Source organism: Vigna angularis, chromosome 3 (genome assembly GCF_016808095.1).
Source record: "Vigna angularis cultivar LongXiaoDou No.4 chromosome 3, ASM1680809v1, whole genome shotgun sequence".
In the NCBI taxonomy this organism is placed as follows: domain Eukaryota; kingdom Viridiplantae; phylum Streptophyta; class Magnoliopsida; order Fabales; family Fabaceae; genus Vigna; species Vigna angularis.
This window is the reverse complement of record NC_068972.1, coordinates 39516816-39588904: the sequence shown is the minus strand read 5'-3', so window position 1 is coordinate 39588904 and position 72089 is coordinate 39516816. Positions and strand designations below refer to the sequence as shown.

At 29.5% G+C, this 72089-nt stretch overlaps 3 protein-coding genes across 3 annotated transcripts; 1 reads left to right on the top strand and 2 right to left on the bottom strand.

Annotated features, from left to right (window-relative positions):
- Window positions 1–28167: 28167 nt before the first annotated feature.
- Window positions 28168–30581, bottom strand: LOC108324409 (peroxidase A2). The gene is made up of 4 exons (XM_017557357.2): window positions 30323–30581; window positions 30042–30236; window positions 29670–29835; window positions 28168–28853 (listed from the first exon to the last, which is right to left on the bottom strand). The coding sequence occupies exons 1-4, from the start codon at window positions 30545–30547 to the stop codon at window positions 28435–28437; spliced, it is 1005 nt and encodes a 334-aa protein (XP_017412846.2). The 5' UTR covers window positions 30548–30581; the 3' UTR covers window positions 28168–28434.
- A 15554-nt stretch (window positions 30582–46135) lies between these two features.
- On the bottom strand, window positions 46136–47893 carry LOC108324977 (peroxidase A2). Its single transcript, XM_017557942.2, has 4 exons — window positions 47638–47893; window positions 47357–47551; window positions 46975–47140; window positions 46136–46735 (listed from the first exon to the last, which is right to left on the bottom strand). Exons 1-4 carry the CDS (start codon window positions 47857–47859, stop codon window positions 46317–46319), a joined length of 1002 nt encoding a protein of 333 aa, XP_017413431.1. The 5' UTR covers window positions 47860–47893; the 3' UTR covers window positions 46136–46316.
- An 18563-nt stretch (window positions 47894–66456) lies between these two features.
- LOC108325055 (uncharacterized) lies at window positions 66457–69404 on the top strand. Its single transcript, XM_017558046.2, has 4 exons — window positions 66457–67292; window positions 67551–67606; window positions 68117–68172; window positions 68555–69404. The coding sequence occupies exons 1-4, from the start codon at window positions 66996–66998 to the stop codon at window positions 69259–69261; spliced, it is 1116 nt and encodes a 371-aa protein (XP_017413535.1). The 5' UTR covers window positions 66457–66995; the 3' UTR covers window positions 69262–69404.
- Window positions 69405–72089: the final 2685 nt, after the last annotated feature.

The window sequence follows — 72089 nt, the reverse complement described above, 5'->3', positions numbered from 1 at the left end:
AATTTTTGTAATTTAGTTTAATTATAGGTAAAATGAGTTGATTCACTTCAAAATATTTTATTTTTTAATTTATTTTATATATTTATTTTATTATAATCAAAATAAATGAATTCATCGAAAGATAATAATTAAAAATTAAAGTGTTAACCAACATAATGATAAATAAATTAATTAAATATTTGAATTATTCATATATTATTAAATAACATTCACTACAAGAATATGCTAGATAATAGTTGAAACAAAAGTTCGTCAACCAGAAATAATTTAATGATGAAAAAAACTTTCAATAAAAAGGATTTTATTGGTGAAAAGAAAAATCCATCAATCAAACAAACTTTAACAGCAAATTTTATCAAAGATTCATTATTAATGAATATTTTTTTGTTAGTAATAGATCTGTCTCCAAAATTCACCAACAATATGTGTTGATAAAATATAATTTTTAACCAATAGAAATATTCATTTCTAATAGATTTGTCACTAAAATTAATAAGTAAAATTTGTTGGTAATTTATAATATTTATTATTCATGAATATTGTTATTGAAAAATTTTGTCCGAAATTTATAGTGTTGATTTTTTTATGGATATATTTGTTTATAAATTTTATTCGTAAAATAAGTATTAATATTTCTACTTTGAGCATTGTTCATGGTAAAATTTTATGCGAATAACTTAATTTATTAAAAAGAATTAGTAAATATGTTTGTAATTGTATTTCTTATAAATTCATTGATAAAATGAAAGTTAATTTTCTCGCTAAATCTGAAAAAATATTTATTACAAAATAATTAGAGATTGGTGAGAAGTAGAAAAGAAGAAAAAGGAGGAGAGAAAAAGGAGGAGAGAAAAAGGAAGACATAATGGTGATGAGAAACACGACAAAGAGGAATAAGAAAAAAATAAATAATGAAGAAGTTGAAAAGGAAAAAAAAGAAGAGGTGAACGAGATGAATAATATCAAACTACAATATTTGTTTATAGATAATTATTGACGATTAAAACTCATCGATAATTATTGATAAATATTTACTCACAAAATTTGGTCATACGTAATTGTTGACATATTTTAAGTATTAATTATTACAAACTGACAATAGGTCATTAGTAATTTTGATTTACTAAAAGATTTTTATGATTATCAATGAATTTTATATATAAGAAAAATTGTATTCTCTAGTAATTCTAATATTAAAAATGACCCCATGAGCTTGCTTAAGCAACACCCAACTCATAGTGAGGATGATATTTGTGTTTACATACGACGATGTTAATTATATAAATATATGTGTGTGTGATAAGTTCATTTTTTTTACAATGTTGATATTATGTATGCATTTGGTATAATATACACAATTTTGTATATTATATGTGTTATGTGTTTGATATGTTGTTTTTCAATTGGTATTATATTTGTGTGTTATCTTTTATTGGGTAGGGGAAACAATTGGCCTACCCCAGGCTACAATACAATGTTAGTCGGTTAACTAACGTCTGGTTGAGTCTATTGAGGAGGAGGTTCACTAGAGAGATAGAAATACTAATGAGATCTGAGCCCATCCATATGAGGGATTGACACAAATCTTTACCCAAAACCTTAAGGTCATGGGTTAATGGGTCTTTCACTTTTATATAGTACTCTACTTTCTCATTACTATCTAATGTGGAACTTGGACTCACACTTGGATTCCCAACAATCTTCCCCTCAAGGGTGAGTCCTTTCCACATTGGTACACTCCCCCTCCAGCGAAAGCATTCCCAACCAACCACAACCACAACCACGAGTAGTCCTTCATACCTCCATTCATTTTAACGGGACAAGCTTACCTGGAACCCTTCGCCAGGAAGACTTTCAATATAGAGACCATTGTACTCGTTTGAGCCGGTCACCAAGACGACCTATTGGTTTTGATACCACTGTTGGGTCTATCGAGGAGGAGGTTCACTAGGGAGATACAAATACTAATGAGATTTGAGCTCAACCATACAAGGAATTAACACCACTTTATACCCAAAACCTTAAGGCAATGGGTTAATGAGTCTTTCATTCTTATATAGTGTTTTACTTTCTCATTTCTATCAAATGTGGCACTTAGACTCATACTTGGGTTCCCAACACATCTTAGGTCAAGGTAAAGTTCCTATGCTAGGACCTCCTACTACTTTCACCACATGCCTCACTCCTCTCTATTTGAGAATGAATTACCATTAGAGTGTGAGGATGAACCCCAAGACTGAGCTCCCTACATTCATACTTACAATTCCTGAAATCACCAATAAGAAGTTCCTTCTTGTAACTCTTTTTTACAATTTTTCATTCACATATAAAGCCTCCTATAAGCGTTGCAAACCATCACATGAAATCACTAAGTATCCATTATAAACCATAATAATCCATCAAGAAATCATAGCACAACATAAAACACCTAAAACAAAAACTTAGAAGTTGGCGCTCGGGCGCTTAGGGATTGGCGCTTAGCACCTTAGCTCTTGTTTTCTAGTGCTCAACGCCCAAAATGGGGCGATCAATGCTGGAGCCAGTGGAAACTGGCGCCCAAGCGCCTTGATAGAGGCGTTCGATGCCATATCAGAATTTGATACACTTCTAGCCTAACCTTGGACATTTCTCACACATGTTAAACTGATTCTTAGGACCTTCTATGTACTATGAAACATTGGAAAACACATTTCTAACTTAAATTAACTATCATAAACCAACTTAACTACTCTGAAGCACCCAAACTTAATTCTACACCTTTCAACACCAAATTCTGCAAAGTAAAGGTTTGAACAAGTCATAAATGACTCAACAATAGACCTCAAACAATCCTTTTTAGCACAAACCTTCTAATATAAAATCTCTCCATTCAAAACCCCTAAATTAAACCTTCTTAAACCACCATGTTGACTAATACACATTTCCTTATCAGATTTTCATCAACTTAAGGTGTTAACAAGTCTTAAATGACATATAACTAGACTTGAATCATCAAAACACTATCTCAAAAGCTTGCCTATTAAAACATCAATTTTAACTACAAAATCCATAGTTTTGACAACTCAATACTCCATAAACCTTGCAATCAATTTTAAACATCAAAATAACTTTATAACATACATTTCATGATAGCAATAACTTCCTTCACATCATACATCGATGCTCAGATAACCAAACATACCCATTTAGATGAACTAACGCTAACACAAATATTGAATTTATAACTAAAACATTTTAACATACATACAAGCACCAAACTTACATAACAAACATAAATTAAAGTTAGACATCTAGCTTCCCTAACCTTACACCAAAGTTATAGAGTTCTAAGAACGCACATTCTTTGCTTCCCGTACATGAAACTCTATAAACACCTACGAATCATCAAATTGTGATAGAAAAGAGTCCTTAGGATCTTAGATTAAATAAGAATTAGGAAAATAGGTCATGAAACACATGCGATGAAGGATCACTACGCATAACCTTAAACTAAGAACAAAAGAGAAAAAGAAGTCGAAACTTACTCGCTCTATACCAGAAATGGATGGGTAGAAATAAAGATTACTTAGTCCTGGTCTCCTATGAACTTCCTAATCGTCAAACAAATGATCAAGGTGTGAGATATCTTAGAGAGACGTGAGAGAAAACTAAAAAGAAGAGTTTTAGAAAAATACTTTGTGTTTTAAGTAATAAAACAAGTTTAAGAAATTTTATTTGTATTATTGAGTTATTTTAAATTTAAAATACTTGGTATCATTATTTTAAAACACCTATCAACTCTAATATTTTATTTTCTAGATTCTTACACATTACAATTATTAAAATTAATATATATTAAATCATCTTAATCATTAATACAGTTTAAAAAAAATTGCAAAATTAAAATTATTATGATAAAATTATAAACTTTTTATTCACTAAAACTGAAAAATACTCATCTTATTGTTGTAAAAATATTATTGACTCTAAAACTATATATATATATATATATATATATATATATATATATATATGTATTTTAAAAAGGTGAATATGTATTTGAAATAAGTTTGTATAACTTAAAAATATATATTGTATATACATTATTATTATTACTCTCATCTCTTAATTTATGAAATAGAAAAAGAAAATATATATAACATTAAATTTTACAAGACAATACTATTAGGATGCTGTAATATTTTTAATTTAAAATTTAACTAATATATATTATATTTAAAAATGTTCTTCTTAGTTAGCAAATAACATTTTATATGAATTAGGCTTAGTTCCATCTCTTAAATTATATGAAACTTTTAGATAAATACAAAGGTGAAATAAAATTTTTAGAGAATAGTATAAAAGATTTATAGTGAGTATGTTAAAAACATTTGTTGATAAATTAAAAGGAATATTAGAAAGAGGGGGAGAGAAGAGTGAGAAGAGAATGAAAAGAGTTAACAAGAATGATTGATGAGTGCATAAAATATTAGGGTTAGTGATTGGGACGTGCTGCAACGGCTCAAGGGGACAATCTATGGAGCAGCAATCATTTGTACGTCGGATCTTTTGTGCCCTTACCCTAAGCTATCGCTCTATTCTTTTCCCTTCATTATTTTTTTCCTTTCCTTTTATCATCAATCATATCATTATATTCCTACACTTGTTTCTTTTCTTCATTTTAAAATATATATAATAATATGTTTCATGCTTAAAGAAAAATTATTATTTAAATATAACTTAATTTTTATGATATAAAATTACATTTATTTATAGATTATATTATATTATATTTTTTAATTAATATAAGATCTTCAATGTAATTCTTTTATGGTAAGTCATATACTTATTAAATATGAAACTAAAATTAATTATGATTCGGTAATAATTTAAAAATAAATTAAATAATAGGTCAAGTAAATAATCATTTTTTATATCAGAATGTTAGAATAAATTTAAAAAAACAAATTTTACTTAGATAAATTTTAGTTCATGATTTTAATATTGTATTAAAAAATACACTTTAAAGGTAAGTTAGAAAGTTAATTTAAATTTTACACTCCATTTATAGTTATATAAGATATCCAATTATAACTAATGGAGATTAAACTTTGTATTAGATTGGCTTTGGAAGTGTGGGGATATTAAGAGAACTTATGAATCTTTTAAACTCATTTAACATTTTTTTCATTTTGATCAATTTTCAATTTTTAAAAAAAGTTGATCTCTGATTTAAAAAGGTTTATAATTTGTAAAAGAAAAAGAAAATAAAAATGGTACTTGCAGGGGAGGGACCCATTTTCCTCACTGGACAATTATTGGAAGTTGATTGATTTAAAATTCATTGAATCGTCTGAAACTTGTACGTTAGTTTCTACTGTACTATGCCTTTTTCAAACTCACTTCAATTCCATTGGTGTAATTTTAGTCAAGCTTCATGCTTCATAATTAATATATATATATATAAGAATCTTATTTTTAATAATCCGATTCTAAAATCTAGTTACGATTCACATTTGAAACTTTTTATTAACTATGAAGTGAAAAAACTAGTATAACTACTTAAAAAACATGTTTTAGAAAGTTAACAGGTGATATGTTCCTTTCTATAGATGGAAAATCTTCATGAACACCCAATGGTTATCTAAAAATCATCTTTGGGCAAGAAAAAATAAATAAAAAGTGGTAAGTTTATAGATATATGATATAAGGCGAGATATAGAAAAAAAAAGTTATAAGAAACAGTTTTAGAAAAAAGTGAATGGTATGATTGTAACTATTATTTTCATGCATTTTATGTTATTTTAGACTTTTTTTACCATGAATTAAGTTATGTTCTTTTTTTTGTGAACTTATGAAACAATTTGGGTAAATTTCTCTTGTAAAGTTTTGTTATAATGTTATATTTATTTTCTGATAGAAATTACATAAGAATTAGTTTATTCAATAGTCAAGACCCACATTATAGAAATGCAAAGTCTTTTACATGAAAACAAAAATGAAGATGTTGTACTTGTTTAAGTAGAATATAATTCAAATCAATAATAATGATGTAATTTCCTAGTAAAAAAACGAATTGCTTTAAAAAAATGTGAAGAATTTTACTAATTTTAAGTAAAAGAGAAGTTTCGTGAAGTAAAAAAAAATTAAAAATAATACTACTTTTAAAATGCTTGTTTCAAATTGTAAAATATTATTTCAATTAGCATACATATAAAAAGGTCCAAGAAACAAAATTGTTGTTATAGTTAAAATATTTCGAATGAGTTATTTAATCAAATGTTTTATATGATTTACTATATTATTGTTTGATATGTTCCAACCTTATATTTAATGAAATAATATAGTTATGATAAATCAATATATTTGAAATAGTGTTTGTTTTAAAGTTTGATAAATATAAAAAATGTTTTAATAGATAGAAATTAAAAATTATCAAAATACCTTTAGTAGTAAAAGTAATATAAAATTATATTATTAATAATATATTTATTGGGAAAAAAGTTAAGTAATAAAAAAATAAAATTAATTAAAAATGAAATAAAATTTTATTTAAATAGTCAAATTAAAATTAAGTAAGAAAATGAAATAAAAATGGCCGTTGACCGAATGGAACAATTAGATAACACAATCATTATTCAACAGTCAAAATGAAACAAAATGTGTCAATCCTCTTGATGAAACTTAAATGAAATAATTTTATTAACCTTGCCGTAATATACATCTATTTCACTCACCTTTCTTCCAAAAACAATTTGATTAATGGAAGTTTAATGAATAAAGCAGTCAAACAAGCAAATCAGTATGTACAAAGAAGTTAAAAAAAATGCATAACCAACAGCCAAAGAGAACAAAATTTATAAGATAATCATATAGTGTCGTTTATGGTATTTAATGTTTTGATGTTGAAATAATACGAACTAAACACCATTGTTAACATTCAACAACAAAAATAAAATTATTTGTTGTATAGCTTGTCTAAATTGGTCATATATAAATGTGCCCGTGATCATCATAGAACTTGATGGCACATAATCGATTCCAAAGTGATGAAATCGGTTACAAAAAGCGTGAAATTTATTCTGAAATTTATGTACATCCTCTTTCTTAAATGATCTGCATGGCCTGAATGCCCTAGGTAAGGTAAGTAAGGGTAGGTTTAGTGTCTCATTAATTATCCCAATTTGTAGGTGTTGTGTCCTTGCAATGTAAATAAAAAAATAAAAAATATAGATATAGTGTTAGGCATTAGGCTCAGATCTAGCTACTATACTGTATAGAATCTACATGCAGGGAACTCAATGAAGATATGGTCAATCTCTTATTTCTAATCTTTTTGTAATGATGACTACCCATGTTCCTGTCAATATGATCCAACCCATAATTTCCATATACGCCAACCCTAATAGACAAAACTGCTCAGAAATTCCACTGGACCCTACCATCATCACAAAACCAAAATACTTTCTTCATCTCCACACAAATATCTTAAATTCTTTTTATAATTCATCTAATAAACTACACATTTTGTATTAATTCGGATAATAATAAATAAATAAAAATCTTAAAATGGATATTGATCAGATACAGATTTAAAAAAAAATCACCAAGATCTTACTCAGAAAGTAAAGTAAAAAAGTTAACTTTTAAACTAAATCTCAGTCGTGTTGATGCTCTTTCATTCTTCGAACACGACTTTTCAAACACAAAAAAAACCCTAGAACCGTTCTTCCATTTCAAAAATTTCTCTGCTGTGAAGATTCTTGTTGTAAAATTGTTGGTTATGGTAATCACAGTAGATTTAATAAAATTGAAGTCTTGATCATTTTCAAGTTAGGCAAATGTTTATGTGATGGGTGTTGTAAATTTTTTTTCCAATTCTTTCACATTTTTATTACCACCATTATTACCAATATACGTCTTGTTTCCTCAATTAGACCATTTTATTGTAAATGCAGTTTATTATTGTTTTTGTTTGAAAAAAATATAAAAAATATATTTAAAATTATAGAAATATAGGAATTTTGTTTAAAAAAGGTTTTATTTAGAAAAAAAAATATAAAAATACAAAATAAAAAATATAACCAAATATTAAATTTTTAACTGAAATTTATCAAATTTTTAAAAAATAAAAAGTATTAAAATTTATTAAATACTTAGAAAATATATAAAAAATTTAAAAATATAGCAACATATAGAACTTTTAATTGAAATTCAAAAAATTTGAAAATAGAAAAAATATAGAAACTTATTTGAGAAATTTTATTTTAGAAGAAATATAAAAATATAAATTTAAAATATAGAAATTTAAGGTATTTAAAATAAATTTGATTATTTTTATTTTATTTATATATATAAATGTAAAGAAATATTTTTAAGAATTTAATGTTTTATATTTAATTATTTAAATGTGAAGATTCTTATTTTTTAATTTTTTTCTACAGATTTTTTAATATCTTTTGACATAAAATAGTTGGCCTTTTTGTTTTTTTTTAACATAGCGTATTGTGTACAATATTTAGTAAGATAACATAACTTTATTTTTACATCAGAGAAATCGGTCTTTCTTTCGAATTTTTTTTATTACGTTTAATGTGATCATTTTGTATAGGAAAACTATTTGAAATTTAGTTCTATTTGAGATAATACGCCGTCCCTTTCTTTTAGCAATCAGAACATGAGGATTTTTAAAGTTAAAAAAAAAAAAACTCCACTTTAATGTTTTTTTATGCTGTTTTATTTTATTTATTTTCGTCGGAGTCTTTTGCGTTAAATATAAATAATTTTTATCAATTATACTGTTATTGGCATATTCTAGTTATTCTTGATAATTTTTTCAAGAAATATTATTATGTTAATAAAATAAATTTCTCAAATGGACTTTTACAAGCTGAATTCTCATAGGCTATTATGAAAAATAAACTTGCAATGAGTCAATTTGATTTTTTTAATTAAAATAGTATTATTGATGGACAAAATAGTCTTATCATCATAAAAAAATTACAACTTAATTAAAAGATTATATTAGAAAATATAAAAAATAATTAAAAGAAATAAGTAGTAGATTATGCCACGGTTTAAATATTATTTTTTGTTATGCTGGAAATACTAAAGAAGTCTGTAAATCATAATATTGATATTGAAATTAACACGAATTAGTAAGATCAACTAAGATAAGAAAAACGTTATTTTTATTGATATTTTAAAAAGAAAATAATAAAATTAACATTTCTTGTTGTAAGAAAAATTTAAAGTCTACTATTTTATATTTATTATATTGATTTTATTTTATATGGATCTAGATGACAATGTTTAGTAGCACTAAATTCAGTTTCTTTGCTAATTGTAAATTTAATCATCATAAATAAGACAAAGATGGAATTCAAAATTATATTTTTTTTTCTATTTTTAATGTCAAGGGTATTGTGTATTATAAAGGTTAAAACTATATTTATATTGATCCGAAATTTAACCATAAATGATGATATTGAAACTTGAAACAAGTTTCTAAGATGGATTTGATTTTTTCAACCATATTGACAATAATGATACAATTTAAAATTTTTAAAGATTTTGAATTTCTCTAAACTTTTTAAGTTTAGGTAGGATTCTTATTTTATTTGAGTCCTTGGTTCAAGAAATACATGTTTAAGATAACTTACGTAATAATAAATTAGGAAAGTAACATATTGTAAATTATGAACATGATCATAAAATAGATTATAAATATTAAATTGTAGATAATATAAGAAAGAGTATTACAAAAGTTCTTAGCTCCTCCACAAGTAATAATGAGACATGTTTTTTTTTCTTTAGTTAATTACGATGGTCATAATGATTTCCATCATAATCTTAAACTTCTCCAACCTGGGATGCTGCATGTTGTTGGCAAAGCATGGGACAACTTACCCTAAAATATTTGCACTTGCCTCTCTATTTCATCACATTCTTCATTATTATTCTTATTCCCTACTCTCACCAAATTAACCCTTTTCAAATCTTTACTTTCTCATCATACATAATTATTACTACAATTCAGAAGGTGGTGGCCCAACACTACTTCAATCAAACACAAATTATGTGGGAGTTTCGAGATTGCGATTTAGATTTGCACTTAATAATAATAATAATACTTCTTAATTAAAATATAGGGAGGATCTTCGTCCAAAGTTATTGGCTTGCAACTGTTCATCATTCAAAACCCAATTTAATTAAGGGAAAAAAAAAAGCTTTCAAAATCACATTAGCAATTTATTTTTTGCCATTTTTCAATTTTGATAACATTCTCTCTCTCTCTCTATATACATATATATAGATATTATTTAAACCAAATAATCAGTTTTATTGTTGCATGATTTTGGGGAATAAGAAAGTGAATAGATGAAATTGAATTTGGTGGTTACTAATGAGAGGAAATTGGAGCATGCATGGGTGAGATTGAGAGGGATGAGTGTATAATTATTATAATAATTATGGAAGTTATGATAAGAATGATAAAGAATAATGAAAGTTTGTCGAAAAGAGTAATGATTAGGGGAGAAAATGGAATATTGGGTTTCATGATGGAAGCATAAAAAGAAGGGTGAAGCTTGGAATGATGATGATGATGGTGCCAAGTTTTGTTGACCATAGACAACGGAAATAGGAGAGAAGATGCCTTCACATACACTCACTCGTGTGTCCAATCATGCCCTTTTCACACTTTCTCTTCTTTATTAAAATCCCCACTTCTATTCAAAATTTTAAAAAATTATTACTATGTCTTGGATATGCCTCGTCTATGTAAAGCTGCTCCTAAATTTGTAAATCTTTTTTCGAGTTTTTATTATATTTTTTTATGATTATTGAATATGAAAAATAATTATACTTTTTAATTGAATCACTCTCTATTTACTAATATAATGGTTGATTAGATGATGTAAATGTTATTTTATTTCATCACTTAATTGTTACGTGTTGAAGCTCTAATGTATTCTTAGAGATCTCGAAAAATTAAAACATGATTATACTGTCTAATCTGTCATTATTGCACTGCTGAGTCACCTGACTGCTTCCATAAATGCACCGCGCCACACGTTCAGTGCATTAAAAACGCACTAAACGCTGCATGCACGAGCGCCACTTGTCACGTTGGAAGCTTCTGAAGTCAGAGTGGGTGTGCAGGTGTCGGCTTGGGAGACGTTCATCCGAACGAACGTGGATTGAACAAAATGACTTTTTCGAAAAACCCTTCCACTCACCTGCACCATTCATCTTCTTCCTCAGAACCCAACCTTCATCTTCTCCAACTTCTCTCTACTGAAATTCTCACGTTTCTTCTCCGATCAACTTGCAGCACCGTAGGAACGTTCGCCCAGCTGTGAGCTTCACTTTGGGCCGAACCAATCCCGATTCTGAAAACGGTAAGTCTCCCAGCTTAGGCGTTCGTTTCTAGATATTCCTGCGAACCCAGATTCAGTTGCATGCAAGGGTAGGAGTTGATATCTTCTACATTTCTTTGGTTAGATTTAGTTGAAGAAACTTAAGTGACCGTTGAGTATAGAAGAGCCGTAGTTGCACGAGTTAAAGTCATACTCTTAGGACGTACACTGCTATCCAGGTAAGGGAAGCTTATGTATTTAATTCATATTTTGTTGTATGATTGATGATAACGCATGCCTGTTGATGAACGAATGAATGTATGTGTATAGTCCGAGTATAAATGTATGATTGATGATGAACTGAATGAATAGAGTATATGTTGGTTGTGATGTATGATCATGTTTGATACGTATGATTATGAATGATTAATGTGATTTGTATAAAGTCTGGAAATTTATATTGATATGAAACTATAAAGTATGAATTGTATGAGAAATATCGAGTTAAGATAGAAGAACAATCTGAAACGTAAATTTACTCCCTATGATAAATTACACTCGTTATCGTACGGTCTTATACCGTTCGGTTTCCCTGAAAAGACTTAGAGTAGAATTCTTTCATTTGGGAAGAATTCGGTTTGAGAACGAGCGTCTTCATTTGAATTACTATGTTTGAGCGTTCGGCTCAGCATAGAGTTGTCGTACGCCTTAAATTAAATGATACTGAATTAAGTAACGTTCGGTCTTACACTGAGCGTTCGTCCTAAAGAGCGCTCGGTCTTGTACCAAGCGTTCGTCATGATTGATTTTCGGTCATCTACCTAGCGTTCACTTTAATGTAGTGTTCAGTCTTAAACCGAACGCTCGTCCTTATCTTTGATTCCTTAACGAACGTAAATAACGTTCGTCCAAATAATTAGTAAATGTATATTGGCGCGTTTGGTCATTGACTGGCAGTCGACCCTTTTTAAATAAAAGTTTCCCAATGAAGTTAAGTATTCTTCTTGATGTATCTTCATTCAAGTGGAGTCAACCTGACCTCTTGGTACTTAAAATATTCTGAAAATGGTCGTATTACTTTGGAGTCTTCCTGATCGTTAATGGGTTCTTCTACATCTGGCTTTTAACGTTCGTCCTCTTCCTTCAGAAAGTTGAACGTTCGTCCTTTTAAGAAAGTGGAACATAGAATGAAAATGCTATAAATATGAAATGGTAAGATGTGTGAACACTATATTAAATGATTATACGATTTTGGAATTTGAACGAGCGTTCCAGGGAGGAACGTCTCATTTATATATTAAATATTGGATTTGTAAAGTATGACTGTGGTTATGCTAATGCTGGCTTGGTCCATCCTGATATTCCGTGATACTCATCTTCACGTAGAGGAGAGTAGTTCATGTGTGGGAATGGCAGGAGGTCCTTAGTCCATAAGTTAACATGGGCGACGTAAGAACGGACTAACCTCGAGTGGCAGCTGTTGAGTGTATCCCAGTTACTACACCACTCGGGTGCAAGGACGCCTGTAGCTACACAGATTCATACAGTCCGGACGGTCTGTCTAGTTTATATATATATATATATATATATATATATATATATAAATCTATGTTATGTTACATGTGTGTGTGAATTGAAATGTTCAAATATATATGTTTGATTGTATGAATTAAATTTTTATAAGCTTACCCTTTCGTTTTCCTTGTGTTGTCCATTGTATATGTACGTTCGTCCTGTCTTGCAATGATCATCCGTGTGGATGTGAGCAGAAGGCGAGACCACTTTGGAGGAAGCGATCGAGGAAGAGAACTTAGTAGAAGTTGAAGTGAAAGCGGAGCAATAGGACGCTCGTTTTCATTTTAGTTTTTGTCGTTCGCTTTTGAATTGGACGTTCGGTTAATTAAGTTTTGTAAAACCGTTCGTCCTAATCTCTTGTACTTCTGTACTTAAGCCGTTCGGCTTTTGCTTCTCGTTTTATTAATACGAAGACTGCCTTGATTTACTGTTAATTGTGATTAATTCTGATTTATAGTAATTACTGTATTTTGGGATGTTACATATTCACATATATTTGGAAGAATATATTTGATTTGAACAAAATGTTTAAGTTGTGTAAAACTAAACTGAAACAAATTTCAAAATAAAAGAAAGTTGATTTTAATATGATAAAGACATATTGATATTAGATTTCTCCTGTTTTTCTTCTCTTGTACTAATACAATTTTAATTAATTTAGATGCATTTTCACTTAATTCTTGATATCTAGATATTTTTGTGAGTGTTCTTAAATGTAACTCAAAATCTATTCTTATATCTAAAACATAATATCATCAAATTTAACATGATTTCTTAGTGATTATTTAAATGAATAACTTGTTTTAAGTTCAAGACTCTTTGATCAACTAGAAGTTTATAGATTTTTTTTAACATCTAAAAGTAAGAGAGGAATTAGTTGGATCACAACTTAAAATAGTTTTTACTTAATCCCAAGCTAGTAAAATAAAAGAGTGATACTCATCCAATAACAAGAATAAACTAATTAATAAACATGTAAATAAAAACATACTTACATAAGTAAAACAATACCAATACATAATCCAGTAGACATAACTCTTATGCTTTCTAAAGAGATACAATAAATACAAAGAAAGAACTTTAAAAATCCCATAGGCTAGCCAAATTTTCTCTCTAAGAGTCTCTCTAAAAGGCTCCCTGAAATAGAGGTACAAATATGTTTTTATAAAATGTCTAAGATGGTGCTTCCAAAACCTTAGGCCACCATCTTCGCGCATCATTTTCCTCGCGCTTCCAAAACCTTAGGCCACCACCACTGTTGCGCAGCAAAACCCATTTCAGGTCGTCGCCGCCGTAAGAATCGTTCCACTCAACGCGAGAATCTGCAATCATCACATCTTCATTCGCGACGCCATCAAACCTGTAGCAAATCACGAGTCTTCCTCCTCTAGCACCAACCTATTCGCGAGTTTCGTACAACATTCATAGCCAACAGCAGAATCTCCATGGCCGTCGATACTACTACCACTCTCCCTTCTTCAATGCGCCGCTGCGGCACACACCTCCATCATCCTCGCCAACCCCAAACCTGCAAACCACAAGAACCATAAATCTGCAGGACCACGAGCTTAAATCGCAAATCCCTCTGGCGAACAGATCGGCTCCGTGCTTCCATCGTTCGATAGCCTCACCCCTTCAGCCGTTCGGTTCCCTTCTTCTTCTCCCTCATTGCTCGGCCTCTTCCTGCCTTCCACCTCACTATGCCTGAAGGAAATCCACGTGGATAGTTAAATGCCATCTCATTTGGATTTTGCACAGCTGGACAGTGCACCGTTAACGATTTAAATGCCGTCTGCAAAAAGGACTAAATTGAACATAAATTACATTCTTTAGGACAACATTGAACAGAAAAAAAGGACCATTTCGAATATTCCCAATCAAAATTGGGACAAAAAAAGTATTAAACCTAAAATGAAGTTATCAAAAGTTTTAAGTTTTTGAGACCACAAAAAAGAAAAAGACAATAAATTGATAAAATTAAAAAATTTAAAAATAACATGTAACAATAACTTAAAAAATTATTATACAAGACCATAATAATTTAATAAAAATTCAATTGAAGTTTTTTTTTGAATTTATTAATATCTGAAAACTTAATAAACTTATTATAAGTTTTCAACATTTAATATCTTTTGGAAGATGTGAAGTCTTAGGAGAGTTAGTAAATTGGCATAATTTGCCACGTGTTTCAAATTCAATAAATTACTTAGATATAGATAGATAAAAGGTAGAATTGGAAAAATATATTATAGTGCTATCTTAGATATAAAGAAAATATAATTTTGAAATCAGACTAAATTTTTAAAACAACAATTCTTTTAAACCAATGGAATAACATTTTATTCATCAACAACATCTTTTCCGTTTTAAAAATTTTACTCAAATATGTGTATAACTCTTTGTTGATATTTGTCAATATTTTTACAATATTGAAACTAAAGTTAGATGTATCCTATATTAAGTGTTGTTTTCATGATTTCTTGTTTTATATTAAAAAATAATACATAATACATATTTTATTAAGTTGAATTTTTTTATTAATCTTAAAGAGGCTAGAGTACATATTTTTAAAAAAATGAAGAGACCAAATAAAGATTTATTTTAAATTTTAGACTAAACATTTATTTTAATATATTTAAAAAATAAGATGTGAATATTAATTAGGTTGCAATAAAAATCAATTAGTGAATCAATTGATATTTGATTGGATTTACAAACACCACTTTTTGTGTTGAAATATATATACAAAATTACGTTGTTCATTTTGTATACGGGAAGCATGGGCCTATACTTGGTATGAGGCCCGCTAAACATATATTTGAAATAAAAAGACTAAACTGTGTTGTATTCGGCCTGTCGGGCTTGTCTATTCGGAACTTTTGATCTTTAAATGAGAAAATTGTAGCAACGGGCTTGATTTGTTCTCGACCATCGTGAGGAGCTCTCTACTTACACCTTTAATTTTAATTTTATTGTAATGTCAATTATGTCCCTTCCAATATATATATATATATATATATATATATATATATATATATATATATATATATATATATATATATAATATTAAATTAGTTATTGTTTATCAAACATATTTATTATAGAAAATGTTATATTTATTTATTTTCGCACCCTCTAGTCATAGTCAATTGCAGAAACAACTTCAATAATATTTTTTCTTTTTTTCAACTTTAACTTTTTTTTTTCTTTTCAATGACCTTTTCATGCGTTTTTTCTTCATTTTCGTTCATTTGAAATAGAAAGGAATGCATTCACTTCGTTGTTTTTAACTTATACGTTTTTTTTTATTATTTTTATGAAAATTGGATGAATTTGGTATTTATTTTTATTATATTGTGTACATACCGATTTTGAAATCTAGTTTGAAAAAATATTTATTGGATTTCAAAAAAGCCTTTTAAGACAAAAAGTTTTAGTAATTATCGAATTTTAAAATCTGGTGGTTGAGGAAAATATTTGATTTTGAAATCCTTTTTAAGAAAGCATCAAATTTCAAAATCTAGTTAAGTAATTTTTTGAATTTAGGAATACACTGAATATTTTAATTCGGTATAGGAGTTTATTGTAAGCAAATTTTATGATTTCAATTAAATGAAAATATATAAGATCTTGAATTTCATGTTTCTCACTATTCTCACACACATAGTAGAAAAGAACTTACCTGGATCCATTGTATAGTTATTTTCTGTCAATTGTTCTCCATTCTCTTACTCTTTTTTGAAGCTTTCTTGATTATATAAAAATTGTCAAGAATGTTTTTCTCTATCAAAATCACAATTTCTTTTTCTTTTCTGAGAACTTTACTTTTTTTCTTTCACTTTTCAGAAACTTAACTTGTCAACAAAAGTAAATAATTTTTCCTCTTTTATGATATTTAACCAGTTTAATAAAATACCAAAGTGCCCTTTATTGAAGTGAGAAGAGAGAGATTAATTTTGATAATTCTCAAATAATCCCTATAACTTTAATACCTAATATTCTAATAATCATCACATTAGAATCTTTACATCAAAGTTATACTTTAAATTACATGAACCAATTCTTAAATTAATATAATTTAACATTCTCCCACTTGGTTCATGTGATGACTTGAAGATCTAAAACTAAACTTTAAGTGCGCACCATTCATTAGAATTATCAAGTCATCATCCTTATATGAATTGAAATGATTGGATCATGGCGGGCAAAAGTCATGAACAACACTATTCCTTCCATGTATCACATAATCAAACCAACTCAACATAACTTTAATCAATCTTATAACTTTCATGTCTCTAAAAGAGATATAACATGTTACCACAATCAATAATATATGTATATAACTTAATGTGGATAACAATAGAATAAAGAGAAACATAACTTTAATTGAATTCACAAGTGTCATGACAGTACAAGCATATAACTATACATATCCATATAGATAGATAACATCATCATGTTAATATTGACTTATCCATAATGCCTATACTTTCAATATGGCCAATAAAAGTTTTGGGTGGTAGTCCTTTAGTTAACAGATATGCTATCATCAAATCAGTACCAATATGCTCAATCAACACTCTATGTTTCTGCACTTCTTCTTTGACCGACAAGTACTTCAAGTCCATGTGTTTAGCACCCTTTGAGTACTTGTCATTTTTAGAGAAGAAGATGACTGCGGAATTATCACAATAAATCCTTATTGGCCTAACAATACTGTCAATAATACTAAGCCTCGATACAAAGTTCTGCAACCACAAAGCATGAACCGTGGCCTCAAAGCATGCCACGAATTCAGCCTCCATGGTGGAAGTAGGAATGACCGATTGTTTTGCACTTTTCCATGAAATTGCTCCTCCAGCTAATAGATAAACATACCCAAATGTGGATTTTCTTGAATCCACACATCCAGCTTAGTCTGAATCCGAGTAGCCAATCACCTCAAGATGATTTGACCTTCTGTAGGTGAGCATGTATTCTTTGGTATCTTGTAAGTACCTAAGCACTTTCTTTGTAGCTTTCCAGTGATCCATTCCGGTATTACTTTGATATCAGTCCAACATTCCAACAGCAAAATTGATATCTGGCCGAGTACAAGTTTGAGCATACATCAAACTTCCAACCACTGATGCATAAGGAAAGGACTCCATGACCTTTCTTCTAAATCATTCTTGGGACATTGTATTTGACTAAACTTGTCCCCCTTTTGAATTGAACTACTCCAGGAGAACATTTTTCTATTCTGAATCTCTATAACACTTTGTTAATATAGCCTTTTTGAGACAAATTTAACAATCCTTGTGATCTATCATGAAATATTTCTATTCCTATCACATAAGATGCCTAATTCATATCTTTTAGAGAAACTTCTTTACATCATGTAACATACCAATATTATTAGCAACAAGAAGAATGTCGTCAACATATATAACCAATATAAAAAACTTACTCCCACTGATCTTTGTATATATACACCAGTCAACGGTGTTCTCTACAAATTCATATGAAATTATGGTACACTAAATTTTAGATACCATTGTCAGGAAGCTTGTTTCAGTCCTTATATTGATTTCTTCAATTTACACACCAAATTTTCTTTTCCTGTTATTGTGAAACCTTCTGGTTGGTCCATATAAACTTCCTCTTCTAAGTCACCATTCAGAAAAGCGGTTTTTACATCCATTTGGTGAAACTCTAAATCGTAATTAGCCACCAAAGCCAAAACAATTCTCAAAGAGTCCTTCTTAGGAACAAGAGAGGATGTCTCTTTATAGTCAATGCCATCCTTTTGAGTGAAACCTTTGGCGACTAATCTAACTTTATACCTTTCAATATTGCCTTTTGAGTAATGTTTAGTCTTAAAGACCCATTTACAACCGACTCTTTTTGAACCCTTAGGCAATTCAACTAGATCCCATACTTTATTGTCATCCATTGATTTCAATTCTTCTTTCATAGCATTCAACCAATTCTCTGAATTATTACTTCCATGGCTTGTCTGAAAGAGACTGGATCCTCATCAATGCTTAAGTCACATTCATATTCAACACAGTAAACCACATAATCATTCGAAATAACAAGTCTTTTCTGCCTTACAGACCTTCTTAATGCTACTTCTTGTGGTTCCTCTATCAATTGCTCATTTATTACTTGCTCATTTGTGACTTGCTCATTATCAATTGGCTCAACATTTATATGTTCATTTTGTGGGATTTGATCATTAACTTGTTGTCTCCGCTTGTTGTGAGACTGTGATACAACAAGAGGGATAACAACGTCAGAAGAGACATTAGGTGTAGAAACACTATCAATATGCTCTTGAATGTCCACTATCCGTGATTCCTCACTCCCACTAAATTGTCCATTTTCAATGAACCGAGCATTTCCAGACTCAACTATTCTTATACTATGGTTAGGGCAATAAAATATGTATCCCTTTGATTTTTCAGAATAACCGATGAAGTAACCACTAATGGTTCTTGCATCAAACTTCTTTTATGTGGATTGTATAATCTTACCTGTGCCGGACAACCCCAAACATGAAGATGTCTTAAATTGGGTTTCCTTCCATTCCATAGTTCATAAAGAGTTTTAGAAACTGCTTTGCTAGGAACCTTGTTAAACAAATATACAACAGTATTTAATGAATACATCCACAAAGATAAAGGAATATTGTTTATGACTCAACATACTCCTAGCCATATCCATAAGAGTACGATGTCGCCTTTCTGCTACACCATTTTGTTGTGGTGTACCGGGAATTGTATACTGTGCACATATACCCCGACTTTTAAGAAACTTTGCAAATGGACCTGGACATTGTCCACTCTCATCATTTTTACCATAATATTCACCACCTCTACAAGATCTCACCACTTTTACTTTTCTATCTAATTGTTTTTCCACCTTATTTATGAACACCTCAAGGACGTTCACTGATTGAGATTTTTCATGTAATAAATATATATAATAATAACGTGAGAAGTCATCAATAAAGGAGATAAAATATTTTTCACCACTCCAAGATTTAATGTCAAAAGGACCACAAATATCAGTGTGTATAACTCAAGAAGTTGACTGCTTCTTGTGGCGGGATATTTTGATATGTGTTTTGTTTGTTTACCCTTAATACAATCAATACATACATCCCATTCATCAAAATCCAATTGAGGTAAAATTTCATTTTTCACTAACCTCAACATCCTTTCTTTGGATATGTGACCCAATCTTTTATGCCATAAGAAAACAGAACATTCATTTCCTGCACTACATTTTCTATCAACAACATGTTCAACATTAAATAGGGATTTAGAAAAATTAACATCAAGATTTAAACGATATAAACCATCCAACAATGTACCAGAACCATAATAGTACGAAAGTTTATACAAATCAAAAATACCATTTTCAATCCTAAAGTTAAAACCTAAATAATCCAACTTTGCAACAGAAATTAAATTCCTAGCACAACCAGGAACATAAAGACACTTTTCAAGATTCAGACAAGAACCAGTGTCTAGAATCAATTTGTAAGTCCCAATTCCTTCTATCCGTGCCTTCATTATGTTCCCCATATATAAATACTTTTCAGTTCCTTTTATGGGCTGAATTGAAAGGAATCCCTGCATAATATTAGAAACATGAGTGGTAGCTTCAGAATCCAACCACCAGGTATTATTAGGCACTTCAATTATATTTGCTTCAAAACTTATAGAAACATAAAAAGTATCTTTCTTTTCGAACCAAGATTTTCTTTTCGGACAATCTTTCTTGAAGTGACCCACTTTCTTGCAAAAGAAACATTTCTGTTCCTTTTGGATACTGCCCTTATTCACTTTCATTGGGGCTTTGTCCTTCTTGTTCTTCTTTCCTGATTTGACTTTACTGAAGCTAGCACCTTCATGAGTGGTGAAATGGCTAGAATAATCTTTCATTTTCTTCAATCTCCCTTCCTCTTGTACCAACATGTTTGATTTCTTGAAAGTTCCATTTATCCTTAAGAGTGTTATAGTTCACTTGGAACTGGCTAAATTCAGGAGGAAGAGAGTTCATGATAAACTGTACTAGAAAAGACTCATTCACCTCCATTTCCATTGAGTTCAATCTTGCTGCTATATTAGCCATTCCAGTTACATGGTCATGTATGGGCTGTGAGCAGTCAAACTTTTTGGTAGTCAGCTCACTCATAAGTGTTCCCACAATAGACTTGTCAGTTATGTCTAATTGTGAGTATTCCTCTATCATTTTCATGAATTCTTTTTCGTTTTCCGTTTTAGGCATATAAGGCTTTACATTCTCTGCCATAGACATGCGCATCAAGTTGAGTGACAACCTGTTAGACCTATGCCAAGCCTCATAAAGAGACTTCTCATCACTTGTACTGGTCTCTGTAATGGCTGCGGGCATTTCATCCATCATAATTGCCATATCCAAGTCTAACACACCCAGTTGGAACTGAATTTGTTCTGACCAATCAGCATAATTTAACCCATTAAACTTGACCACATTGTTGCTCAAACCTGATAAACTCATGGAAACTGAAAATAATATACAAGCTCATACATTAATGCTTTGATAAAATTAATGGATTCAAACAGAATAATTACACTAGTCATGCATTTAAGTTCACCTTTGGATGACACTTAAACTGATAGGTAATCATATAAGTCATTCATTTAAAGTTCACCTTTGGGTGATTCTTAAACTGACAAATTCCATACAATTAAGAAACTAAAATGAATATACTTTAATAAACAATCAATCTTACTTAAGTCTATATGTATGCTATCTTTGGATATACAAACATATTTACTAAGTATATGAAATGTCTCACTTTAATGTCATCAATTATAAACAATGGTTCACCTTTGGGTAATCCATAACATCCTTATAATAATGACTAATTACTATATATTCATAATTTAACATCCTTTATATTATGAATAATTTTCATAATATTTCTTCAGAAATTGACCATATAATGGTACACACGGTAAATACACACTCTAATAGAATTTCAAAATAATACATCTACATTCTCCTAACAGTGTTTTTGGATTCAAAACATGATAACATGAGCAATTTAAAAGAACAACGGAATTACTAAAACTTATAATTTTGATTAGAATTATAACTCATCCGAAATTCAACTTAATTGAATGTCCTTTGTCCAAGTTTAATTAACAATTACATATAATTCATGTTATGTCATGCACGTCAATAGTTGCTTTAATGCCATAATCAAATAAAACCCTACGACTGGGATCAAATTCACATTACAGTGAATTTAATTTTCTTTCATGCTAATAAAAAAATTAAACATATGAAAATTTAAAATCCCTAAATTTTATAATTCAAAAATTAGGGTTTCAAAAAATTGAGAAAATTACCATTCATGGAGAATCATAAAATCCAGAACCTGGCTCTAATACCACTTGTAAGCAAATTTTATGATTTCAATCAAATGAAAACATACAGGATCTTGAATTTCATGTTTCTCTCTATTCTCACACACATAGTAGAAAAAAACTTACTTGGATCTATAATATAGTTATTTCCTGTCAATTGTTCTACCTTCTCTTACTCCTCTTTGATGCTTTCTTGATGATATAGAAATTGCCAAGGATGTTTTTCTCTGTCAAAGTCACATTTTCTTTTTCTTTCTTGAAAAGGTTACTTTTTCTCTTTCACTTTGCAGAAACTTTAACTTGTCAATAGAAGTAAATAATTTTTCCTCTTTTATGATATTTAACCAACTTTAATAAAATACCAAAGTGCCATTATTGAAGTGAGAAGAGAGAGATTAATTTTAATAACTCTAAAAATATCCCTATAACTTTAATACCTTACATGAACCAATTCTTAAATTAATATAATTTAACACTTATCGGTTTTCGAAATTTGTTTTAGTAATTCCCTGGATTTAAAAATTATGTTTAGAAACTCACAAGATTTCGAAATTCGGTTTAAAAACTCACTGGATTTTGATATCTAATTAAGTAACTCGCTAGATTTAGAAATGCACCAGATTTTAAAATCTGATTATGTAACTCAGTGAATTTTGAAATCCGATTTAAGAACTCAAAGGATTTGGAAATTCGATTTAAGAACTCATTAGATTTCGAAATTTGATTTAGTAACTCATCAAAACACATCAAATTTTAAAACTCGATTAACTACCAGCATAACTAGCCAGCATAACCAGCCACTGATAACTTCATTCGTGTCCTAAGGAAGTGTTCATATATCCAGCTCTTCAAAAATGTAAAAATATATTTCAATAACGAAACAATAAAGAAAATTGAAATGCAAGAGAAATGTATAGTTGCAAAAGAGTCAGATATCTAACTAATTACTTTGGTTACAAAGCTAACATCTTCAAGCTGCTCGTACAAGTGGACAAATGCAATAACTCTCTATATATATCTGCCACATGATTGTATATCGCTAAAAAACATCAAGTATGATACACGAATATACATGACATCCACAAAAATTATATATACAAATAAAATACATTAAATAGAACCATACAATATAGTGTCATTGTGTCATTGATTCTCATAATAGTCATTAGATAGTGACAAGATTGCAATAATTTCAATATCTTCAAGAAACTTTAATATTTGCAAACTCGGGGACTTTATTATACTTTATTGGTATGTGATTTTTCATAGCAATTAGTATGACAAACAAAAATGGTATAGTGCAATGCAAGTTAAAAAGGTTGAATTATTGATGATTTCCCGGATTCTATGCATGTTTTCCCTCACGATTTGCTACTAAAGAAGTGCTTATACACATGCACAAAATGACTTTTGTGAAACATTTTGTAATAATGTTTTGATGACCCAAAGAAGGTCATTCTGAATATAAATTCAGCATTTTCAAATTCCGTAACCTAAAATGTAGGAATGGATATAATAAAGAGACATGTGAGATTTACAATTCTTAACACAATAAATTCAAGTAGAGCTAGGTCCATTAGGAGATGGTTGAATAAAACTTCTATCATTATCATAAGATTGACTAACGTAATGGGGTTGAATTTTGTTTAGTTCATCTTGGCACTAATCAGTTAAAAAATGGCTGGAAGAATTTGTTCAGCTTTGAGATGAGTTGACATCTGGAGTTTCTTACTTTCATAAAATTATTCTAAATAAGAAATTTTATAATTAAAAAACAAAACTTTAGGTTTTGAGAAAGTTAACTAATAAGTTATTTCTAATGGATAAAGTACAGCTTATTAACTTATGTTTAGGAAGACTAAAATGAATTGATAAATGTAAAATAATATAGACAATGATAGACAGTGATTACATAAGTTATATATGTGTGTGTGTTTCATATATAATCATGTAATGAAATATCATAATGTTTTGTCAAAACGGAAATAAAAATACGTAATATAATAGGTAAGAAATTGAAAATGATAAGCAAATATATTAAAAAAAATAAAACATAACAATAGAGAAAAAATAAATAAATTATAAGTTATAATTTATAAATTAATGAAAATTATTTATAAGTTATAAGTTAAAAGTTCTTAAAATAAATTACTTTTAACATTTCATCAAATACTTTTAAGTTAATAATTAGTAGATATTTTATTTGTATTGCCAAATACACTCTTATTCTAATTTACCATGAAACATGCAAAATAACTTAAGGAAATATGGTGTGATTTCCTGAGATATTGGTTTATCACGTACAACATGAATTGTGGTCCCTTGATTTAATTTAGTGGATTAAATCTTATGAATAATTTATTGAAGTCAAACTATATATACCGTCTTAATTTATTAAATGATTTATAGTAACTAAAAGACAATCATTGTAATCAAGCAAATCCCTTATCTTTTGGTCACAGATAAACAACTATGAATACTACTAATTTTATTATATTTAACTTATAAGTGAGGTTAGGTGAGTGATGGCGTGACAAACATAAGAGAAGTATTCAAAGTCATATATTTGATTAACATTTAGTTTAATACATCTTTATAATAATTATTTAAAATTCAACAAGTTATTTTGAATTTTCAAAAGCATTGAAATACGTGTATAACTGAAACATTTAATATTTTTTATATACACTAGTTCAAAATACATGTTAGAACCGATATAATATGCGTTAATGTAGTAAGTAAAAATGTAAAAAATATATTAGATTGATTCTAAAACAATATGTATCGTATGATTGTTCGGTCAGTTGTTGACTGGACGGTCGACATCTTCAAACCAAATGGTCAACATTTCATCTTGTTTACCCTACAAACCAACGATTCTCATTAGAGAGCGATTGATCAACCGGTCGAACACTTGTTAGTTGATCATGTTGCAAATTAAAGGCGTTTACAGGTAAAATATACTTATCATCTTTTGTATCGTAATTAAGCCAAACTTTATTAAAAGCTCATTTCGAAAACCTATATAAATACAGATAAGGTAAAAAGGTAGATAATGACATTTATTGCATTATTAGGAATTGGCTCTGATAATCGAATGATCACATACTGACTTAAACATTGGAGTATTTTTTGCAGGTAACCCCCTTACGGTATAAAGATGACTGAAGAGAAGGACTTGGGTAATTGAAGTTTGTTTGGAGCTTTGTGTTGGATATAGTTAACCTCGATTCCACACCCGAAACACAATCCATCTAAAATCTTTAATTTGAAAACCAAGAATCACACCCCTATAGAGATCATTATTTAACAAAAGATCTCCAAAATTCAATTAAAGAGAAACCAAACATTCTTAGCAACATCCACCCTAACATTCTAATAAACCAACAAAAACTCTAATTAAAGAGTAATAAATTGTTGAAGTGAAAAATAAAATATGCATGGAATCAATCACATTATAAAAAAAAAATTGTGAAACGAAATCCTACCTTCATAAAACTATCGAATTGAAACCGAGGTCGTAGAATTTGATAGGCATATAGAGGAAAATTGAGAAATTGGAATTGAAAGTGGACGAAAAAGAGAACGTAACCCATTGGATGGAACTACAAAGATGAAATTTGAAGGTAAATAAATAATTAAGTCTTTTAAATAAAAATAAAGGGAAGAAGAAGCTTGTTGAAACACGACATGACAACAATGACAGTAGTGGTGAGTGGCCTAAATGAGAAGAGAGTTTCATTGTTTTTACATAGGAAAGAGAAGGAGGGCCACGAGAAAGAAAAGGAAATTTAAAAGGTGAAATGAGGTTTTGTGCTTTGTAGTGAAGAAGATATATGATATTTATTACTTCCTTAATCAATCTAATATATTTACATATTATATCGGTTCTTTTGATAAACTGATCTATATATTAGATTGGTTCTCACTATAATCAATTTAAAATGCTTTTCAAAGTATTTATGAAATTGTTACCGCGTTTTAAATTAAACTTGTTTTGCTATAACCGATCTTATATCTTATTATAATATTACCATTTTTCCCTAGTGGTAAAAACTTATAATTTAAAAAGTAATCTTCTAAAATTGCTAGAAATTTCATGTGAAAATATTTCTTTTGTAAGAATTAACTTTTCTAATCTATATAAAAGCTTTTATATAAAAGATGTAAATGAAAATTTCTTAGTGATAACTTCAAGTGAGTGCTAGAACACTTAATGTAAAAAAATGCAAAATTAGACGTTAATTTTATAAATTTCTAAAAATTGTGATTAGTACAACATAAATGTCAAATTGAGGGTTAATATGATAACATATGTGGAATTTAGGGTTTAATAGAAGAATTGATGTCAAATTTAAGGTTTAATAAAAAAACTTATGTCAAATTTAGGGTTTTAGAAAATAACTATCACTACAGGAAAAGTGTAAATCTATATACTAAGTACGTCCTCTATAATATGTAGGTTATTTTTTTAAATAAAAACATTTTGTATTAAGGAGAGGAATCTGTCAAATACACGGGCATTGCATTAATTTATTCAATAAAATTTGTGAATTTCAGAAACACTTATTTTCGCAAGTCTAATTTCACCGTTCATAACGAAAACTAAAATTTTTATTTCTTTATTTAAATAATTTAAAAATGAGAAAAACATAAAAAAAAAACTTAAATAAAAGTATATATGACTTCGAAATGATATTTATCTCCATTGAATTCAAATATATAAAAAAATATTTTTTTTTCCAATGCAAACCCAAAAGACTTCACTTTCATACGTAAAAATCAACATCTACATTAACATTTATTTCCATATATATATATATATATATATATATAATCTTTGCACGTAGAAATCATATCAACATAATGTAAATGTGAACTAACAAAAACATATTTACAATTATAGTAATTATTCAGAAGATCATAAAATAAATGTTTGACCATTATACTACACAAACTATAAACTAATAAAACAAAATCAATTAGTCATTTAGGAATTCAAAACATAGTTACATAACTTTCATAATTTATACATCTAAACTTCAAAATTTCTCATAATTTCATTCATATCCTAGATAATCCTACCCAAAATCTTTCATATCCCAAATAGTCAGAGACAAACTTATTCATATTCCAATAAATCATAAACATAACTTTCGGAGAATCGATCCATAAACTAATACCAAAAGATTGTGCAGCTACCATTTATAAATGTCTTTAATTAATACACTGCAATCTACATTTCAATAACTTTTGCATCCATAAGTCATAACCAAAATATATATATATATATATATATATATATATATATATATATATATATATATATATATATATATATATATATATATATATATATATATATATATATATATATATATATGAACTGATCCACATTATAATTACTTCTGCATTTAAAAGCCATAATCAAAATATGTATGTGCAGTTATAGGATAAATTCAAATCTTTCTGAGAGTATTGTTGTTACCAACCCATTAGATATGAACCTCCATTAACTCATTGGTCATATGATCTCAAGCACACTTTTGCTCTCATTTATACATCATATTGTGATTGTACATTAAATAAAAAATGAAAAAAGAGGATTGGGGAATATATGGGAGGTTTCACGGGTTTTACAATTTAGGTACTTATAATTATTTTGTTTGCATTTATTCTTTATAAGATTTAAGACACGTCAATGTTCCTTATTATCAAATATTTTCCTAAAATATTCACATCCAAACTGTGAAACAACACAAAAACAATAATTCTATGATTTGGGATTTATGTCATCAAATCAAACACACCAGTACTGGTGTAAATCAAGAAAAAACACCAAAATATATACGGGAAATATTTATTCATTCCGGCATACTTTGAAACTTAACAACATCATAAGGAAACATGAGAATGGTACAACATAATAATTTATCAAACATTTCGCAGTGACCCACCCAGAAAGGAAAAAAGAAACCACATTTTATGCACTATTAGACACACAAATGCAGACATTAAACTTTATCAATTTCTCAGCCACACACACAAATGCAGAATGAAAACTGCAGATAATGTGAGAATTTACAAGTTGTTGAAGATAGTATTAACGGTGTTTAACTTCCGTTAACTTTCTTGCAGTCACTTCTGATTTCTCCTTGAGTTCCAGTCAAAGGGTTAATGTTGCCCATGTTGATCATGGACTGAGCAAAGGCTTCAAAGAAAGCAGTTTGGTTGTTGGCAAAGTTGTTAACAATGGAGATTGTGGAAGCACCATCAGTGGAGAAGAGTTCTTGGTCTGTTTGGAGAAGACCTTTGTGGATGAGAAGATTGGTGAAATAGTCGTTGTCAAAAGTGTCAGGGGTTGAAAGATCAAGGTCGTTCAATGTAGCACCATTCCCATTCTGGGGACAATTTTGTTGCAGAGTGCTCAAATATGTTGTGTTCAAGGTAGAGTCAGGGTTTCCTGTGCCATTGAAGTCGAACAATCTTTGCGAGAAAAATTGACATTGCGAACGACCAAAGGTGTGTGCTCCTAATCAAACTTCAATTTCAGTCAAACACTTCGTGTGCATTATAAAACATAAATTTTTACTCCCTTCGTTATGTTAATTTGTTTTGTAAAAAACTAAAAATATCAATCAACTTTCTTAATCCAAAATTTTCTATTTTATCCTTTTAACTTCTTCATTACAAACTATATATAATAATAACATTTTCTTTAAGGTTTCAAACATAAGGATTATATATAGAAATTATACTTTTAGGATGAAATTTTAACTATTTTTTTAATTTTTTTTATAATTCTATTTGAAATTAGTAAAAATATATTTACATAATAAATAATTTAGAATTTTTTTTAAACATAAGGAGACAAATTCTTTTAAGGGAATGATCAATTGGTAACTGTTATTCATGTGCATCTCAACCCGATGGTATTCCCAGTATAGAACACAATATTATATGTTTGCACTATTCTTCATGTGACAAGCTAGTTTTTTAAATTATGAAAAAGATATTACGAAATAATTTTAGGGAAACTGTCTCACTATTTTCGACGAATATATCAATTTGATTGAAAAATAGAATACTTGATTGAATGATCGAGAAAATATTAATTTTTAAATATCCGTCAAATCAAATTTTTGTTATGGTATAAAAAGTGTCATAAAAGGGAGCAATAGAATAACAAGTTAATTAATCAGATAATCACCACTATGCATATGTGGAATTTTATAATCATATTTTTTTTTTTTGTAAAATTCTATAAATTATTTATAAGATAAGTCTCACTTGTATGAAGAAAAAATAAATGATATTATGTAAAGAAATATATATATTGGGTGATTACCAGATAATGCAACAAGATCTGTTGTGTCTAAGCCAACAGCAGAGAATTTGGATGTGATGTTGGCTAGGCTCTCAAATGGAGATGGAAGGGAGGTGTTGGCACCAGCTTGGTTTGCAGTTAAACTGTCTCTTCTTCCAAGTAATACAGTCCATGAAGGACCTTCTGACTGCAAATATTTACAACCTTATAAACACATTATTATTTTCAACTTTATGATATACTATCATTTATCTTCAAGAACACATTGTAAAGATTCTCTTATTTAATATTATCTTGCTCTAATTAATTAGAATAAGGAAAAAGAGATATTATTTTCATATTCAGGTGGCTACACTACACTCCAAAGACCAGAGATTGTTATCAGAAAATTACCAGAGACACAGAAGATTCTGCAGCAAGTGCAAGAATATCAGCACAAGATACAACACCAGGGCATGAACTTTCGACGGTGCTCTTGATGCTGTCAATCACATCATACCCCCGAACGGAATTGGCGTTCGGAGCTGCATCTTTCTCACTTTGTGTGATGTTACCACCAACATCGAGCAAAATGGACCCATCACAGCCCTAATCACAGTAACAAATAACAGCTATCAGTGATGAATAATCTGTGATAGAATGAAGGGAAAAAGAAATGGAAGATGGAAGTTTACATCGACAAAGCAATCATGAAAGTGGAGACGAGTGAGGCTAGCAGCAATACGTGAATCAGATGTCAAAGCCTGCTGCACAGAATTCCTCACAATGGTTGAGACATTGGAGCATGTACTGGAATAGAAGGTTGCACTCAATTGTCCTTCTGAAGGGAAAACCAATGTTAGCACTGAGAAAATGGTGGCCAGAAGGGAATAATAATAAGTATTATTAGTAGAAAACATGGTTGATAATTTGATGTATTGATTCCCAAATATTGATGGGTTTTGTGATTCATAATATATAGGTGATTTGTGTCTATATATAGAAATGAAAAACGCGTCATGCATAATAGTTTGGTGTGGGAAAAACTCTTTAACTGATTTTAATGATAAATATTAAATCATGATATTTAATTAAATTATTGAATAAAATATTATTATAGATAGTTTTAAGAAGGTAATTAAAGTTTATAAGTGTTGTTAATATATCAACGCCTATTTTTTTTTTTAAGATGAAGTTGTCCTTGCATATTAGTCAGAATTGTCAACTAGACATAGTTTAAGATATCGTGAATTTTGAATGTGTAGTGGTGGGTCACTTGGAGACAACGAAAGGAGAAAATTAAAACCACAATGATTGAAACTTAACTAACATGAAGTACTAATTAAGTCATATATGCATTAATCAAAGTATTTAGGTTCCTCCGAATTTGTACTATTTTGCATGCCCTCAGTCATGCAAAAAGTTGATTTTGTTTTACTATTTCCATGGACGAGCTAAGTTCATTAACGTGTGGATTGTAAAGAGAAAAAAATATCTGCATGTTTCTTAATCAATCATCCTAGTATGCTGTTTATTTCGCTTTACATTACACAACTAAAAGATAAATTATTTAATGAAAAGTTTTGGATTATACTAATAATATGACCTTATTGGATAAATTTGTCAAAATAAAAATAAACATATATGTTTAACAGTTAAAACACATTAAAGAGTTAAACATATATATATATATATATATATGTATATATATATATATATATATATATATATATATATATATATATATATATATATATATATATATATATATATATATGTATCGAATTTAACTTGATGGCATGTATAATTTATTTGATATTATTTTAGTAAGTGTTCACCAATAAATTTTTTTAACTTGATATCAGTCAATGCCAATTATTGTCATATATGGCTGATTCTAAATGATAAATTATATATTTTGTGGCTAGACAAATTTCGGTAGAAATAATTTTTTTATTTTAGTAGATGTACCTATGTTTGATTATAATTTTCGGAAAGATAAATAAGTGAATCATTTCCTTGGGAAATTATTTATTAATTTCACTCAATTTTATATTTTTAATTAAATAAGTATGTTTGTATTATAAATAATGTATATATGAAGCAAATTTTTTAACATTAAGATATTAGAAATAACTCAATCTATTATTCATGACTTCATTTAAAATATTTTTCTTTAAGTATTCTCCCAACATACTTCAATATTATTTTAAAGTATTTCCTTATCAGTAAAGACTAAAAATATTTATTAAATATGAATCCATCATCTTTAATAAATATTTTAACATTAAGTTAAGATCCATAAATAATAAATATTTTTTTCAGTCAAATAAAAATAAATATTATGATAAATTTTAATACACTAACTAATTTTAATCTTAACCAAACCTAATTCTAAGAATTACTTGGTTGGTATCTCCTTTTAGTATTGTAAAAGCATACGCTCCGTAGACTAGTTTTAATAGAAAATAAATCAATATAATATAAACTATTCTTAAAAATTTAATAAATATTAGGTTTAATTTTAAAGATTACTTTTCATATGTTTTTCCAAAATCAAGTGTTAAAAATATATTACATCACCAATATTAAATCGAAGAAAATACTAATCTATAATCAAGAACTTAAAAGAGTAAGTTCAATACCAAAATTGTGACATGTTAATTTGTATACAAAATAAAAATCTTTAGAGTAATAATAGAATTATTTTTGCCGTCCATCGTTAATAACTCTTATTTTTATGAAGTGTTTTTTTTCATCAAAAAAATATTTATAAATAAGGAATCATTTATGATGTTTCAATTTATACTTATATAAATGAACAAATCGATGTACATGAAGCAATTTTAGAAGGCATCCAGTCCTGACCCTCAAACTCTACATAATATTAATTTCAGCCATGATATGAAATGAATATACATAATGCAGGATATGAAAATTTTGTCTTTGAATATTTGTTAGTTATCCAACTCCACACTTTTACTTGAACTAAAGTAAACACCTCTGTTGCATCTACCCTAGCATTTTTTAAGATGATTTTCTTCTTACCCAAATCACTACCAACCACATGCATTTCCAAGATAAACTTTGTTTGTTATTCAATTATGGAATTATGAATTGTTGAAAGTGTTGTTTTGTAGTCATATTGTTTGACCACTGTAAGTTGTTAGTGCTAACTAGTCACTCAAGTGACTACTTCTTTCATTCTAAAGGTCTTTCGTGACTACATAGCTAGGTTGAATATAGAAAGATTTTGTTGTCATATTCATTTCAAAAATTTATTTCAGAGAGTGAGTAGATGAGATCAAGACGATTCGAAGTTAAAATTTGTATTATTTATTTTTTAGATTTAAAAGTAAATTTTGTTAATGATTTAATGGATTTGATAGATAAAAATAAGTTTTAGTAAACAAAAATTAAAGATTACAAATTTTCCCTTATAATTTTTATGTAAAAGTTTTTGTACTAGTTATTTTGGAAACTATACTTCAATTTTTAAACGAAACATATTACATATTCTGATAAAGTAAAAAAATGTAGAACATTAAGCTTCGGTTCAAACCCAAGCTTATTTTTTAGTTTATGTTTCAATTTCTTTTTGAACCAAAACATATTTCTATATTTTATTAAAAAAATTATTGTTTTAATGTCTTCCCATCTTCACCTATTTTTCATCCTAGAATCATCGTAGAATCATCATTCTCCCCACCACCAATAGCCACCACCACCTTTTCCATTCCCATTGAATAAAAGACATTAAAAAAAATACTTGCATTAAAAAGAAAAGATTATGAAATAGAAAAAAAAAAATTCAAGATAAAAGAACAAATATTGTTTTCGAAATGGAAAGGAAAGAGAGGCTCGTAGTGGTGATGCAGTGACACAATTCACATTGACTACAAGAAGGAAAGATATGTGAGTGAAGGAGTGATAGCAAAAGCGACAACATGGTTCGCATTTGACGACGATAAAGAAAGCAAAATAACTCTTAAAATGGAAAAGTGATGTAAGAATGTAAATAAAAAAGCTTTAATGAAAATATAATTTTAATTCTATCAAACAAAAAGATCTCAATTATTTAAACAACTGAAACCTATAATTTTACAAATAATTTTAAAAATGTTAAAAATTATTTAGTTTGTTTATTTAAATAGTCAAAACCTATAATTGTGCGCAAGTATTTTAAAAAATATCACCAGTAACATTTTTAAAATTATTTGTAAATTTTTCTTGAACTTAAAACATATAATAGGATTTTGAAAGTTTTTTTTTACAACAGTATATTGTTATTAGGTTTAATAACTTATTTTGTCTCTAATTTTGCTGAATTTTGTCAATTAAGTCCCTCCTTTTAAAATTGTGTTAAATTGATCCTTAGTTAATTTTGCATCAACGTCATCCCTTCCGTTAAATATGCACAAACGTCGTTAACTTTTTTCTCTCTCTCTTCTGCTCTTGTGTAACACAACAAATCTTTCTTTTTCTTTTGTCAGTGCTATCTTTTCATACTTTTGCAAATCCCAAAACTTTTTCATTGCACCACTACCATTTATCACTGCACTTCCTAGTTTTCTTTTTTTCACTCTTAAAACTTCTCATATCTTATTCTTCAATTTTCTTTTTAATCAGTCCTTATAAATATTCTTATAATTAATGTTTTTTTATAATAAAAATGGTTGGAAATTTTATATCGGTTAAGAATAAAATTATTTGATAATCTAAATAATCGCAAATTTTATTTTATAACTCATTTATATAATATTGAGTTAAGTTTAAATATCTTTTAACATAGTATTACACGAGTATTTATCATAATGAAATTAATGATATTAAAGTTTATTGGAATGAAATTGGTTATTAACTAAGTTTATTTTTACTTGTTATTTGGGATCACCGAGCTATGATATTAAACATTCTTTTTCATATTAAATATTTGACAACTTTATGTTTATTTTGTAGGATTTTTTTATATAAAAATTGTTTACAAAGTTTTATAAATTTTTTTTGTTATCAAATTGTTTAAAAAATTTTATAAATTTTTTTCTCAATTCTTGTATGTTTTTAGTCAAACACCTTCACTCTCACTTTTCTTTCTGTAATTTTTCTCTCATTTTGAGTCTTCCAAATTCATCTCTATTAATTTTATAAAATAATATAAAACTTCTTCGTATATCAACAATACTATTTACATATAGAAACAAAACAAATGTATAATTAATTTAATTAAAAACGAAATATAGTTTTCATAAATAATATAAATATGAAAAATATATTCTTAACTAAAAATGTAATCATACTACATAATCTATATCAATATTATAATTATAATTTGTTATCTTTTTCTACCTTTTAGTTCCTTTGTTATATACTAAAACTAATTTTCTAAAAGATTTTTTTTTAATTATACTATCCTAAATTCATTTTGTTTTTTTATTTAGTTATATTATCTCAAATTAAACCGACATACACCAATATAGTATTATTTCGTTAAGATAAATCGTTTTAATTTTAGCTATACTTTTGCATATTTCTTAAAATTTATAATAATAATAAATATTGTTATTTTTATTTAATAACTAAGTGGAATAATGAAATAGCAAACTCAAGTATAATATTTAAAAGTTTTTAATTTTAGTTGAACAATTTTAATCATGCATTTAATGACAAGACGTAGCATGAACGTAGGTTGAAAAGTGATAAAAATGTGAAGAAATGTTTTTCTACATGATTTAGAAGGAATGTCTTGAATTACAATTTTTTTTGGTATTACAAAAGTATGAAAAGAAAACACTGACAAAAGAAAGAGAAAGGTCTGCTGTGTTACAGAAGATCGTAGAGAGAGAAAAAAAAGTTAACGTTGTTTGTGCGTATTTAACGGAAGGGATGTCGTTGACACAAAATTTAGTAAGTGAGAATCAATTTGACACACTTTTAAAAAGAAAATTTAGTAAATCTAACACTTATCTCTTCACACAAGCGAGATGTGAATTCTAATCCTTCCCGCAAATCCACACACTCATTCGCTTTCAAATACATTGAAATAAACATTTTATATTTACTCGAAAAGCATCCGCTGGCATTGTAAATTGGTAAAAATGAACAACATTAAACTTCGATTGATAATTTGTGCGACGAACTCTAGTCTACTTCATAGTATTTGTTGTATAAACTAACTGAGTTCTCAAAAGTTTAATGGAACTCACTATACTAACTTGCTCAAATTCAAGGCATCTTTTTTTTTGGACCTAATTTAGACTTAGTTCTCAAAAGTCATGCAAAATTGTGTTTTCACGATATTTTAGAAGTCTAAATTAGTAAGTGTTACAATTTAAAATCTGTATGAATTAACCTGATGCTGTGATTAGTGACACTGAAAGAGTAAGCGTGCATTAGAAATTTTGAAGAACTCAGTTTTCATGAACACTATAGCTACGTGCCTAGAATTTATTTCTTTGAAGTGACATGCTTAGAAAATAATTAACTGAGATAGTAACAGCATTGGCAATTATATTTGCTCATACCGACACATTGTTTCCTTTAGTCAAATCTATTATCTTATTGCCCATATTTTAATATTGATTCTGCACTCCAGCAATTAATAGTATGCATTCACCTTGCCATCTTAGAAAACGTCATTTTCTTTCTCTTAAACACAATTTCTTTATAGACAGAAGAAAGATTCTCTGGACCTAACCACCATATTTTTATTTCTTCAGTTACTGATATATTACACAAAAGTCTAGTAAATGACAAAATTTGTAGTGCTTGGTCTGATCTTATACCCTCTGTTCCACCTTCCACTTAATCTTAAGAAAGATTGTTACATAAACAAATAGTCTTAACTGTCTGTAGTGCTGACTGATTTATTAAACATTTGATAGAAAATGAATTTTCTCAACTTATAATTCAGTGTTCTAACTTCTAAACAAACTTAAGTATAGTTCTCTTTTTAACTGAAGCAATCGAATAAGTTGCCTTGGTCTAATAATTAGCATAAAATATCCCGAGGAATGAATAAAGAATTGGTTGAACCAGATAAAGTTTTAAAACCAGATTTAAATACTGCTCTTGTTTTAAAAGCATTGTTGCATGTTTATTTAGGCACTAAAGGTGTGTTGGATTGATTTGCGGAGAGTGAAGGAATGAATTTGAATGGATTTGAAGGTGAATTGATTGTTGTTTCTTTGAAGAAATTTGGAAATAAATGAGAGTGAATTTAGAATTAAAGTTTATGAAAATTAATATACAATTTGATCGATATGACAAATAAAAAAAATTATTTAATTAGTAAAAATTGAAGATTATCAAAATACCTTTAGTAGTAAAAGTAATATAAAATTGTAATTGTTAATATTATATATAATTGTAAAAATTATTTTAAGAAGAGAAAAAAATAAAAATTAATTTTTAACATGAAAAAATTGTATTATTATTATTTATTATTATTATATATTATTATTATTATTAAGGATTATTTTTGTAATTTTATTTCTCATCCCTCAAATCCTCTCATTTGACGAGGGATTGATTTTAGTCCTCATCCCTCAAATCCTCACTCACAAATCCACACAAATCACATCAAGTAAACATCCTCGATATCTCTTTTTCCTTTCTCACAAATAGTAAATCCCCAAGTAAAACACAACATAAAGCATTATTACTATAATAGCAATGATAAAAGTTAATTGAAGAAAAAAAAAACGAGGTAATTTCATAGACATAAACTTTTATCATCTAAGAAAATGTAACTTGACGACTAGACTACAGGTGATTCTAACGGAAAAAGCTTTTGATATGGAAGCATTTTTCATCATATTACTTACCATTAAAAAAAATAACCTCTAAAGTACATGTTGAATATAAATGAAAAAGTTGAATAATATATAAAGATGAAAATACTTAAACTCATTGCATTAATATTTCGGGTTAGTGGTAGTGATTTTTATATGGATTAAGCCACGTCTCATTGTTTTTGAATCTTCTAGGCGAATGCCTTTTGATAGATCCATCAATGATATCAAAATCGATGATGTTTGTCTTGATTAAAGACTCATATAAGTACAATATAATCTCTATATTAAAAATGTTCTTGATGAAAGATTATACAATTGTGTCCTATTATATATAAATAACGATATAAGTAAAGGTTGCTACTGTGGTACTCGTGTCTAGTTTGAGAGGATGTTCGAATCACTACTACAAAATTATATATAAACAACACGAGACAACACTTATTTAAATAAGCTCTACCTATCAATACATGGAACCAATAGACTGTGCTTATTTAATTAAGCACGGTTTATTGGTATCCAATAGACAATTTTTTTCAAAATAACGTTATATATAATTTATGTTATTTTTTTAATTAATAATTTCATACCTTCAAAACTTGTTTCGTGTTCACTCACTTGTTTGACATCGTGCTCATGTGAGAGATCTTTGTTCAGTAGGTAAGTTCTCTTTATTATTCTCCCAAAAAATTTTCTATGCTCATCCCCTAAATCCTTAAATCCATAAATTCCTTTCTTCTTTGTTGAGATTGACCCATAACGGTCTGTGGTGGGGTTTGTCATGTGCAAAGGTTCCCCGAATAGATTCGTTTGTTCATGGGCCAAACCATGGAAGAGAGAGTGTAGAAGAAGAAGAAAGAGACCGGAGAATAGCTCGTAGCTAATGCCGAGACTAAAACCCTCTTCAAGCTCTAAACGAGGTTAAATTTCTGACTTTCCTCACTCTGACAAATGCCCTCCCTGTTCCCTGAATCTCGCTCATTGTCCATATGACTTCCTTCACTCTCGCTCACAATTGCTTCTCCTCCCTCTCACTTGTAACTACCTTCCCCTAGTCTCGCTCACTCTCACTTACAACTACAACATGGTTTCAAGTTTCTTTCACCATCCCCCAGTCCACAATTGACTCCATCATCCAAGACCGTAACCTAGAAAGAAAATCATAACCTAACCACATTTACATCTATCTTGTGAGCCTTCCTTCCCTTTCTAATCTTTAACCTAACAACGTCTACCTTTACCTTGTCAACTTTTTTCAAATAAGCATATTTTCACTAGTGCAGAAAAGGTCTTTAACGTCACCCTTTAGATGTTTGACTCTCGAACATCCAACGTAAAAAATGACCGGTGACATTTCCGTAAATAAAACAACTATTTGGACGTTGGCTATGGGGTGTCAGACGTCTAAATACTCATATACGTCGGTCTCCCCCGAATGGACGCCAAAACTAAACGAAAAAGTAAAAAAAAAATAATTTTTTATTCTATTTAGACATTGGCTATGGGGGGCTAGACGTCTAAATACTCATATATGTTTGTTCTCCCGAATGGACGCCAAAACTAAACGAAAAAGTAAAAAAAAATAATTTTTTTATTGTATTTAGACTTCGGATATGGGAGCCAGACGTCCAAATACTCAGCCCAAAATCTAAAAAGTCACTTTTTGACTCCATTTAGACGTCCGATCCCGCCACTCTAACATTTATAGTCATTTAAACGTCGGCCACTCCCATCCCGAACGTCTAAAGTGTGCGCCAAAATAATTTTTTAAATGCTTTAAACGTAAGCTAGGCAGGGGAGCTGACGTCTAATGGTCTGCTATTATCAAACCCACGTGCGAGGTAGCAGTTACACACACTCACTATTCATCATCTTCCTCGCGTTTTCTCTCTACGAGCTACGATTTTTGTAACATCCCAAAAATACAGTGTAAAACCATATACGAGAGTAATCACATATTAACAATACTACAGATCAGTTCAACACTAAGCGAGATACAATTACGGCCGAACGACCTTACTTAACAACAGGGAATTAAAAACCACTAGACTGAACGGTGTACAAAATAACTTATACCGAACAGTCTTACAAAAGGTAAAGCTAAATACAGACCGAACGTCCCTAAGGTTCGGCCTTCACTTCCGTCGCATCTTCCAATACTTCATCCAGCAGCTCTTCTCCTTCTGCTCACATCCACACGGATGATCATTGCAACAGGACAACGACAGGACGCACAACACAAACAAAAATGATAAACAGGGTAAGCTTATGTAATTTAATTTATTCAATAACAACGTACAACGTTCATAATTAAACCAACAACACCCAATTCATCATTCATACATCAGGGCATGCAAATAACGACCACTTGACTCTAACTGTCCGGACTGTATGAATTTTGTGTAGCTACGACGTTCGTGCACCCGGTTGATGTAGTAATTGGGATACCCTCAACAGCTGCCACCCAAGGTTAATCCGTTCCGTCCAAGTTAACCTTATGGACTAGGACCTCCTGCCATTCCCACACATGACTTACTCCTCTCTACATGAGAACGAGTAATCATGGAATATCAGGATGAACGCCTGCTAAGCTTTGCCCACATTCATACTTTACAAATCAATAACCACTTCCTGAGATATTCCTCCATGGAATACTCGTTCATAATCACACTATTTCATTCACATCACATTTCAAACTCCCTTACAATTCATCATTAACACATTCGACTGAAATACGATCACACTCTCTCATCATCTCATAAGTTCGACTGGAATAACACTTCTTAGAAACTATCATGACTGAGCGTTACTTATTCACTTAAATAAAGAGACCACTAAGAGTTCAAAACGGACGTCACGAAGCCTAGGCCGAGTACTAAGACTCTAGGCCAAGCACCTTTTAAAGACCAACACTGTTTGACACACAATATTAATACTAATGAGAAACTATGAGTAACGAACGCTATTGAGTTTGAATGAAGACTATTATTCTAAAAACGGTAATAATATATTATAGAAAACAAGACCCAGCGCTTGGTTTAAGACCGAGCCCTGTAGAAACTGAATACTATTGAATGAGCGCTGGTCCAAGACCAAGTGCTTATCAGGAACGAGCGCTACTGAGACTGAACGCTTGGTCCAAGACCGAGCACTAATAAACTTACATAAAACGAATGAATAAATATATACAATTGTGCCACACTTATTTATACATATCTAATATTATAACACGGTCTTCATTAACAAAATTCCTTGTAGAAGAAGAACTTAATATAGACGGACGCTCAAAGGAAAACTGAACGATGAATACGAACTCTCAGTCACAGTTTACCTAATCCTATATAGTATTACAGAAAGACCCTTAGACACTATCCCTAAAGTATGAGAAATCAGGTAAGACCATACACTCCCAAGAAGAACCGAACGCTCGCTATTGACGCTCGACCATACTATCACCTTTACTCAGAATACTACAGTTTGAAGATCAAACCCTATCTCAACTCAGTTCACAACGTATATCATTCATCCATCCACACATTCAAACAAACAGTAGAGGCATATTTCATACTCGTCAAATAATCAAACAACGTATCATGCAAACATACCAACGTTCAAACAAGAACTTAATCAAATTATATAAGCTTCCCTTAACTTTATACGTAACCGAACGCTCAACGAGGCAGAATAGAGCTCCCCACTACCAAGACTTAACGTTCGTCAGTCACGTTTTAGGAGTACTGAACCAAACAGAAACCAGAAACACTCAAAATTAGACTATCCACTCAGGCGACCAGAAATAGAGGGTTGCACGCGAGACGAAACAAACGTACTAGAGAGAAAGAAACTCACCGGCTCAGAATCATAAACCGATCGGTTTAAACGAAAGCTCTTGTCGCCGGGAGTGTTCAAACGGTGCCTGAGAGGTGATCGGAAGAAGAAAAGGTGAGGTTTTCTTAGAGAGAAGGTGGAGATTTTTGAGAGAAGGAGGAGAAAATGGTTTCAGCAGTTTGGAGAAGAAGAAAGGCATGCAGAGAAGTGGCACGACATTTGAAAATTGGCATTAAATACTGCCGTCACCCAAACCGAACGGCCACTCTCTTGCCGCCACCTGTTTTCCACTAACTGAAACGCTCACTCACTTCTTGGCACATGGATCCCACTACTTGGGGTTTTTAGTGTGTTTTAATGGGGTCTGACAATTTTAAGGTTCGATTTCTCACTTTTGCACCGTTTAAAATTAATTTTACTCCGATTACATTACTCTTTGATGAATTATCTTTCATTTGAACCGATTAAAATGCGTTTTCGTTGCGTTTTGGTGCATTTTTGCTTGTGTGCTTGGTCTTCATGACTACTTTGGCCCTATACAAAAAACACTCAATTCATGAGTCAGGAGGCATTGAGGAAGATGGATCTTCAGTGGGAGGAAAGACTCAACCAAATCATGAGATCAATGGAGCAACGATTCATGGAGCAGCTACAAGAACAAAAGGAAATACAAAGAGGGCTTGAAGAGAAGCTGCATTCCATGACGCAGGTTGCCCACTAAAGCTCCCACAGCAGATGTTTGACCTGTGTAGTCCGACGTCTATATTGACGTCTGACCTATGTAGTCCAACATCTATATAGACGTCTGACTGTGGGGTCCGACGTCCCATTAACGTCTCTCAAAAAGACGTCAGGTGATAACTTTTTGGCAAGTATACCAAATCGTTCCAAGTAATACAGTGAATAAGTAAAAGTATCGTTCTCCCAAAGGACTTGTGCAACACATGACAATTCTTCCTTTTATAACTCAATTAGACATCAAAATGTACAAAACAACACAAAAAAACTCTTTTTGGTATTTTTATCAAACAGTTGGTGTGCAAGGAATTATATTTAAAAGAAACTTCGTTGGAATTGGGTTTCATGAATCATATGAATATAAAACTCTGTTCAATATTTCATTACTTCATTCAAACATTCACATCAAGGCATACTAGTCCTAGTTCTAAATTAATATATTAAAATGATAATCCCTTAGTCAATTTAATATACAATTTGCATTAAGTCCGATGTTAAGAATGATCAAGTTATTGAGTCTATCCCTAGATCCCAAATCACTTAAGTGCTCTATCTACGTTCATGTTCGAAGTTACTTTCCATTAATCAAAGAAATTCAAATAACATTATATTTTCATACAATGATAATAAATTCAAGAAAGAACATATGAACGAACAACGATATATTGAGCAGGAAAATTACATCACAGTGAGTTCATTACATCCAATCCCAACGAAAGAGAAATTTAACTACTCCTAGTCATCTAAAACCTACACATTTGAAGCAATCTCTTGCAACAATGGTGTCTTGATGCCTTGAAGTAGTCTTCGGAAGTTCCTGAGATGTTTTCGTTTCTTTCTTTTGTCCGGAACTTCTGTCAGAAGAATGTTTCTGTCTTTCTGCACGTGTTTTAAAGCCACTTAACTTCATTAATTCGCTCAGCGCACATGTACTAGTGCGCTATGCGAATTTTCTTAACTGTTGCACTTTAATTGATGTTATTCGCTCAGCACACAGGTACTGCGCTATGCAAATTTCCTTTTTCTGGCAGTGCGAATTTTGGCTTTCGCTTTGCGAAGATTGGTTGACAGAGTCTAAATAATACACCATTTCCTGTACAATATTTTACATAACAATCTACTATCTATTACAACTTTTCAATGAGGAACAACATGAATAATTACAAAATTGAGCTCATTTATAAGTGTAAAAACAACTCTTTTTCACACTTATCATCAGGTCGGGATCAGACGTAAAAAGCCCAAAATAACAGACATTAAAAGTCTTTTCTGCACTAATGTCTATTGGTGGCTGTTAATAGGCGACGCTTTTTCAAATAAACGCTATTTATGGGTTGCTGTTAATAGACAATGTTTTTTCTAGAAACGTTGTCTATTAATAAATCATGCTCAAATAGACAACGCCTAAAATGTCTTGTTTATGAGAAAAAATTTGTAATAATGTAAAAGAACTCACATTTGGGAGAAAGATTGGTATAATCTAAGTATGAGCTTAGATTAAATATATAGATGAGAAAGTTGAGGAACGAAGAAAATCTATAAACTCATTATTTCAATATTTTGTGATGAAACTAATATCAATTCCTTAGGATTAAGTTTATATGCATCACCCTAACTTGATAAAGCTACACGAGATATTTCCTAAGCATACACAATTCCATATATAATTGCAAACATTGTATAACGACTTGGTCAGATTTTAATCATTAGACCCTCCTACATCTCCTTCTAAAGTTGGAATCATGTGCCACCAAACATTTCATAATATCGAACAACTCCTCTTACTTTTATCTAACCTCCAAAATTCCAAACATTTAATGATAAAACAGAATTGTGAACATTAGTACTAGGATGAACAATAGAGAATCGGCTTATCATGAAAAGAAATACAAGAGAACCAAAGAAATCATGTGTAGAAAAGAAATTCCTATTAGCAGAATGGTGTAATGGTACAAACCTACCAGTAGACAAGACTGGAAGATAAATTTGCAGAAAATCAGTCATTAAAGACGGGAACAAAAATAGAATTAAGACTGGTAAAGTTTTGTACAATGAAGGTTTTTATGCTGTGCTTTAGTTAGAAATTTAATGCATGTTTTAAGTTGTATCGATCAAATCACATATGGACTCATGAAACTTTATTTTTTTATCAGCAACAATGACATTTCTATATATACCGAACACTTACGTAACCCATATACAAACAAAATTGTAGAGAGTATTATCAAGGTTTTCTAATACTAAATATTTACTAACCTTCATAATACTATCTACAAGTTCAAATGTATACCACAACTATAATGTTGTCTATGCTAGCTACAGGTTTTCCCAAACCATTGTTTCTTTAGTTTCATTTTCAATCTGCATTTTTCCTCCCATCATCGAGTGTTTTGTTTCTAGATAACAGCACAGATCCTCTGTTGTCTATCTTCCATTCTTTACATTATTATTGTCCCATAAGCCATGCCGTTGGTATCTTCTAACTGTGAGCAATTGCTTTTTACTGTCCTCAAGTTGTTATTCTGTTAGAATCTTCTGCATCTTATCGATATTGTGGCGCAAAGTTTTATATTTTTCAGCAGCTTTCTCTATATTCCTTGTTCATATCTCACAGTCAATGCATACGTGGTCATATTTGTTACTGGGTATATCTTATCAGTTAAACATAACATATTCCAATCTAGACTGTTTGCAGACAAACTTTGGTTACCAATCATACCAGAAGTTCCTAGCTACCTTTAGTGTATAGAGCACGTAACATCTCACTGTGGTGCAATACATGCATGGTTATACAAACAGTTTGTGTTTTACAGTTCAGACCATTATCTCAAAATTAGCATATTTTAATTAGTTTTATGTATAAACAACCATTGTTTTTGCATCGTCCAAGAGTTGGTAATTACATCAGCATGCATCCTACTTTCGCTCTCATAATAAAGCCCCAAAAACAGTGATAAAGGAAGTTGGAAAAACTCAGACAATTTCTATAGAGATGAGGAGCAGAAGAAAAAAAATAACGTGAAATGGTGAAAAATATGTAATTCCAAAGAATTAGGAGGATTATACATAAAAGATATACACAATTTTATCGAGGCATTACTTGCAAACTGGAAATGGAGGCATGCAAGAAAAAAAAATACACATGTTTGTGGAGGAATGTATTAGAATCTGAATATGGAGATTGAAGAGAAGTAAACCAACATAATCAACCCAATCATGGATTTGTGTAGTTGAAGGATTTGAAGAAAATATGCGTGGTAGAAAATGGGCAAACATAAAAAGATTAGCGGACAAATACAGAGCAACATAAGACAAAGATAATGTCCCAATCTCTGTCCATATTTGTCTTAGCCCAAATTTCAAAGAATTATTAGTGTGTTGTTTAGATTGAAGTAGATATTTCTACAAAACAACAGTAATCTGATAGTATCTTCATTTATTTATTTTATAATTTTGATGGCTTACAAGATGGTTTTTTTATTGGGTTATTTTGGATAAAAAAATTACTTTTTGTTGGGATATTGTGGATATCTTTATGCGATTTCTTTAAACTGTTCGTATTGTAAATAGGTTGATGTACCAAAGTACATTCACATTTATAAATTCTTTTGACTGGTAAAACAAGTCACATGTTTAACTAAACGAATCAATTTAGTTCAATTTATTTTTAGTGATTTAAAAATTTTATAATCAAATTTAACTTCTCATGACTTAACTCACTTAAAAATATTTTTATTTTCTTAATTTATATTATATATTTGTCGCATTAAAGTGGTTTGTTTCCACTCATTCTACCCATTTATTAATAACAGTATGATCACACTGAATATCTATTTTTCCAAAAATTATTATAAATTAAAAATTAAAATATTAATCTATATAATTAGACAAACAAATTAATTAAATATTCAAAAATATTATTGATAATATTATAATATTTTAAAAAATCATATCAAATTATCAATTAATATAATTAAAAATAATAAATAATTATAATAAAAATGTGATGAAAAATGATTAAAAGAGTATAAAAAGTTGTTAGTAAATTACATATAATCGTTCCAATCCAATTCAAATATATATACTTAACTAGCAAGGAGAATAAGTCGAGTTTAGTTTTACTAATTGATTTGAATCTATTTAGACACCTAATTGAAGTTAAAAAGTTTATTTGAAAAAGATCTCAATCATATATATATAAAAGCAAAAACTTGATCTATTTCAATTTCTTAACCATTTGTTAGCAACACTCATACCCAGATACAAAACAAAAAATTACATTGGACATCAACATTCTACAATATTGGTAGATTTTGTGTTATGCTCTCTTTCTTCAACTTCCATTGACTTTCTTGCAATCAGTTCTGATTTCGCCTTGAGTACCTGTCAAAGGACTGATGTTACCCATGTTGATCATTGATTGAGCAAAAGTTTCGAAGAAAGCCGATTGGTTGTTGGCAAAGTTGTTAACAATGGAGATTGTGGAAGAGCCATTGGTGGAGAAGAGCTCTTGGTCTGTTTGGAGAAGACCCATGTTGATGAGAAGATTGGTGAAATAGTTGTTGTCAAAAGTGTCAGGGGTTGAAGGATCAAGGTTGTTCAATGTAGACCCACTCCCATTTTGGGGACAGTTTTGCTGTAGAGTGGCCAAATAGGTTGAGTTCAGGGTTGGATCAGGACTTCCTGTGCCACTGAAGTTGAATAACCTTTGGGAGAAAAACTGGCATTGTGCACGTCCAAAAGTGTGCGCACCTGATACAAAAGTCCACCAATCAATCATTTTATAAGATTTCCATGCATGGAGAGAAATTTTCACGCAGTTCAACATTATTATATATTATTCATTTTCTGAAGAAAATAAACAGCTAAAAAACTACATGTGCAATTATTCTTTTACTTCATTTTTCGTTTTATGAAAAAAGTATTAGTCACGATCATATATTTCTATATAATAATTCATCTACATTATGATAGAAACATTGTAGTTATACCAGATAGTGCAACAAGATCTGTTGTGTCTAAGCCAACAGCAGAAAATTTGGATGTGATGTTGGCTAGGCTCTCAAATGGAGACGGAATGGAAGTGTTGGCACCAGCTTGGTTTGCAGTTAAACTGTCTCTTCTTCCAAGTAATACAGTCCATGAAGGACCTCCAGACTGCGGAATTTTACGTTAAATGTAACTAGCAGAAGAAAAATATTGGTTTCTTATCAAAGAAAGTAGAAAACATGATAAACTATGTTATGAAAAAGTTGTGACATGGTTGTTTGAAATTAATTCTTTTGAGGGACTTAAAAAATGTTCTTATACAGTAAAGGTCTTGGAAGATTTCAATAACATGTAGAATGATACTGAATTGTACTATGAAGTTACCAGGGACACAGAGGATTCTGCAGCAAGGGCAAGAATATCAGCACAAGATACAACACCAGGGCATGAACTTTCGAGGGAACTCTTGATGCTGTCAACCACATCAAATCCCCGAACGGAATTGGCGTTGGGAGCTGCAGTTTTCTCACTTTGTGTGATGTTACCACCAACATCGAGCAAAATGGACCCGTCACAGCCCTAATCACAGAAACAAATAACAGCTATCAGTGATGAATAATCTGTGATAGAATGAAGGGAAAAAGAAATGGAAGATGGAAGTTTACATCGACAAAGCAATCATGAAAGTGGAGACGAGTGAGGCTTGCAGCAATACGTGAATCAGATGTCAAAGCCTGCTGCACAGAATTCCTCACAATGGTTGAGACATTGGAGCATGTGGTGGAATAGAAGGTTGCACTCAATTGCCCTTCTGAAGGAAGAACAAATGTTAGCACTGAGAAAATGGTGGCCAGAAGAAAATAATAAGTATTATTAGTAGAAAACATGGTTGATAAATTGATGTATATATCTTCTTTCCCTATGTTTGATTGATATATAGGTGATATGTTAGTGTATATATAGAGAAAGAAACCGCGTTATGCATTCATTGCTTTATAGTTCTCTTTAAGATAAAGTTTTCTTTGGAAGTGTCAACCAGACATAGTTTTAACATTAATCAAAATTTGTGAAGGTAGTGGGGACCTGGGGAAGAAAACCGAAACCTTAATGAGTGACACTTAACCAACTTGTAATACTAGGTCATATACTCATTAGATACTGCCTACAAAAATGAAGAGAAATAATATTTTAATACACATAAATATTTTTTATATTTGACAGTATTTCTTATTTTCTTTTTCTTTTACATTTCTCCAAAAATCATTAAGAAAAAAAATCCTCAAAATATTTCCTTTTTTTATTGATTTCCATCCAAGAATCAACATAATCTATGATAACCCTATTATTACGAAATAAATTAAATCTAAAAGCACTTCCAATTAAAAAGAAAAAAAATGAAGAAGATAGAATGAACAAACTTTCTTTACAAATTAAAATATAAATTTAAACATTTCAAATCTATAAAAGTTAGAAAATAAAACTTCTCTGGATTTTGAAGTGAACAAAATTAATATTTTTTATTTTATCTTCTTCACTTATAATTATTATATGAATAAATAGCATATTACTAATTCTAAATGACAAATACTAAACTCTATGTACATGTTGTTTAGTCTTAGGTTTTCGGTATGGAGAATTCAATTTAAAATCAAGCACTAATATCAAGTCCAATAAAATGTGTTTAAAACTTATTCAAAAAGACAAAAAATCTACTCAGTGAAAGGTATTTTATAAAAGTCAAACTTGATGTATCTGTATACTATTTTTCATTTTGAAAACATTAGCAACCAAATATTTTGGCAATTAAAAAGTCCTTACAACTTAAAGTGTACATAAATTAATCTGAAAACTTATTCTTTAAACAAGTATACATACATGCTTACAGATTAAGAAAGAGAGTAAAAACATAAGCAATCATTAGTCCACCGACACGGTTTTTTCTTGGTTTGGTCAATTCTATTATCTTATTATTGCCACCTTTTCTTTACCATGCATATATTAATCATCTGTCCAGCAAATAAGAAAAGTATTCATATTTAGCAGGCCATTCTAGAAAAGTCTTCTTTTCCTGAATAAAATTTTTCTATTTCAAAAGACAAGAAAGATTCTCTCACGACCTGTTGAAAGTAACAAAAATTATAAATGAGTTCTTCATTGTTTCATGTGTTTATTCCTTTCTCACTATACAATAAATTGTTGGCAAATAAATCACAGAAGAAAAAAACTGATAAATCAATTACAGCAAAAATATATTAGATAATTTAACTAATGTTAAATGATTTCTAGTAATCTACTACTAAACATGATTTAGAACGAATAATCATAACATATATACACATTACACGAAAGGTCGAAAGTCTTTGGTAAGAGAAGAGAATCTTAAAGTATACTACTCAGTGTTAACTTATAATCGTTACAGCTTAATTGCAAGAATTTTTGGCTCTCCAATACTGGGAGACAATGCAATATATATACCGAGTCATCTGCCATGAATTTCTACCCTAAAATTTCCAGTCACTATCAAGATTTTGTAAACGAATCAAGTCATGCCATAAAATTTATTGTTTTTCAAATTCAAGTTTAGTATTACCAGTAATATATATTAATATACATGTTTACATGCATATAAGATCCTTACGTAGTTATCCCAACAACATATACAGATAGTAAAATTTTCACATGTTTGTATTAACCTTTTTCAAAGGCTATATATAATAAAGTGTTTGTTTTCTCAACCATCATTAATTTACTTTAATTAATTAAATTTAAATGAAAATAAATAATAATACATCAATTGAACTAGAAAAAGTCTAAGCACTATTTTGATATACAGTGAAAGATGCAGTGGCAATTCCATTGAATTTGAATGTTAACATAAAAGGAAGGCGTGACTCCAAAACTTGCTTCCACATGGAGTTGGTGAGAGTGGTTGCTGACTTTGCTACCAATCTTAAATTAGAATGCTATAATATGACTCATTACTCATTAATCAACCTTTCATCAATATCGTTTATTAGTCATTGTCAAAAACATATCAAACCTGCTGTAACATCCTGTTATTTCCTAAAATACGATACTTAATTTAGTTTTATTTAATTATTTAATAAATTAAAAAACACAAAAATAAAAATGTTTCTAAAATTAAAATAGAATTGTTAGAAAGAGAAAGTTATGAATAAAATGAGTTTAGTCTTAAAAGATCAACTTTAGATTTTTTTATTAGACATTTGTGTAATCGTTAGAGAAACTTTATTGCAGAGATATCTCTTCAATTAGAGATTTACATCCTGGATTCTTTTGCATTGTCCTTCATGATGAGATAAGTTGTGTTTCGTGTGTAAATGTTTATGATTGTGAGTGGATAAGAATTCTTAAGTCTCACTATATTATATCTATTTTAAGGGTTATGAACATATAAAACCACTGTTGTTAGATGAACTTATTTTGATTTGGATTAAATTTAAATTGAGATCAGTAAAATTTTGAAGGTTGATTTATATTAAATATTATGAGAATATTTGAATCTCAATTACACATGTTTAATATTATAAATCTTTCGTTTATTAGGTTTTTTTTTGTTTCCTTTGAAATTTTTTTGTATTTTTAGAACAATTTTTATTATCTCTCTGCGTTTAGACTCGTTTATATATGAAAAGTTTTTTTTTTCAAGGTCTTTTACCCTTGATTTTATATTTGTTTTTGTTTGTATAATTTCATTATTAAATTGATTTTATATTTGTTTTTGTTTGTATAATTTCATTATTAAATTATTTCTAAGACACACATTTGATTATGTTTACTTTTTTTAATATTTTTACTTGATGTTTATTTTTATCATGTAAAATATTGTTTTGATATTTCTATATAATTATTTTCATTTACTATAACTCATTATCATAAATATAATTTTATCATCATAATTATATAAAGGCATTTCATTTAATATTCTGTAATATTTAATTTCAATGTGATGAATCTTGTTTATCAACCTCCAACAAAAATTGAAGTTCAAAAGATAAAATATTAATATTAAATTTCAATTATTATTAGTTTAATATTTGTTCTTTGTACAATTTCTTTTCGGTGGCATATTATAATTTTTATTTGTGTATAAAACAGACATTTTATTAGAATTTAGAGAAAGAAAATAAAGAGACATTTACAATATTTTTAAAATTTGAATATTTATTTTCTTTTTATAACTTTTTAAAAATACTTTTTAACTTTATTAACTTTGTTTCATTAACATTTGCAAAATTAATAAATTTTTTGGTTGATATTTAATTTGGTACTCTAATTTCAAATATATACAATTATAAATATTTGATATTAAAGAAACAAGAATATGTTCTTTTGATATTATGTTTTCTTTTATCATGATTTTTATTTTTTACAAAAGTTATATAATTTATATTCAAATATTAAAAAAGCGTGTAGCAAGATTATTCTATACTCCATGGAAATACGGATGAAATTTTTTGTATGAGAATATGTGTTGAGTAATAAAACTCATGTGTTCCTCTTTCGTTATTATCCCTAATTAAAATTGATTGATTTACTTACCTCAAACACATGTGTTTTTTATTTTATAGTTTTCTAAAAAGAATTGTAGAACATTGTGAAGAGCGGATTATATTTACACTACAAAAATTTCATTTTCTAGATTACATACTTATTTTATAGTTTTAAAAATAATTTTGCAACCTTTTGAATAGAGTTTTCTAGGAATATTTCACACTAGAAAGACTTGAGAAAGATTTATTGAATATCATTCATTACTTTTAATCATGTTATAGGTTTTGGGTTATAATCCTTGTACAAATATATCCTGTGATTCCTTTTCTTTTATCTTTTATTTTACTTGTAATAAAGAACAATGACATGTATTTGACAATAGATTGTAATGTTCTTTGGAAATTGTATGGTATGAAGGATAGGCCAAACGGTGAACAATAATAACAGTTCGGTCTATTTTTTTTTAAATGGTCAAGCAAATTCAAATATTGGGTCATCGCTTAAGTTATTGATGTTAGACCGTAATTAGACCAGCATTCAAGATATGAGGGTTATTTCCTACACCATCGAGATTGCTCCCTGCACCACCACATTTTTTTAAAATTCCAAAACTAACCTTTATATTTTAAAAAATTCTACACCCCCACTTCTTTTCTTCAACGGATTTCCACATCCGTTGAAGAAAAATTCTTCAACGTATATGCCACATCCATTAACGGATATGTCACATCCGTTAACGGATGTGCCCACATTCGTTTAAGCTTATTATTTTTTTTAGTTTTTAGTTTATTAATTTATTGTATTAATAATAATTATTTAATTAAGTAAAATAAAATTAATTTACATAATATATTATAAAAAAACAAAAAATTTAAATAATGTATAAATTAAATAAAATATAATATTTAAATAAACTAAAAAAAACATAAATGAATGTGACACATCCGTTTAATATAATTAATTAAAAAATATTATAATTTAATTAAATTAATAATAATTATTTAATTAAATAAAATAAAATTAATTTTTGTAATATATTATAGAAAAATAAAAAAATTTAAGTAATTTATAAATTAATTAAAATATAATATTTAAATAAACTAAAAATTAAAAAAAACACGATGTCGCACATCCGTTAACGGATTTAATTAAAATTTTTTATAATTTAATTAAATTAATAATAATTATTTAATTAAATAAAATAAATTAATTTATTACGTAATTATTTATAAATTAATTTAATTTTATTTAATTAAATAATTATTATTAATTTAAGTTATGTATTATTGTTTAATTAATTATTTAAATATTTTTTATATAATTACTTAATCGGATGTGGTCACGTCTGTAAGGCTTTTTTTTTAGTTTTTAGTTTATTAATTTATTGTATTTTAAATTAATATATAAATATTATTTAAATTTTTTATATTTTAAATTAATTTATAAAATATTTAACTTTTTTTGTTTTTATAATATATTACGTAAATAAAAAATATTATTAAAATAAAATCTAAAATAAAAATAATAAACTAAAATATAAAAAAAAGTTAAAATATGTAAACGGATGTTAACATCTGTTTACGGATGTCAACATCTGTTTACGGATGTCAACATCTGTTGAAGGTGAAACGGATGTTGGCATCCGTTTTATAGCAAGGGTAAATTGGGTATGGGGTGATGCAAGGAGCATTTGGTGGTGGTGAAGGGACCAACACTCTCAAGATATTGTTATTGGGTCAATAACTTGAGCAAATAAACTGTTAATAAATTAGTAATAGGATAATTAAATATATTGATTAAAGATATTGATTAAAGATATTCATAACTGATTGCAAGTTATGGAAGTTGTTTATGAGTAACATACTGAAATTAAAGGTAAATTCGTTTTATTGGATCTATGCCACTTTAGCATCCATGAAATAACTTATAAATAGAAGGTTAACCCACAAAGGTAAGTAAGTCTAACCAAGGTTATCAAACTCGAGAGTTTACGTAAACTCGTGAGAGTCACGTAAACTCGTGAGAGTCTAGTAAACTCGTGAGAGTCTAGTAAACTCGTGAGAGTCTAGTAAACTCGTGAGAGTCTAGTAAACTCGTGAGAGTCTAGTAAACTCGACTCGTAAACTCGTAAGAGTTTACTTTGCATGAAAAAAATATAAATAAAATCTTAATTCAAATAAGATAACAAAGTTATATAAATTCAATAAGCTTTTTCGCTACAAACATAAAAAAATAAAATGCCCAGGAGCTTCAAATATTGTGGCAGCACAATTTTTTCAACCGTGCAGTGTATTTTATTTTTGAAAAATAAAATGAATGGTGCAATGACATACATAATATTATTAAAGTATATGCTGCTGTAAAACATAAATTATTAAAATATATGTTGCAGTGCTGTAAAGTTTACTCGTTAAAGTACTTGCTCTTAAAACATAAAACCAAGTTAACCATTGATGGTTTACACTTACGCAACCCGCAAGTTCAAAGACGATACAGCAAGGTTGATGGCGAGGTCGACGGTGAGGTCGACGGTGAGGTCGATGGCGAGGTCGATGGCGAGATCGACGGCAAGATCGATAGACGACGCGAATGGTGGGAATGAAGGCGAGATTGAACGACAAGAACGAAGGCGGTGTGACGGACGACGAGTTCGAACGTCGAGATGGACGACACAACGGAGGGCGAGCCTGATGAACGAGGGCACGGCGGAGGGCGTGATCGAACACGAGATCGAAGGCGAGAACTCGAGAATGAAGATGAACAATGAGCGAAGATGAATAGTGAAAACAAAGATCCCAAACTCGCAAAATCGGAACCAGACTCGCGATTTTAGCCGAGTTTAGCGAGTCTACCACCGATTCTACACCAAAAGCGAGTTTGCTTACGAGTTAACTCGAAAGCACTGTGTGAACTCGTAAACTCGACCGAGTTAACGAGTTAACTTGCGAGTTTGATAACCCTGAGTCTTACTGAGTTTTGATATTTCATAGTGAGAAAAAGATCATTGATCAACGCCTGACTTGAGCGTCAGAGTGCCTTTTGCAGGTAACCTCCACCTGGTCTGAACTTGAAGTGCTTGGAGCAGGAGATTCAGGGGTTAGAGAATAGGAAGACTACAACATAAAAGGTGTCGATCCTATTAATTTTATACAGAAACATTTGTTACTCATAAACAACTTCCTTAACCTACAATCAGTTATCAATATCTTTAATCAATATCTTTAATTATTCTGTTTCTAATTTATTAACTGTTTATTTGCTTAAGCCATTGGCCCAATAATAATATCTTGAATGCTGACCGACCCAACATCAATAATTTAAATGATGACCCAACATTTGAATCTGCTCTACCATTTACAAAAGGAAGAGACCGAAGAGTTACTATTGTTGACCGTTCGGCCGATCCTTCATACCATAGAAACATTTAAGTGTTTGGTACGGTTTTCAAAAGAACTTTAACCACAAAAAAGTAAACAAAAATAAAGCAAAAGAACACATAAAAAAAATAGTAAAAAAGTATGTTTTCATTTTTAGAGCAAATCAGTGTAAAAATAAAATAAATTAATAAAAGAATAAAATAACTTCTATGCATCTGGCACTAAGATAAATATAAATAAAAAAAATAAATGATTAAAAACCTAACTTTTAAACACGTGTCAACAAAATAAACTTTTCAATAAAACAAATTAGTAAAATAAAATAACAAATTTAGAATGTCAAATGACTTAAAACCAACGTTTGGACACTGATCAACAAAATAAACATGGATTATAAAATAAATTTTAATAACTTTTTTATATTATATTAATAAAAAATAACAAAAAATAAAAGATAATATAAAAAGTTAATGTTATTCTTTAATACTTAAAATGATTAAGTAATTAAAAATTATAAAAGAATAAAATTAAGAATGAAAAAATAGTAAAAAAAAATATTTCCATTTTTAGAAAAATTAATTGAAAAATAAAATAAATAAATAAAAGAATAAAATAACTTTTATGAATGTGGCAGGAAATAAGTATAAAAAAAATACTAAAAAACTAACTTTTTGACACTTATTAGCAAAATAAACATAGATAAAATAAAATAAATAAAAATAAAAAATAAATTAAGAATGTCAGATGTAAAAATTAACTTTTAAAACATTTATCAACAAAATAAACATGGGTAATAAAATAAACTTTTAGTATCTTCTTTTCTTATATTATAATAGATATTAATAAATTTTCTAAAAAAATATATTTTGGATATTTTAAGAAAAATTATAATAAAAATATTTCAATTTTTTAATACTGGTGGAAAAAATCTCTATTTGGCATTTTGTAATTGAGCAGGAGTGTCTTTTACTTTTATAATTGGAAAAATTTAGAAAATCCCAAAAGCTTTTAAAACTTTATTTTACACATTTTAAGAAATTTAATGACTTGAGATGTTTCAAACCTACATACTTCCTTTTAAAATTTATCTAATTATTATTTTTAAAGATTTAATTGTTGATTTTATTATTTGAGACCTGTTCGAAGAAGTTATTATAGTCTGTCATTCATATTCTTGAGTTGCTCGTTCGCTTAAATAAATTTTTTTAATAAAAATGTATTTTTATCTTTTAAGATGAATAAAACTGTATAAAAACATAATAAAACCTTAAACTCAAAATTTTATAATTATTTTATTGGAAAACAATGAATTGGGCTGACCATGCTAATTATTGGTCCAATTGGTTGGCAGACTAGAAAGAATTAACTATGATGGGCTAACGGATTAAGATATCTAGACTTTATACATCTAATAATTACTAATTGCACCTCATACTAACATAAAGATTAAAATATCTTTTTTTTTTTGCGGAAAGTTCTTTCCAAAACATTTAATATATTTTGGAAACCTTGTTTTCGAAAGTTTATTATGAAATTTATTTTATGTAAGGTATTGTATTTGTTTTGGAATGCATTTCATGTGTTGTAGAACTTTCATTCCTTGATGCATTTCATGCATTCTAAAAATTTATTATGGAAATCCCATTCTAAAATCATGTTATGGAAATTTTAGAAAATAGTTCTAAAATAATTTCAAAACAATTAAGTTAGGACTCACTTTATTGTAAAGTATAAAATGGTCATTTTGTAATGTATCAAGATGTGCCAAGTAATTAAGGGTGTGTAGAAAGAATAAGTTGGATAACTAACCGTCTCATAGTTTATGGACAGTTGCTTGTACCCAAGCTTACTTTGGATAATTGTTTTTAACACTTCCATAACTTCTTCATACACCCGTATAAATTTTAAAATTTCATTTTGTCGTTTAAATGACCATGAAAGTTCCATGAGTCTATTTTTTTTCTCTTTCTTCTACACCAAATGTTGGAGAAGCTGCTAGTTTGAGATTTTGTTCATTATCAGATATGAAGATCAACATATTGTGTGAAGTAGCATAGGGTAATTGTTTAGACAAACATATTGACATTCATGTTTTAGTTTGAAAAATGAAGTATATTCTACGAAGTAGGTAATTCAAAATTTGAAAAATGATATTTTAGATTATACAATTTAAAATATTTATCCGTTATTTTAATTATTTTATAAACTTTGTACTTTATAACACAATTTCAGAGGTAAATTTATAAAAGTCAACAAAAAAGTCATTGTTAATATAATTTTTAAAAATATTATAAAAAGAAAAAAATTTATTACACTAACTTTTGTGATTGAATCACTGGTTATGCTTTGAGTATATAATCTAAATTTCTATTATTTATTATTATGAATATAAAACTATTCAGTACCAAGATTTGCTGCTTCCGCTGCTAAGAATGTTTAACATTCTTCTAAATTTGTTTACCAAGTGTAAAACCTATATACCAAGATGAAATTATGACCTTGGACTTCACCTTGAAGCTATCCATGGAAAAAATTCAAACCAGAATGTGTGGAAACTGATATTTACCTAAGGCTTTGTGGATTGAAGTTTTACTATTATTCACAAACAGCATGCATGTTCATGTATGTTATGTGAGTTGAGAGTAGAAGGTGGTGGTGGAAAGGGTGATGATGATATTGCAGACTAAAGTTTGTGTGAAAATGAAGGGGAAGAAGATATGGGGATTACAAGTGGGTGATGCTGTCACACCCTTTCACTTATTTTCCTTTCTAAATTATTGAGATTGATAGTCTATTGACTTCTCTCTCCTCAAATGTTAGGAAAACTGCCAACAGAAAAGACACATGTCACACCAATGAACGTTTTCAAGAAACACCACCCTTCCCTTTTTAATGTTTTCGACACCTGCTTCATCAGGGTTGTTTCTTTAAGAAAAAAAAACATATATATTACAAGGTTGTAGCCATTGAAATAGCATATAGACATTGATAATCTCCTCATCAAATTGTCATCCTGTGTAGTATATTTGGTTTCACATCTGAATATGAAAAATGAAAACTATTTGAAATAGTTTCATGAATTATGAACAAGAATGAACAAGATTAACTTTATCTGAAACCAGATCAAACATGTGCTAATTCTCTTCATCATTCCATTAGTCTCCTTTGGGATAATCTTACCAACTACTGTTTCAAGGTTGTGCCATACATTAATTGAACTGTTCTTTAATCTTGTAATAATAGTTCTCTAGCCAGAGCCTAGGAGTTTTTGTCAATTTGCTAGATAGTGCAACTTGGTCAATTGGAACCGTTGGATATATAAGTTGACTTAAAATCATAATGTACTATGCTTCAGATATTTCTCTCAAGCTCTTGATAAAGTTCTTGCTCACTGTGCTAATCAACTTCTTTTTCTCATAGCCATAGTTCCATTCTACTTTAAGATGAGTAGAGTCATATAAAATAAGCTACTGAGTTTAGCATTATGCTACTACTTTTCTTTAACATCTGTATTCAAAATTTGCTCACAAACAGAAGCTAGCTGAGCTTTATCAGATAATGTTGGTTAAGAAAAAGGTTGAACAAGGTAATCAAAGTCAAAAAAGTTGAACAAAAGAAGCTTTAAAATCATATGCTTTATATTGGTTCACCCAACCATTTTCCTTTGTCTAATCATAAAGTATTCTATCACTGAGATCTTATATTTTCATAGGTGTTAATTACATTGTCTCATGCAAGCTGATCAATGTAAAATATACTTAAACTCAACTTGCTACATTAGCAAACATTATTTCTTGAATCATTTTAGAATAGATCAAACTAAAGTGCATAATTGGTGTATGGTATTTGCAGTTGGAAAAAAAGCTGAGATGTGGAAATGATAAACAATACAAAGGTAAGCACAAGCCTGCACTAAATATTTTCTGAAAAGTAAAAGTTTAGAAAGAACATGGAAATTGTTTCTGTGAAGTAGGAATGCAACACATTCCAATGCTACCACTTAAATTTCTTTTCTTTTCAATTTTTGTTGCTTTGAATGTTTAGAAAGAAACTATTTTTAAATAAAGGGTAGGCATTTAAATGGAAACATGGTGTTTTTGTCTTGTCGTGTGATAGAGACATAAAGGAGATGCAAGAAGCAACTCTTTGCAGCCATTACTCGTAGAAACATCTTCCGCCACACTTCTCAATGATTAATGATAGTGCTTTTTTTAAATGCTTCATGAATGACTTTTCAAGCCTCATCTGCCATATCTAGTTCTTGTAGACCTGCAATCTTCAAACCTTGTTTTTTCTGTGAAACATTGGTATCATCGAGCTCTTGCAAGCTCTCTTATACCATTTCATGTTTCTTTCATAATAGCACGTTTAAGAAGATTATAAATATTTATGTTTCCAATATATGTATGCTTTTTAGAGATGTTTTTTATGACCTTTTTTTTTCTCATTAATATGGCAGGATTTAGCTATGCTACCTTTTTAGTTTATGAATAACCTAGTTTGTCTTCTTTTTAGAGAGATCATATGAAAAAAAATCATACATAAACTCTTACAAAGAAAATATTGACACAATTGAATTTGCTCAATGTCAAACTTTTGAACAAAGACACCTAAACTACTCTCACAATCTCAATTTAAGTTGTCTATGTTCAATCAATATGGTTGCTGAGTTTTCATTTGGTTTGGAACATATCTCATAAAAGAAATTATATAATATATAATAAAATCTTAGTTATTCAAATTTTTCTAAATTGAAAGCTTATAATTATAAAGTATTATTAAGACTGTAAACAGGTGGTCCTAAATTTTAATAGTTTTGTGTTGTCAATATAAAATACCAAAATGATGTTATATTGTCTTTTATTAGGAAACAGTGACAGTCCTTGTTCTGACCAACAAATGACATGTGTGGAATGTCAATTGATTATTACTATTAAACTTTCTAAAATATTAAAATTAAAAGAAAAATAATAAAAAGAGAGATAATGGCAAAATAAGGAGAAAGGAAAAGAACAAATGTTTGTTGTGAAGGTAGCAGAACAGAAACAGAAGAAGTGTAAGAACATGCAAAGTAAAACTGCAAATGTCACGTTACTTTTATAAATAAATAAATAACTTTTTATTATACTTTCCCTTCATAAAAGTGACTTTTAGAGAAGTTTATGCAAATAAATCTAAACTAGATTGAAACTATATAGTAATAATATGAAAATTCTTAGGTTAATTTGTAATTATTTGAAAAATAAAGCAAGTATCCTTAATAATAAGATAATGAACCTAATATTTCCTGAAAACGTTAAATATGAATACAAAACTCAAACATTAACTAAAAAGTTTTGAAAAGTAGGAAGGTTTCAAGTTCATCACACACTCTCTCACCTGTTTATAGTGTTGTCATTTTTATTACATAAATATGACATGGTGAAATATTTCTTAAAATTAGACAGACTCTTAGGAGACGTTATCAATTCTTTATTGAAATGTAAAACAGTAGAGATTAAATAATAAAATACAGATGTAAGCATTTAAGAATATTGTAAAGAGTGCTATGGTGTAAATTGAAATCACATCTAACTCTATATATCAGGTTATTTCAATAGAATGTTAAAACATTTTGTAAGGAAGTTTAGACGCTGCTGTTTATATGATTATAGACTATTTGTACTTGAACGCTTAAAATCTTTTATAAAATATTCATAAAAGAAAACAAAGAAAAAGATCATTTTTATATTCATTCACTTCAATTAAACTACGTATAGTTCTTTCTTAAATACTTGTAAGAAGTTTTACTAATTTTTTAAAAATTACAAAAAGTTTAATCACTTCTGATTTACAATGAGTATAATCACTAATGAGTTTGTTAAGATTGTTAGGGTTTTTAAAACCACTAAATCTGTTGGAATTACTAATTAAAAGTAGTAACTAGTTAGATAGTTAGGGTTTTCATGTTTTCCCCCTTTTCCTTTAACTATTTAAGGTTAGAATTTTTCTTCTCCATTGTAAGATAAACATTCAGAAGATATACTCAATAATAGAAGTGTGGTTTAGCTGTTTTCTTATCTCTAATGAGCTTTTCTCTTTGATCTCACCTTTTTCTTCTTGTGGCAGCCATGGAAGAGCTTTCTCTCCTTCCAGTGAGCCTCGAGCTCTTTCTCACTCACGCACCAACTCTAATAATCACTCTTAATATCAAATAGTCCAACTTACTATATCCTTTAACTCCCTGAGTTAAACAAACAAGTATTTTAAATCATTTATAATTATACAAAAATAACAAAGTGTTTTTTATGAAAAACAAGTATAGATAATAACTCTCTTAGAGAGGATATTTTTGCAATACAAAGTATATTTGAAAAACTTGTAGCAAAGATTTTCTTTTTCAAAAAAGGCTTTAGATAATGCAAGCGTAGGAAAGTTTTGACAGCGTATATGCAATAATGATTCTTGATGATTTCTTTTTTTCATAAGATCCTCTTTATATATAGGTTTCTTCGAAAAAGATCCATTACTCAGAGCATTAACTTTCACATAGGTGTGTAGCCTTTTGGTATATGAGGTCTAGGTATTAGGACGAGCAAAGGGATGAAGACAAGGCGGGATGTACAAACACATTCTCATTTCGATACTCATTTAAAAAAAAAAGTGGGTACTAATTTAAACATACTCATACCCACATCAAATCAATACGAAGATTCCAATCAAAATAAGAACGAATTCAGACAATATTTACATAAAAAAATAATTTGTGATATATATATATATATATATATATATATTAATATATTATATAAGTGTATTTTCAACAAATTCACATATAATAATATCTTAGTTATATTTTAAATATTATAGATTCCTAACTAGCTAACTAAATAAAATGTAATAAAAAACTAACAATGACTAATGTGAAACAAATAATACAAAACATTATTATGATATTTAAAATAGGGTTAAATATGTTTTTAGTCCCTGAACTATCAAGCCATTTTGGGTTTCGTCCCTCTTTGAAAGGTTTGTTCATTTTCATCCTCTTAGTTTGGAAACTCGTATATTTAGTCCTTAAAAATTAACGACATTAAGTTTTTTATGAGGTGGCAAACGGCGAGCCACGTGTGATGCCACCTTCCCTAACTACTATGTGACGTGGCAATAAAGATCTGGTGGTCAGTCGGCCACTCGGTCGGTCACTCGGTCTGGTGGTCGGCCACTCGGTCTGGTGGTTGGCCTGGTGGTTGGTCGACCACTCGGTTTGGTGGTTGGTCGGTCACTCATTATTTAAGCTTTTGAAGAATCCTTTCTGTACAAATTTTCGGCGGTTTCAGAAAACCCCTGCTAATACCGGCGGTTTTTGCAAAATCCCGTTAATACCGGCGGTTTTCACAGAACCCCCGTTAATACCGGCGGTTTTTTGAAAAATCGCTGGTAATTATTTAGCGGTGCAACTTTTTCCAACGGTTTTCCTAACCACAGGTAACATACTTTCCGGGAGTTAAAACCGCCGACAAAAAATTAAGCCCCGCTAAAATTATAGTTATTTTGTTGTGGATGATGAAAATTGTTCTTCAAATAATTTATGCTATTGAATACTTAAATTGAGAGTTAAACATTCTTATTATTAAAAATAGAAAAAATAAATAAAAATAGAAAAAAAATATAAATATATATAAGATATAAAAAATATTTAATTGATATATATTATTTAAATAATATAATTGTAAAAAAAATAATGATAAAAGAAAAATTATATTGAAAATGTAAATGAATCTCCTAGTAAACAAGACAATTAAAAAAAGTGTGTGGGTGAGAGATAAAATTTAATTAAACCTTTTTAAGACAAAGAATTCTAATAATAATATTAAATTATCTTGGATAATATTAATTATTTCATTGATGTTTATGAACACGTTATTAACACTTATCATTAATGCATTTAAGGTACGCTTCAAAATTCATTACTTTCATTTGGAAACGTTAAAATGGTATAAGTTAATCTGATTCACTTAATTAATTATTCTTAAATGTGGGTTATTAAATCTGAATCACTTAATTTTTGGATTAAGCGTGTTTGAGTCATGTTAAAGATTAAAGATGAGTTGAATTGTAACTTTTTAATGACAATTTATTATTATTATTTTATTATTTTTTATAAGTTTTTAAATATAATCATTTATTGCTTTTAACTATTTAAATTAATTATTTTTTTTAAAGATTAGAACGTTGGTAATTTTTAAATAATTTAAATATTTAATTTTTTTTCAAATAATGTAGACTGACATTTAAATTTTTAGCTATAATTTTTATAATAATATTTTGTAAAATAGATAAATATTTGGTAGTATCATTATAAGTGGAATTTATAATTAATTTAATAGTACAAAATTTTTAGATAAAAGTTATATAAATGATAATCAACAAGTGGATGAGATAGAAATATAACTACTATATTGTAGTAATATGTGAAATGTGATGGAGTATAGCAAGTTATATATATACACTAACATAAATTTATAATTTCTGATGAAAGAAGACTTATACATGATAGAATAAATCCTAACTATGTTGTTGTATCTCCTTTACCCTGTACCGGATCAATTGAAACATCTTCATTTGCTCACATTATTAAGGTGATCATCGCAAATAAGAGGAATCAAACAGACAAACAAAGAAGGAAGAATAAGTTAATGGACCAAAAGATTTTTCATGAAACAAACATATATATATATTATCATACACCACTCATTCATAAAAAAAATTATATCACATTTGAAGAATCATACTAGACATATGTGCCATTGAGTCATACTAGTGAAACCATGCACTTGTGGTGATAAACTTACTATTCTACCGAGTTGACACACACAAGGTTATTCCAGGTCACGGTCATAAGAACACTAAGGTCGTCCTTATGACAAAACCTCCTACCACTCTCACCATCTAATCATTCTTTCTACACGAGTATGAATGATTAGTAGAGTTCAAGATAGCCACACCAAATGAAACCGTCTTTACCTCAAGACACAGCCTAGTGAAACACACATTTCACAAAATTCCCTCCTTGGAAATCACTACTTCATCATCACTTTCATACCATGATTTACCAAACTCACATTCACAACAATAGCATACATGAATAAACACTATAGTACTTACAATCATGTTATCAATCCATGAAACGTCACAATCCATAATAACCATACATAGAAACCATGATAAATAGATTCAAATAATTTAAAGAATCAGAAATTCACCAAAAACATACAATGGCGCTTAAAGTGATGCTCAATCGAGACCTTTCATAGAAGAGAGCGCTTAACGTTAGTTTTGGCGCTTAGTGCCAAACCTCTCACAAAATTGTCTCGCTTACTGAGTCCATTTTGTCACTTAGTGACCTGGAATTAAATGGGTCTATACTTGTAGAGAAAAATGGCGTTCAACAATATAAATTCATCGCTCAACGCCATACCATACACATTTTTGGTCGTTCAACGAAACAAACCTAGCGCTTAATGATTTGGAGGTTAAATGCTCCAGAACTTCATAACTAAGCCGCCACACAAGTGTTGCTTAATACCATATAAAAAACCAATACATTCAAATTTGTGATTTAAATAAACAAAGACCTGTTTAGATGATCAAATTGGTATTCCTAACTCAGTACATGGTTCAAAAATAGGTTTAGGTGTCAGAATGAATATCAATTTACTCAAATGACCAAAATCTCAGTCCCTCAGCTCAACATCAAATCAACCATATGCAAACAACATACAACAAGCAAATCTAGTGCGCTAACCATGCTTACCATAAGTTTAAGTCGAGTTGGATTGAAAAAAAATCAAATCTTTTAAGTGTGGACTGAGCTAAATCCAAATCATTTAATTTATGGGTTAAACGAGTATGCATTAGTACAAAAAAGACCTATTACATCAAGCATTTTATGTTTGAGCAAAAAAGATCAAATGTTAAAAATGAGCATTTTGGTAAATAATGTGTCAAAATTCATGTTTGACGCTTATGGTGACATGTAAAACCTCTCCTATATAGCCTTGATGACACTTTCATTTTCACTTTTGTTATCACAAAATATCGACAAAAAACACTGCGAATACCCTACAAACATTGTGTTGCATCCATTGGTGAGTTTTTTTTTTCTTCCTCTAATATGAAACTCTCCCTCAGTCCGCTCACGTTTCTATTTCTTTTTCTTAGTTTTCGAACTCCATTTGAAGCCATTACGAGCACTTCTGAACCTGCCCAAGGGGTTTTACATTCAAGATGTGAAAATAGGGTTACAACCATTGATTGTTGCCACCATAGCGTAAATCTATGTGTGCTTCGTTGAAAATCCACAAAGATTACGCACACATCACCGAAGATGTTTAGATTGAAGAGGAAGATGGAAAAATCATTGACTTGTGCTAGTTAAATTCCTTTTTTTTCTTATTCTAGTTGCACATTGTTCTTGTGTTGAGAAAGAGAAAAATTTCTTAAGAAGAGAAAATTTGGGGTGCAACTTTCTTTGAAATGTTACTCACCACTTTCAAAACAATGAAACAAATCTTGAGATACATGTTCTTGTTAAACTTATGTATGTTATTTTACCATTATATACGTAAATTTACGTCTTCAAAATCTACATTTGACGTAAAATAGATTTAAATAGTAAAACATGTGAAACATAAAAAGACCTTTTCTATGTGAGTGATAAGTTGGATTGAGATAGGTTAACTACTTTATCAAATTTTATCATTTTTTCATAATTTTTATAACAATTATTTACTACTTCTAATTATATTGATTAACAATTTAATATTTTTTAAAATTAAATGTTTTTTTTCATTAATATTTTAAGTTGAATATTTAATTTGTTTGTTCAATTATACATACTAACACTTTAATTTTTAACTTCTTTATAATGATACTTGTTGAAATAAATGTGAACTTTGATTATAATGGTATAAGTAGATAAATAAAGTGAACTTATTTTATTTGTATCAGAATAAATAAAATAAATTGAGATAATATTTTTTATAATTGAGTTAACCCACTCCATCTACTATCCCGTGGATTGAATTGGAACACAAACTTTCTTATTCTTATTAAGTTAATTCATATAAGTTAGATTAACTCAATCTACTTAAATTCAAAATTAATTTTAATACTTTAATAAAAATTAAAACTTTATATGAAAATATAAAAGTAGATTGTGAAATGACTCACTTTTAACTTAGTTCATGTAAACTTAGTTTGGTGATTAAATTATTTAAATTTTATTTTATTCCATTAAAATATTTTTATTCAATTCAAGAAAATTGGTGGGAAGTAAAGTTGACTCATGAAATTCAACCCACTTTTTACACACCCCTCTATGTAGTAATAATTTTAAATGATCGATTCCTCTTACAACAACATGGAAAGGAGAATGACTACTAGAGAACATATGGGTCCTTATTAAGGAGAGCCACGATTGTGGGGTCCACACTCGCCTCTTAAAAGTATCAACAATATGCAATCACCAACCGCTCCTTCTTTCATTTTCTCTTATCACTTTTAATCTTTTCAATTTTCTTTCTCTCTCACTTATTCCCTTATCAACTCATTTTCAGTTTTTCTAATTTTCTATTTGCCAATCCTCCCTCCTCCACCCTGGCATCTTCGTCCGTACATGTCTCTTTCCTCTTCTCTCTCTCCCCACGGGCCACCGTCCCAGCCTGTAACCCTCCACACGTGTCCCACCCTCCCACACGTGCCATCCTTCACCCATACAACACCCTCCTTTCCTTGGTGCAACAAATAAAAGGCAAGTCAGGGAGCCCAGAGAGACACAAAGCATACATGGAGAGAGAAAGTTGGGTGTGTTGTTGAGGCGAGAGTTTCACTCACAAACTCACGTAAAAACATGTTTTTTTCTTCTTCTTGTTCTCCGATACCATGAAGTAGTAGTAGATAGGTGTGTGTGTGGTGTTCAACCTTTCTGAGTTTTCTCTTCTTTCTCTCTCCTTTTTCTGTGTTCAATCCTTGTTTTCCCCGAAATCTTGACTAAGATCTCTTCTGGGGTGTGTGAGATTTTGCGAGTGTGTGTTTGAAGGGGTGAATCTGGTGAGACAGAAGAAGTCCAACCAATCTTGTTTGCACCTATGAGGATCCGTAAGAGGCAAGTGCCTTTCCCTCTATTGCCGGTGACTCACTCAGATCCCAACCTGATCAACCGGTCACCGGTGATGGTGCAACTCAACGATGCCATCACCACCTCACTCCACCCTTCTTGCACTTTTGGTTCGGCTGCTGCACCCTCTTTCCTCTTGGATCCCTCTCAGCCGTCCGATCAGCCTCTCGCTCCGATCGGAAAACCCACCAACGGCTCTGATGAGTACTCTGGAGAAGGAGAGACACAGAACTTGAGGCAGCAGCGCAAGAAGCAAGGAGACTCTTTGGTTAGTGGAAACATTATTTCGCATTAATCCTTTTAATTTTTGGTCGTTTTTTGTTGTGGGTTTGTGAATTAGTGCACTTTTGTTTCAACCTTTGACAAGGGGTTGGTGTAATTAAATTAAAATTATCATTGTTGTGTAGTTGTTTTTAATTTTTATTTTACACTCACAGAGGGACACATTAGGGGTGACCATTAACCAATAACAACCTTTTGTTGTGGATCCCATGTGTGTTATTTTTTGGTGTGTGTTATTTTGTAGATGGAAGATGAGAGAAGGGAAGAAGAAGGAAGGGGACATAAGGGTAATGATACCAGGTAAGAATTATGAATCCAAGCTAGCTAGACATGAATTAAAATAGATAAAGACATGATATTATTTCCTCTTTCTCCTTCATGAAATCTCGTAGTAAAAAAGGTGAAAACATGGAGACCCATAACTCGGTTTTAACCACCATGGAAAAACATTTTTTTTAATAACTATTTATTATTTGTAATTTATTTTGTGCATAAAAGAAAAAAGAAAATACTGTAAGTGGAAATACTATTGAAAGTGTTTTAAATACGAGCCTTGTGCAGCCACCATACCCCTCTCATGAAATGCAATCGTTTTTTTCTCCAAATTGGTTAAACTACCGTTTGCCCTTGAGCTGCACAATCGGCTTGAACCAAATGCTGGTCCCCAACTGCATCACATCTCTCTCCCACTATTTCAACGACATTACATTACTTTTTCTTCATATCCTTTCCCTTTTGGCTATAAATTTTGTGTGTAATTCATTTATACATGCCATATTTTGATCTTACTGGATCTTCTTTTCTTTGTAGGAAAGGAAGAATCTCGTGGTCTGAGACAGTTTCATCTTCAAGCCCTCCTAAACAAGGTAACAAAAGATGCACAAAGAGTTTGATTTGAAAAATGCATGCTTTTACCACTCCCCAGTCTTAACTTTGGTTGGAGAGTATACATATATATATAGTCATGCAACTTTGATATTTTTCTTACACCTTCAGTTTTACACTCACTTAAAACTTTATTCTCTTTAATACATATCACATGCATTCCTTTGGAGTAATGATACACACTATATACACCTACATTACACTCTTCATTTATTGTTATTTCTCTTTCCTTATCATTTCGTATCACCTTCTTTTGTATATATGTTTACAAGTGTGTAACTTTCCATTGCTTTAACTCTCATCCTTCCAAAGGGTGACCCTGAAATGTGTCAAAAGATAACTCTTCAGTTTGCATACACGCAGATGGGAGATGGAGCGAGGGAGATAAAGCTTTCCCACCCAAGAAACGAAGAGGGACCTTCGAGAATGCAACAGAGGATAACAGCAACGATGAGGAGGAAAATGATGATGATGATAAGAAGAGTTCGAAGATGAAGATGAAGAGAATGAAGACAAAGATGAACAGGAAGTGTTCGAGGCGAGGTGACAGTAACAAGGAAGGAGGAGAAGAAGAAGAAGAAGATGATGATGATGATGAGTACGAAGAAGAGGTGACAAGAGAAACGAAAGCCGAAGTGCATGTTGGTAAGAAGAGGGTAAGGGGTGGTGCACTAATGGAAGGTTCAAGGTGCAGTCGTGTGAATGGGAGAGGATGGAGGTGTTGTCAACAAACCTTGGTGGGTTACTCTCTCTGCGAGCATCACTTGGGGAAGGGAAGGTTGAGGAGCATGACGAGTGTGAGAAACAAGTCCATTGGCACAACCAGTGGTGCACCAAAGAGCAGCATGCCAAAGTCTGAGTCTTCCTTAGAGAAGCAAACTGCAAAGCCTAGCAGTTTCACCGAAGACCCTTTGGGAAAAGATGCTGAAAACAACGATGAGAAGAAGCCAGTGATTGTCACAAAGAGGAGGATGAAGCTTGGAATGGTGAAAGCTCGATCCATAAGCAGCTTGCTGGGACAGTCAAACACTGAAATTGTTGCCATAGCTGAGGATAGTGATAACAAGTAATTTGGAAACTAAGTGCACAAACTTCATTATTTCATGTATAACTTATGCTTCATAAATACTTTTAATAATGGACCTTGTTGTCTTATACCTACATGGGTGCAACTTCTTCCTAACAAATCAGCATGGTGGTATTCGATTCCTTATTTTCATGTGTTTTATATGCTATCGTTTACTTCATACATCTGTGAGACTAGTTTATCTGATGTGGAGTTATTTTTTTTCTCCGATATTGCCTCACTTGTGATCGTGAAATTATTAATTAAAGTATGTTGGACTCTGATGTTGCAGTTGAATATAATAATATTTATATACCCACTTGGTTAAAATATCCAATGGTATATATATATATATATATATATATATATATATATATATATATATATATATATATATATATATATATATATATATATATATATATATATATATATATATATATATATATATATATATATATATATATATATATATATATATATATACTTCCCCTGGTGGATACTCGATCATGGTCAACGGGCTTCTTTGACCAACCAACCATGTTGAACTCCATCACGTGATGATTGTTGTTAACAAGATTGGAGGAAAACAAAGAATTCATTAATATGTGGGTGATTAATTGAATCGTTCCTTCCTCAAGTAGTCCATGCACACTCGGTCTCAACAATTGCGTACACTTTCATTAATATAACAAAGAATTTACATATATAGATTGATGATAAATTGAAACGAATATATAGTTGTGATATTTTTCTGTTAAATTTTGCATTCATTTTCAAAATGTTATTCAAAGGCAAGTTTGTATTGTTTTCTATATCAATCTTTCATGCCCCATTTAATACAATTTTCTCCGAAAGAATTTAGAGTAGAGAAGAATAAAACAGATCAAATTTATACCTAAACTATGTTGTAGAAATTTATGGAGAAATTTGTTTCATTTTTCATATATTACTTTTCTAGAAGTGGCTCAAAGATACATGTAATCTCCTGCATTTCTCCTTAGATATCATTTGTAACATATAATTAAATATGGTTAATATTACCATTAATAAATCATTTATAAACTAACTAGTAGCATATATGATTCATAGGGAGTCTGAGATATAACTCTCCATTTTTTTTCGTAGGACAATAGAAATTTTAAAATTTAGACTAAACAATGGAGAACAAAATTTACAATAGTGGTTAATATTCAATTAATGTCGGAAGGTTTTTGTTTGCGTACCTTATGATATTTTAAATTTTTGTATTGCGAGATAAACACTTTATTATGGACTTTCAGTTTTTTTATTTATTTATTAATAATAGATCCTTCAACTCTTGTTCTTTTTATTTCCACAAATTGACCTTAATTCGGCACAAAATTAATTTTTACAAGAAGAATTAGTATTCCTCTTTAACCAACGTGTTTTGAAATTTATGCAATTCTGTGGTTACCTTAGAATTAGTTTAGTCAACGACGAAGAAACGTAACAAAATAATATCGTTTAAATAATTTTCTCATGGGAGTTTTCAATTCTTTATCATTTTATGTTAAGCTCACGCATTGTCAAAGGAAAAAAAACTAGTTTATTTTAATTAATGGACTTGGTATTTCAAAAGTTAAAACTATATCAAAGCATAATAATTCCATTACTTAAATATTAAAAATTAACTAATATATATTACATATTAAAAATGTCTCAAAAGTATACTGAACAACTTTCGATTTATGTGATTCTTTTGTTGAGAACGCATTATCTGAAGGTACAGTAGCGGATCCAGTCAACGAAGGGAAAAAAATTTCTTGGCTTATGCAATTAGTGAAAAGTATGATGTAGACCCCATGATACGAATAGATGATGTTGAAGCATTGATTAAATAAACTAAACATGTTTAACTCTATATGCTTTTGTTAAGAATAAACTACTAATATGCGTGCTTTCTCTGTAATTTCTAGGAAGTTAAAGAAAAGTTGAGAACGTGATCACTTGAAATGGGTCAATTTCTGAATAATTAAGGTAGACCCCTACAAGGTGCACTTTAGCAGTGGTTCATAGTACAATGTATATATCAATTTATCTGTCGTACAAAGACTGTAGAATATCAGCAAATCTGGCTAGATCAATAAGGTTTTTGTTTGGTCAATGTTTGCACAAGAGGGGAGAGCTATGTAGTTCAATCAATATAACATTCACTATAAGATTCCTTTTATATTTGGTACTACAAAATTTAAGAGCAGCATATATATTAGATACCCAGATAATAAAGTTGTAATCTTGATTGAAGACAGCAAACTCAACCAAGCTTTAAATTTCATGTTATTGTTTTTTTTTCCCTTGTAAAAAGTCCAAGCACTCCTTTGGTTCTTGTGGAAAACTTTGCTGGTTCCATCTCTTTCAAATGGTTGTCTTGGAATAAGTGGAACCTTTCAAGGATATTGAAGGCCATGAAGTTGATGGGACTTTGTTTTTTTCTTGTTACTGCTCATGAAAATTTCATTTAACCTTTTTTTTTCTGCAGTTAGTTAGTATGTATAGATACTTCATAGTAATAGAGAACAACAAAATCCAAAGATCCTCTTAATCGGTATTTTCTTTTAACAGTAATAACAAATATAATTAAAGAGAGATAATTTGATTCCCTCAACCTTTATACAAGAAAGTGAAGAAAAAAAAAATCCAAAAATCAACTTCTTCATGGTACCTCTTCCTACAACAATGTTAATCAAAACAAAAACCCCACCAAGATGTTGACAATATAGAACTCTTCAAACAAATACATAATATAATTTCAGAGAGTCCAAAAAATAATAAAATACATAAGTGAGCAAGATAACATGAAATATAACA

Coding starts and splice junctions, on each gene's coding strand:
- LOC108324977 (XM_017557942.2), bottom strand. CDS start 47,859: ATGTTTTCTACTAATAATACTTATTATTTTCTTCTGGCCACCATTTTC. Junction 47,552..47,637: donor TTCATGATTGCTTTGTCGAT/GTAAACTTCCAT, acceptor TTCTGTGATTAG/GGCTGTGACGGGTCCATTTT. Junction 47,141..47,356: donor CAGAATCCTCTGTGTCCCTG/GTAACTTCATAG, acceptor AAAATTCCGCAG/TCTGGAGGTCCTTCATGGAC.
- LOC108325055 (XM_017558046.2), top strand. CDS start 66,996: ATGAGGATCCGTAAGAGGCAAGTGCCTTTCCCTCTATTGCCGGTGACT. Junction 67,293..67,550: donor AGAAGCAAGGAGACTCTTTG/GTTAGTGGAAAC, acceptor GTTATTTTGTAG/ATGGAAGATGAGAGAAGGGA. Junction 68,173..68,554: donor TTCAAGCCCTCCTAAACAAG/GTAACAAAAGAT, acceptor GCATACACGCAG/ATGGGAGATGGAGCGAGGGA.
- LOC108324409 (XM_017557357.2), bottom strand. CDS start 30,547: ATGTTTTCTACTAATAATACTTATTATTATTCCCTTCTGGCCACCATT. Junction 29,836..30,041: donor CAGAATCTTCTGTGTCTCTG/GTAATTTTCTGA, acceptor AAATATTTGCAG/TCAGAAGGTCCTTCATGGAC. Junction 28,854..29,669: donor AGATCTTGTTGCATTATCTG/GTAATCACCCAA, acceptor AAGTTTGATTAG/GAGCACACACCTTTGGTCGT.